The 59,056-nt window shown below is 38.2% G+C and overlaps 2 protein-coding genes and 1 long non-coding RNA gene across 4 annotated transcripts; 2 read left to right on the top strand and 1 right to left on the bottom strand.

The window, feature by feature from the left end:
* Positions 1-1,944: 1,944 nt before the first annotated feature.
* LOC103056567 (14 kDa phosphohistidine phosphatase) lies at positions 1,945-4,210 on the bottom strand. The gene is made up of 3 exons (XM_007436611.4): positions 3,966-4,210; positions 2,981-3,105; positions 1,945-2,314 (listed from the first exon to the last, which is right to left on the bottom strand). The coding sequence occupies exons 1-3, from the start codon at positions 4,108-4,110 to the stop codon at positions 2,222-2,224; spliced, it is 363 nt and encodes a 120-aa protein (XP_007436673.2). The 5' UTR covers positions 4,111-4,210; the 3' UTR covers positions 1,945-2,221.
* A 24-nt stretch (positions 4,211-4,234) lies between these two features.
* LOC148214119 (uncharacterized) lies at positions 4,235-25,362 on the top strand. Of its 2 annotated transcripts, none has more exons than XR_015798546.1 (3): positions 4,235-4,665; positions 10,654-10,869; positions 25,189-25,362. It is a non-coding gene; the product is annotated as an uncharacterized LOC148214119 (long non-coding RNA). The 2 variants fall into 2 exon arrangements; XR_015798547.1 differs by lacking the exon at positions 25,189-25,362 and adding an exon at positions 15,060-17,106.
* A 2,980-nt stretch (positions 25,363-28,342) lies between these two features.
* SELE (selectin E) lies at positions 28,343-43,457 on the top strand. Its single transcript, XM_007436612.3, has 14 exons — positions 28,343-29,044; positions 32,107-32,300; positions 33,269-33,367; positions 34,089-34,475; positions 35,210-35,317; positions 35,434-35,619; positions 36,093-36,278; positions 36,394-36,579; positions 36,904-37,089; positions 37,206-37,391; positions 38,465-38,575; positions 39,887-39,908; positions 40,013-40,068; positions 42,051-43,457. The coding sequence occupies exons 3-13, from the start codon at positions 33,331-33,333 to the stop codon at positions 40,062-40,064; spliced, it is 1,647 nt and encodes a 548-aa protein (XP_007436674.1). The 5' UTR covers positions 28,343-29,044; positions 32,107-32,300; positions 33,269-33,330; the 3' UTR covers positions 40,065-40,068; positions 42,051-43,457.
* Positions 43,458-59,056: the final 15,599 nt, after the last annotated feature.

The raw sequence follows: 59,056 nt of genomic DNA, 5'->3' as shown, positions 1-59,056 counted from the left end.
CTGTACTTAAAAATCGACAAGTTTCCATTTCTAAATTTGTTGTACAGGCTATCTCTGAGAATAACATATTTATGGTGAAATGCATGCTTGATATTTTCCTGCTAACCTGATAGACATCTTAGAATGACAAACTAGTCAAACCAGCCCTTGTAGTTAGTTAATCAGAAAATTGGGTTCAATAAATCATGGCTCAATTAACCATGGATAAATTATATGTATCAGTTAAATGGTATTTATCTTTTATTTTGAATCTACTTTGTTTTCTTTATGTCCCCATGACATACGTAGCTTCCCTCTACGTGCTACCCTCTTTTTTTCTGCGGACAGTTTTTCTGGCCTCCCTTGGTATCACCTTTGGTTTTTTTGGTTGATTCTTGGAAACTATTTGGATAAGTCCATGCAATTTTCTTGGCAACATTTTCAGAAGTGCTCTGCCATTACCTTTGTCCTAGGGCTGAGTGTGACTGGCTCTAAATCACCCTGTTTCAGGATTAGAACTCAGGTCTCCCTACTCCTAGTCTAGAGCCTTAACCATGAGACCAATTGGCTCTCTTGCTTGTAGTTTTTCTCTTTACTACTAGAAACCAGCAACCATATTTCCATGATCACATTTTCTTTTTGGGCTTTTCCCTGCCCATTTTTTTTAAACTCCATCTCTCATATTTTCCTCTGGTCTTCAGTTGTGCTTTTCTTATTATCCCAAATTCATAAGCAATAGCATGCATACCTTTCACTCTTCTAGCCCTTTGGAACATCTTGCCCCCGGAGGTGAGACAGGCCCCCTCACTCCCAGCCTTTCGGAGGGATTTGAAGACCTGGCTCTGCCATCTGGCCTGGGGCGGAGAGGGAGGTAATCAGAAATGGGGTTGGCTAATCCCCTAGAGGCCTGGTGTTGCTTCCATCGGCCTCTTGGATTTTTTCCTCTCCTTCCATTTTGGGTAAATGTGGTTTTCTCTTTTTATAAATTTTAATTATGTATTTTATTTAATTGTTGTAAACCGCCCAGAGTCCCCCATTGGGGGGAGATGGGCAGGGACTCTGGGCGGTTTACAACAATTAAACAAACAAACAAACAGCAGTAAACTGAGTAGATTATGCATCATACTAGAAGCTGGAAGGAAGTTACTGTAAATTAATTCCTGTTCTTTGGTTCAGATATCACAGTAAAAGTTGTACTTAAGTACAGTTTAATCCAATGTCCTGATTCAAATAGTGAAGTAGACCTAATCATACCATGGCTTGGCATGTCATGTCATGCAACTAGGGATTAAAATGTGATGTCTATATTTTATGAAACCTTAACTGTACTACTCAGCTACACTGTGGTTATGTTTGCATGACACATTGAACTGCAAGTTACAACTTTTCAGTCTAATGTGTATGTGGACCCAATCCATGTGGTTATCTTATGGTTCTCTGTGTTATAAAAACCCAGAAAACTGGAATGAGTAAATTGTGATTAAGTAAACATAAATATGTCATGAAAGCAGATATTAATATTTTAATATGTTGTAAATTACTTTGGGATTGATTGACAAAGGGAAGTATCTCAAGTAATTGCTTATAGCAGAATTTGCAACCTAGCATCTGCAGTTGCCAGCATGTCAGTGCCACCTATATGGCTCTCACAGCGCCCCCTTCTGAGTTAAAATATTAACAAATGAAAATTGCCATATCATATACAATTTTGGTATTCGAGTAAGCTCTGTGAAATTGCATTATTTTAGGGAGGGAGTACCAGAAAAAGATGTGAGCCTGGAAGAACAAAGGTTGGGCATGATATTATCCAAGAAAGTTTCCATGAGTTTTAATATTGAAACTGGATGAATTATTGAAGATGTGTTCATTCTGGCTTTGAATTCACCAATGTTCAGGAAGTCATCAAAGTCAAGCTTGCCTTGAAGGAAACTTCTTAAAATTGCTTAAATAGGGCTTACATCAACGCAGGGTCCAAAATTATCTTTATTATGATGCTATTTAGGGATGAAGTATGGATTACAACAAGTACAAATGCCTGTCAACAAGATGTGAAGTACAGATTATGATAAAACTACCCAAGTTTGAAAACACATCAAACTTATTTGTAGCATGAACCCACACATTCATATCCTAACTTTTTATTCAACATAGGCTAAATGCAGTGACTGTACTTCCTCATGGGAGCTTAGAATTAAGTGTACACTATCTTGAAAAGATACACATTTATATTAGATTATACAATTTATTTCTTGTCATCTGACCAACTAATTTCATAATCCTTGTAAGTTCTCTTCAGTATTTCAACAGTCACAGAATGATCAGCTTTACCATATCCCTGTAAGAAGAAAATTAAAATTTCCATTGTCATGGAATCATAGAATAAAAGGTTTGGAAAAGGCATTGAAGATATTTTAGTCCAATCCACTACAGCTATTGAGCATGATTATTTCCAAATAGACTTATTCCTAGTTATACCTGCTCAAAGCAGACAACTTATGATTAGCAGCTGCATTTAATTTCTTAAATAAAGCTGAAGGGCCAATAGTATCAAGCAGCTGTGTTCTGTAAGCATTTGTATTTTCTACTCTGATGTACCAGAATTAGACTAGTTCCTAAACAAGGAATGGCCCCAGTGCACCCCAGTTATGGCCCCAAGGTCTTCTCTAGAACAGAAAGTATTAAAAATAGATTCTGGGTTCATTATGCCTACTATTTTGGATACCATATAATTTAGATTTTGTTCTTGCTTGGAGTTTTTGTTGCAGTTTTGCAATCGTACCCATAACTGGAAATGTGTGTATGCAACAATAAAAGTTCCACAAGCAATGGTTTAATGTGAAAGGTTCATATCTGAGGACAGCTGAGAATTACAGAAGCCTCATCCCCAAATCTATAACTGTTCCTTCTTCTAATTAATAAAAATACAATTAGAAACACTACCCTGATCTTAATATGCAAATTAATTTGTCATATTTAGACAGCATATGTAAGCAACACTTACTGTAGAAAGACCAAATACACGGATTTTCTTGTCTTTGCTGTTATGTTCAATTTTTCCTCCTCCAAGACACTTGCATACAAAACCTAGCTTTTCCATTTCAGGATTTAGTTTTTCAAATATGTGATCTGCAATTTAAAAAAATAGAAACTAAGCAGAATATTAAGAGTATACTATAAAGACAAAACACAAGGATCTGTGAAATGTAAACATTGTAGGAATGGCATAAAAACTTTCCACCATGCTTGAACTATAGCATTCATATTATTCAAACAATTTTTGAACACTCTTGCCTGTGTGTTTTATGTCTGGAAACAGTAAATAATTATTATAAACTAATATAGACTCTTCTTGTCTTGTAGATACCAAAATGATGAAGAAATGCCAAAACTAAAAGCAGACTTGAGTGTGACAAGAGTTTATTTTTGGGCTTTCTCTGTCCACAGACAAGCCACTCACATTCTTGATTATTCTTTGGTAAAATGAAAATAGCAATCTAGCTACTTAAAAGGGTTTTGTGGAAGAACAAAGCACGATCATCATCATTTAGATTATAATCTAAAGAAAAGTGATAAAATAATGCACTTCCCTCATCCAGATTCCCAATGCAAAACTTCTAACAAGGCACAGCTGAAACAATCCCATTAACTTGTTTTATTTCAACAAGCTGGATTCACGCAGTATGCAAACCCAATATGCAACTTCTGTAGTGGTCTGGTTCACCCATCATAATGGAGGGTTCACAAACCACCCTTGAGACGAAAGCAAACAGGACATTCTGGTTGAACTAGGGTGTCACACAGTGAAATCCAACCCCGGGTTTAACATACTGGAAGAATGTGCTCATAGACCACTCGGTCATGTATGTTTTCAAATTATTCTCCCTAGTCCTAATTTCACGCTGAACGGTGCTGACTTCACACATTTTTTTCCCACTGTCAAGCCCCTGTCTGGGTCCGGGTTCGGTCCAGCTGGCAGCTCCACTCACTGTGGAACTCGGCGGCCGCAGTGCCCCTCACGATGTCGCGGTGCTCATCGGCGCCCCGCTGCACCCGCACCAGGATGTATTTGAAAGTGCCGTCGGGGTCCAGCTCCACCTCGGGCACCGAGCTCAGCTGCCCTCCCGCCGCCATTGTCCAGCCTCGCGGACGCGCGGCGAACCACAGAAAGGGAAAGCGTCTATTTTCGGCGCCGGGCCCAGCCGCTCCAACGCGAGAAGGGGCCCTCAATCGCCAGCCGCGAGCGCTCATTGGTTGCTGCTGTTTGTGGGCGAGCCGCGAACGACTTCGCAGCCGCGGGAAAGGAGGCGGCGGAACTCTTCCAAGAGGGGAGAGAGTTGTGTTGCTGGAATGAGCAACGCACGAGCACAAAACCCGCCACACCTAAATACGAATTCCCACGATTTCAGGTTCTTCATTCTCGGCCAGTGTGGGATCCTAACCGTGTCTATTTTAGATTTTTGGCTACGCTTAAGGAGCAGGACAAGATGGGTATATTCTCCCAACAACACTTTAATGCAGTGTTTCTCAACCTTGGCTACTTTAAGATATGTGGACTTCAACTCCCAGAATCCCCCAGCCAGCATTCATTCTACAGACTGCAGTAGAGCTATGGCACCTCAGTGTTAAAAATTCAGATGACCGTTAGATGATAGCCACCTAGTAATCGTTTGGATTTCTGCAGCCCAGGTCAGTAGCTTTGGATTGAACGAGTTAACTCGTAAACACATTTATTATACACTGGCTGTATAACACATTGTGATACATTGTAGGAGGAGAGCATATTAGTCTACGGTAGCCCCAAATCAGAAAGAGTTTGGTAGTACCCTGTAAGACTAACAACTTTTGTTAGAAGGCAGAAGCATTCAGAAGCTGCAGCATACTTCACCAGCTGCATGGGGGAGCTTGACTGAAGTAGGATTTACATTTATAGGGATGTGGCAGTGGGGAAAAAAAAGAAGGGGGCAGAGAGTGGTTATGCAAATGAAGGTTCAAGGGGCTTGTAAATTAGCAATTGTAATGTAATAAACCTGTTGTGTTTATTCAGACCTGAAACAGACTGAAACCTATTCCAGTCCTGGTGCTCATCAGAAATGGACTGTGTAAAGCAGTGTTTCTCAACCTTGGCAGCTTTAAGATGTATGGATTTCAACTCCCAGAATTCATGCTGGCTGGGGAATTCTGGGATTTGAAGTCCACACGTCTTGAAGTTCCCAAGGTTGAGAAACCCTGGTGTATACCATTCTAAGATACTCTATATATTGCTTCCTGTAACTTTGCTAAACCCCAAGATCTGGATAGCTCCTAAAGCTAATGCCCTGATTATAGTCACCTAAAGTGCAAACGTCCATGAGCTCAGTTTCCATAGAATGAAACTGGTCCTGTAATCCCTGTATATTTAAATCCTACATTAGTCAAGACATTCCATATATCTTATGCCTTGTAATAAAATTTTCAATCTTAAAAGGTGCTCCCAGACTTTTTCTGACATTGTAATACTATAATATATGCTAATTGCTTTCTTAATCTAAATTTCTGAATTTGAAAGTTTGAAAGACACTTTGAACCATAAACTAATGTCAGACTTACACTTCTAGTAATTAAAACTCCAGTCTGTTAATAAGTTTGGAATTTGTTTAAGGGATACATTTGTTTTCAAGTGACAAATTTACAAATTTCTCCATATACAGTGGGGCAAAAAAGTATTTAGTCAGCCACCAATTGTGCAAGTTCTCCCACTTAAAAAGATGAGGCCTGTAATTTTCATCATAGGTATACCTCAACTGTGAGAGACAAAATGGGGAAAAAAATCCAGAAAATCACATTGTCTGATTTTTAAAGAATTTATTTGCAAATCATGGTGGAAAATAAGTATTTGGTCAATATCAAAAATTCATCTCAATACTTTGTTATATATCCTTTGTTGGCAATGACAGAGGTCAAATGTTTTCTGTAAGTCTTCACAAAATTTTCACACACTGTTGCTGGTATTTTGGCCCATTCCTCCATGCAGATCTCCTCTAGAGCAGTGATGTTTTGGGGCTGTCGCTGGGCAACACGGACTTTCAACTCCCTCCAAAGGTTTTCCATGGGGTTGAGATCTGGAGACTGGCTAGGCCACTCCAGGACCTTGAAATGCTTCTTACGAAGCCACTCCTTCATTGCCCGGGCAGTGTGTTTGGGATCATTGTCATGCTGAAAGACCCAGCCACGTTTCATCTTCAATGCCCTTGCTGATGGAAGGAGGTGTTCACTCAAAATCTCACCATACATGGCCCCATTCATTCTTTCCTTTACACGGATCAGTCATCCTGGTCCCTTTGCAGAAAAACAGCCCCAAAGCATGATGTTTCCACCCCCATGCTTCACAGTAGGTATGGTGTTCTTTGGATGCAACTCAGCATTCTCTCTCCTCCAAACACAACGAGTTGAGTTTAGACCAAAACGTTCTACTTTGGTTTCATCTGACCATATGACATTCTCCCAATCCTCTTCTGGATCATCCAAATGCTCTCTAGCAAACTTCAGACAGGCCCGGACATGTACTGGCTTAAGCAGGGGGACACATCTGGCACTGCAGGATTTGAGTCCCTGGCAGCATAGGTTACTGATGGTAGCCTTTGTTACTTTGGTCCCAGCTCTCTGCAGGTCATTCACTAGGTCCCCCTGTATGGTTCTGGGATTTTTGCTCACCATTCTTGTGATCATTTTGACCCCACAGGTTGAGATCTTGCATGGAGCCCCAGATCAAGGGAGATTATCAGTGGTCTTATATGTCTTCCATTTTCTAATTATTGCTCCCACAGTTGATTTCTTCACACCAAGCTGCTTGCCTATTGCAGATTCAGTCTTCCCAGCCTGGTGCAGGTCTACAATTTTGTTTCTGGTGTCCTTCAACAGCTCTTTGGTCTTGGCCATAGTGGAGTTTGGAGTGTGACTGTTTGAGGTTGTGGACAGGTGTCTTTTATACTGATAACAAGGTCAAACAGGTGCCATTACTACAGGTAACGAGTGGAGGACAGAGGAGCCTCTTAAAGAAGTAGTTACAGGTCTGTGAGAGCCAGACATCTTGCTTGTTTGTAGGTGACCAAATACTTATTTTCCACCATGATTTGCAAATAAATTCTTTAAAAATCAGACAATGTGATTTTCTGGATTTTTTTCCTCATTTTGAGGAAATAGTTGAGGTATACCTATGATGAAAATTACAGGCCTCTCTCATCTTTTTAAGTGGGAGAACTTGCACAATTGGTGGCTGACTAAATACTTTTTTGCCCCACTGTAACTAAAATAAGAAGTGATTAAAAGTATTGTATTTTTCTCAGTGTGGTAAGTAAATTCTATTATGTTCAACAGGATTTATTCTCTGGTAAGTGTATTTAAGTTTGTAGTGTTTTCTGCTGATTAGTATGTCCTGTAACAGTATTTAGTTTTATTTATTGATATCTCAGTTTGGACCTATGGCATTTTCAGTCTTGGAAACAGCTAATCTCCTGTAAAATATTATTAAATCCTATGATGAAAAGGATTTTTAAAACCATTACAATTGTTCTTTATAAAATTCTGTTGATAATGAATCAGTTTGATTTGCAAAGTTTAATGACTGAAATGTAATAAAAAATTAACAATTTCTATTTTGCCTAGACAAGGGATAGAGATTTTAACCAGAGATTTTAACCTCAATTTAAAAAAAAGCTTAAATAGATCTTATATCTTTTTATGCATTTTTATAGAAAAGGCCTGAGTAAATGGTTCAGTTTTGGGAATGCAATTAAATTAATGCTTCATTCAAACATATGTTTTTATAATATCCAACAATTGTTCCACATTTACTCAACTTTGAGACAAGGTTCAGTATTTTCAGAAGTTCATATTCTTTTGAACTTTATTCTTATTGCATGGAAATCTGGTCAAGGAAAGTGGATTTTCTGTACCCCGCTTATGGCTAAAAGACTTATTGTCCAGCATTTGAAAGATAAACATATGGTCCCAACTATTTAGTGATCTGCAGAATTGATGTTACCAGCAATTTTTAAATCAATAACTTATCAGTATAGAATGGCTATGGATGACTATAATGAATTATGGCTTCCATTCACTGAAATATTTATTGTACAACTTGAATATGATATATGTTCAATTCTGAATTTTTCTGAAAAAAATTCTGAATTTTTTTGTTTTTCTTAGCTTTCTTTTCTTTGTTTTTATATTCAGTTAATAAAAGCAAAATAAATAAGTACATAACATAAACATCCGCAAAGTCTGAAATTTTATTTAGTAAATATTTAATTGCTCTAAAATGGTTCCAGTAGCACAAACTTAAACTTACACAACCTAGCTGGTAACTTGAAAAAACATGGAATGTATGCTGGAGTATGAATTCAATAATTTTGTGCACGCTTGGGGGAAAAAAACCTGCCTCTGGTATTAATTTGTAAGGTTTTGTAGCCCAGAATCTATGCCTTCCAATGAGACTCTAGACCGAGGTTTTTTCCAAAGAAAATTCAGCTTTTATTTTGGCCAAGAGAAAAGCAGGGTGGACCACTCTCCGTCCGACTGGCAGAGGGAGGACAGAGAACAGCCACACCCTAAAACAGTTTACAACAGCTTTTATACCTTTTTGTCATCAGGAAGCATCTAGGAGGAGGGCCACACACACAAGTGTGCCCGCCTTCTAAGGTTGACATAACATTAGCTTAAGCAGCATAAACTAATAGTCAAATCTCTAGTCCTCACTTGTTCCAGGGGTTCCTCATATGCAGAGGATGTGGTGGCATTGTGCGGTTAGAGGCAAGAGCAGGTGCAAAAGTTCATGCATGCTCAGGAAATGTGTCTAGGAGCTGGGAGGAGGAAAGGGGAAAATTGCAGACGTTTCCCCTTTTCAGGACCTCTGATACAAGCAAGCAAGACATTTGGCCTTTAGCTTAACCACATCTTCCCATTTCTTTTTGCAACTCTGCAAACTGTTAAAATGTCCCTTTACAATCAGCATAACTTTTATATACTTAGCACCTTATAACTTTAGCATCTAGAATGACCCTTAGCCACACAGTCACTAGGTCAGCAAAAGCTTGAGGTACAGAAGCAAAGAAGCAACAGGCCGTTAACGCTCCCTACAAATTGATGTTTGTTTCAATTTGGTTCCAGTTCCTAATTCATCACAGAGATACAGAATCGCAATTACAAACTGAATTTTCCATATTTCTATTCTCAAACAGAACTCTTTGGCATCGAAAATACCTGCTTGATCCTGAAAAAGCTAGCAAGGATCAAACATGATTAGTTCATGGATAGGAAACTAGGAAATCCCAAGACTTTAAGAAAAACATCTCAGTAGAAGGTCACTGCAAATTGCTGCCATGTTGTCCTTAAGACTATTTATTTATTAGATTTACTGTATATCCCACCTATTTTGTAGATGAGCTCAAGGTAGTGTACATAGGGCTCCTTCCTCCTATTTTTTTTTCCCCACAACAAGAGCCCTGTGAAGGTAGGTTGGGCTGAGAGAATGGGTGGCCTAAGGAATCCAGTGAGCTTCTGTGGTTTGAGTGGCCTAGTCTAGATCCTCCACTGCTAGTCCAGCCCTTTAACCATTACACTACGTGGATATCAAGAATTGAACTCAACTGGAGAGAATCTTTATCTTTCTACTGTCAGGAAACTGTCTACTTTAACATGCCTGTAGTCATAGGAGGAATTTTCCAAGGGGTAACATTGGGTTAATGCTGCAGTGGAGGATATGATTGTAATTAGTGTGTGTGGCGTGTCCTGCTATAATACAGCTATGCATTTTCTTTCCATTTGCCCTTTGTTGCATAGTGTCATATTCCATGACAGAAATATAGAAGAGCAGCTCATGCTAGATATATTCTACCATCATCTCTGTTTTTATAACATTAACTATTATACTTGACTTGTCAAATAAAAGAACGCCATGAAAGTTCTAGAATTATTTTCTTATGGTGGTGATGTATGTAGAGGATAACAGTGGAGTCTTGAGTTTTTTGTAGTGAGTTTTAGGATTTGCATTACATTTTTTTGTGGAAATCATGGTCGGAGGATTTTGCCAGAGGGCTGCAAAAAGGGATGTGGAGGAATGCGTGCAGTCCTAATGCTGCATGTTGCCATCCCAATATTCAAGGAAGAGTATCAGAAAAACACCCTTTTTTGGTGAGTGTATTTGCAGTGACTGACAAGGAATAATGTTTGAAAACATACAGAAATGAAACTTTGAAACAGAAACTACTGTATGTCATAGCATTTCCAGGTGCCAGGAATGTAGAATTTGGAGTAGCTCAAAATGTATGTTGAAGCAAACATTTAGGTATTGTGCAAATATTATTTTTTATAAAGCTACTTCTGGACCTTTGGATTAAAGGCCAGTCACATAATGTGTAATAAAGTAGCTCGCTGGAGGCCCTTGAAAAAGGAGCTGGATTTGTACCATAGAGAATTCCTATTTGTAGAAAAAGTTTTGGACTGCCCTTTTGTGGAAGTTTTTATGTCTCCATTTTATTGCACTAATGCTCCCAAGTTTATGTGAATAGGGTTAAGATATTCCTGGCATTGGAAAGAATCAGGCAAACTGTCCATTTATAGATAAGCCTTGTTTAATTCACTGTTCTGCATTGCTATTTTTGTTGATTAGACCCAAGAGATCTGTTCTTTGCTCAACAGGATATCTAGAAGAACATTAATTCAAAGGAGAGGAAATACTAATAGATCATAAGCTGGAAGACTATCCACTTGATTGCTTATTCACTTGAGGGCCTATTTGGAAATAAAGTTGCTGCAGCTGAAATTTCTCCAGTGATGATTCAATATGTATTCACGCATGCATACACACTCACTTCAAAATTGTGATGAAATGAAGGATTGTTGGGCTTTTTGAAGGTAATTTTATTTTATTTTATTTTATTTCAAGAAATATAAAGTGATGTGATGGCTATTATGATAGAAAAATGGTGGAAATATACACTTCTGATTGCCTGTTGAGATTATAACCCCTCTTTTTTGAGATAAGGTTGAACAACGGAAATCTGAAAGTAGGCAATTAATGGGAGATTGGCCTAAACAATTAACAGAGTGAAAGTTGGCAGTATGAAGTAAAAGGGAAGAGGCTGGTCTTACTCTTGTCTTATTATTTGATAGGCTTTGTGGGAATAATAAAGATTACCATTTTTTTAAAAAAAGTTAAATATTTTGTTGCAAGTCCACTGCAGCTCTGTTAAAATACATTCCCACGTATGTAGGGCTAAATTTTAATAGCAGCCACAGGTACTTTGGTCTAGTGGATTATAGAAGAGAATGCTGGAGTAGAAAGCTAATGTAGTTAAACGGAGGGTTCCACAAATGCCTTTGCTTTAACCAAGCTTTGAGACCCACCTGGCCCAGCTCCTACACGCATCTGCTTTCTCTGAGATCCCTTTTCTACCAGTCTTTTCTAAAGTGATGGGTTCTCTCTCCCTCATCAAAACTCTCCAGAGGAATTCAGTAAGATTGAGATGGTTTACAATAAAGATCTGGAAGAAATAGAGTGTACAAAGAAAGCACTGATGATCTAGTGGTAGACAACCTTTTCACCATCACTCTCCTTCTTTTATTGTTAATTTGTTTTGGTTATATATTTTGGATTTAATTTATTAAATTCATATTTTTTATAACTGACTGTACAGGGGTTCACTGGTGGCTAGTCCCTTAAATAGTGAGCAGTGGCAAGTCTTGGTTATCAGTTTTCTGTAATAATTTTAAATCTGAGATTCTGTCTCTTGCCCAGAGAAATAACCTCACTGGCAGGCCACCTATGAAGCACTGTACTACCGCGCCAGGATGCTTCCCTTTGGGTACCCTTATATAACATTCTATTGAACCGGGTTAAAATATATGTCTTGGAACTTTTGTTGGTTGACACATGTGCTCAGGCTATCATACTGGATTCAAAAGGAGTCTCTTGTTAGCTTTTAGAGAAGTGCAGCCCAACCCATCCCTGGGTATTTGTTTATGAATAAGACCTGTTGGTTCAACTGGACTTACTCTAATTAAGTATATGTAGAATTTTGGACTCCGGTAGAAAGCCAGGAGGTGAGTATGGAAAATGTGTCCATCAATTCTGTGGAGCAGGTTTGGTTTCAATCCTTCTTCCTTATATATTCCCACCAGCTCAAAGGTTCCAAGAATTCCAAGAACATTCCAGGAAGATCCATTGCCTGTGTGGGGAGCAGTACTTACTGCTTGAGGCAAGAGAAAGATCCCTAATTTCCCTATTGCTGCTCCCACTTCTCCTGCAGGCAATAGAACTATCATTGACTCTTCAACTGGCAGTTAGTTAGCCACTGTATACAAGTCACACTGAGGGGAAACTTCAGAATAATGAATTGTTACATTGCCAATTACCAGCATTCTGATGATCATCTCAATCAATGCTTATAGAATAGCTGGCAGGCCATCAAGCTCCTCCAGAGATCTACTGTATATGCCTCATGGACACTGAAATAACTGCTTTGGAGACTAGGTCAGGAGGGAGTATAGAGACAGGCTCCAATTTGTTGCCTGTCCTAGTCTACTGCTAAAGGAGGTGTTTACTCTGCCTAGTAGTAAAGCTAGCTCACAATGCTTAAATGTAATAGGAGACTGAATGTGCATTTTTAAACTTAAGAAATGGTATCCATGCCTTTGCAGGAATCTGCCACAGAAGTAAAATGAAGCCTTTGACTAAGCATTTTGTCAAGCATAACAGTATGAAGCATAACGTCATATTGTCGAAGTGCTTAATTACTAGTATTGTTGTAACGCTTAGGAAGATTCTAAAAAACTGAGGTTCTGACAATGGATCCAGGACTTTCAGTCAATCATCAGGAGTTATTAGACATTTTAAACATGGAAGTATAAACACTGTAAGGAAATACAATAATTCTGCTATTGTTCACTGTAGTAGATCCTGGAGTCTTAGTCTCCAAGGGATTTGCTGGTGTTCTTTTCATTTTCCTTTGATACTTATTTCTGCAAACTGATCCAGGAATAAGATGGATAGCTTTATTTATTTATCAAATTTGTCACCACCCATCTCGTTAAAAAACAACTCTGGGCGGTTTACAGAGAAGCTAAAATCAATTAAAAATACAATGTAAAATGATCCTGAATAAATAATAAATAAGGCTGGAAGAATCACAAGCCAGAATTAAGATTGCAGGGAGAATCATCAATAACCTCAGATATGCAGACGATACCACCCTAATGGCAGAAAGTGAAGAAGAACTAAAGAGCCTCTTGATGAGGGTGAAAGAGGAGAGTGCGAAAGCTGGCTTGAAACTCAACATTAAAAAAACTAAGATCATGGCATCTGGACCCATCAATTCCTGGCAAATAGAAGGGGTAGAAATGGAAGCAGTAACAGACTTCATTTATTTGGGCTCCAAGATCACCGCAGACGGAGACTGCAGCCATGAAATTAAAAGACGCTTGCTCCTTGGGAGGAAAGCTATGGCAAACCTAGATAGCATATTAAAAAGCAGAGACGTCACCTTGCCGACAAAGATCCGCATAGTCAAAGCTATGGTTTTTCCGGTAGTAATGTATGGCTGTGAGAGCTGGACCATAAAGAAGGCTGAGCGCCGAAGAACTGATGCCTTTGAACTGTGGTGCTGGAGAAGACTCTTAAGAGTCCCCTGGACTGCTAGGAGGTCAAACCAGTCAATCTTAAAGGAAATCAACCTGACTGCTCATTGGAAGGATTGATAATGAAGCTCAAGCTCAGATACTTTGGTCACCTAATGCGAAGAGAGGACTCTTTGGAAAAGACCCTGATGCTGGGAAAGATTGAAGGCAAAAGGAGAAGAGGACGGCAGAGGATGAGATGGTTAGATAGCATCACTGAAGCAATGAGCATGAAACTGAGCAAACCCAGGGAGGCAGTGAAGGACAGGAAGGCCTGGAGCAATATGGTTCATGGGGTCACGAAGAGTCGGACACGACTTAACGACTGAACAACAACAATAGTCCAAGAATTGATGTTAATTGGCAAATAGCTTGGGGAACGTCATTTTACATGGTAGTTATGTGTTATTTGCATATTGTAGGATTATGTCTACAATAACTAATGAATAACATGGTTTGTAACTACAATAATAATACTATAATTGTATGATTTGTTATAATGAAAAATATGTGATATATATGGTCACCATCCATCCTTTATTATAGTCCCTTATTTTAGAAAGCTGTCCTTTAGATTTATTTAATTTAGTTATTTATTTTCTTGGTTTTGCTCTTGAATTTTCCTTTGTAAAGCAAAGGAATTAATTAATTAATTAATTTTTTAACCTCTTTCAGATTTGCCCCTTTTTCAGGTTTGTCCTTTATTTTTTCCAAGAAAATATGGTCACTGTAGTGATATGTGACTTTGGACTGTATTCTGGAATTAACTCTATGCTATATGCATTCTGAAATGACTCCTAATCTATATAAATTCTGTCTTTTGAACGGTGATCCTCTGGTCCTCTCACTTTTTGCTTTTTATGTTGTTTGGACCTTACATATGATATATCCAATCTTTTCTCAGTGTTGCTGTCACCTGGGTGTCTTTCTCAAAAGGAACTTATAGCTATTGAGGAGTGTGAATATCTTCTACCTCCTAGAAAAGATGTAGCTTCTCAGAAAATTTTGGGTTCAAATACATACAAAACATTTTAAAGAATAATATTTAACTGAAACCAGAACTTCTTTTGCTGAGACTTATGGACAGACAATTAGAAAAGACTGTGGAGTCCTTGGTGCTCTCTGAGCTTGGTTGTTAGCTTCCAGATGTTTCATTACCCAACTAGGTAACATCATCAGTGCAAGTGAGTGTGGGGTTTTCTCCCTGCTTATATACATTAGCTTGCCCTGCCAGTGTTGGTGGGGGTGTGGTTATCTCCTTGGTAGTTCCTGGATTAGGGTATTGTTCTCTGCTTGATTGTTTGCCTGGTGTTAATCCCTGTTTATCTGGGTGTTGGCTGCTGCAGAGGATGTGTTCTGGTTTTTTTGTTCCTTAGCTTTTTTTATTGTCTCTTCTCTTTCTTTTGTCTGTTCTCTTCTATTGGAATTAGAAAAGAGACATGGAAGATTATTTTTATATATGATCACCACTGCAAGATTATTACATGCACGAAAATGGAACGACTCTGAAATACCCAAAATGGCACACTTCCGGGGGAGGTATGGTGAACTGAAGATGGCTCTGCAAAAGCAAGAACCTGTCTGGATAAGGAGAGGATGGGAGATCGCCCATATTTGCTCCAGAGAGCTGCTCCTCACAAAGAGACCGCAGGACAACAGTTTTCTGTGGGATTGAGCACCGGGAGATGATGGTATCATCTTGCTCGCAAACACAGCAGAGCCTTTTAAAGGACGCTAAGATCACGAACCTCACTTTCTAATCACTTTTGGAAATTACCTATTAATTATCTTAAAGCTATTAGAGACCTTCGGAATGACAAGTTTGAAAATTCTTCATTGGGTGAGTTTATCTTCAACTCTGAACAAAAGAAAAATTAATTACAAGCTTAAGAACTTAAAGAATTTGAAATAAACAGCAAAAGGTTAAATCAGATTTTGATTTAAGAAAGTTATAAATGGATTAAGAGTCCAGATAAATTTGGAATATTGACTTTTACTGTAAGACTTTGGAATTAACTATAAAAAATAAACTTCTCATGGGAAACAGACTTATTTTGCCTATCCTGGCAATTGCAAGTCACAAGAAAAGATAAGTGATGATTTTACAAACTGGATACTAGAGGTGACTAAAGATTTTAAGCAGAAGGAAAAAAAAATAGAACCCTGATGTCAGTTAATACTGGGACTTATAAGATGATACAAAACATTATAATATCAGAAATATTACAATACAATACAATACAATACAAAATACTTTAATGACCAAGTATAAAATTAAAGGAGATCTTTGAAGAATGGAGCTAGAAGTTAATAACTACAGTATCGACACTGTCAGTAATGAGTCTGCTTCTATGGGTAGACTATAGATGTTAATAAAGGAATGACAGATGTGGAACAAATTTTATCTGACAGGATAGAGAAAGTACAGAATGTGGAACTACGAATGATAGGCCAAGAGAATGATTTGAAAAAGGACACTTTACTGGATATACAAAAGAAACTGGCTGAAGTTTTAAAAATTAAAAGGGAAATACAAATGATAAACCAAGAGAATGACCTGGAAAATGTTTTTTAATTGGCTCTACAAAAGAGATTTGTTAAAGCCTTGAAGAAATCTGTGCAATGGGATAAAGAAGAAAGGAAGAGAAATCAAATCCTACAACAATATTTGATTGAATTAAAGATTAAGACTGTTAGAAGAAAAGAAAGGAATATAAAGTTGATTTATTTGATCAAGATTAAGATAAGACATTTTTTGCAATGTTCTGGCAAGCTTTTATGGACTTTTTTCTGATAGCAGGATTGAAAGTTGATGTTTTATGGATTTGCTTATCGATAAGGGATGGAATATGGGATGAAAAGATATATGTTTAAGATTACAGGGGATGAAGAGTTATTAAATTTGTTTATACTTGTGATGAAGGTTGGAAATCACTTCTTTATGTATTTCTTTTCTTTTTCTTTATTATATTTTTTCTTTTTCTTCTTTCTTTTTCTTTTTTCCTGCACTTTTTATTCTTTCTTTCCATTCTCTTCTCTTTCTCTAACTGTAGTTTGTATTACTTTTTACTATTATAATTAAAATTCTTAATAAAAATTATATTTTAAAAATGAAATACAACAGAGGAATGGCTGGTGAAGATGACAGGATTAGCAGATGGCAAAATTGACTTGTTTGCTTAGAGAAAGATCAATGACTACATTTATTAGTGACTAGAACCCCCTTATGGACTTTTTGCTGAAAAAAGAAAAAAAAATGAACTGGTGATTTATGGATTTGATGATTAGAAATGGTAGATTATGGAAAGAAGGAAATTATGAAGTAACCTTAGAGAGAGAGAGTAAAATATAAATGTACATATAACTGCTCTTAAGATCAGAAGCCACTTCTTTCTTTCTTTCTTTCTTTCTTTCTTTCTTTCTTTCTTTCTTTCTTTCTTTCTTTCTTTCTTTCCTTTTTTCTTTCCTTTTTTCTTTTCTTTTCTTTTCTTTTCTTTTCTTTTCTTTTCTTTTCTTTTCTTTTCTTCTCTTTCTTCTTTCTTTCTTTTTCACTTTCTTATTACTTTTCCCTATTCTTCTTCTCTTCAGTTCAAAATTTGTATTGTTTTTATTCTGTTGAAAACATCCTTAATAAAAATTATTAAAGAAAAGAAAAGGTGTAGCTTCTTTTGCTTCAAGGTCCAGTGAACATGCCCACGATGGATCATAAGACCTTCCCACATTGGATCCAAATAGCTGCACATCCCTATTTTTTAAACATTACTTTAAGCTTAGGAGATGCCCAAATTGGGGTGGGGTGGGGTAGGAGGAGGAGCAAACAAGTCAGCCTCGAGGAACCCAGGCAGAATCCTGAAGTGAAACCCAGCCCATTCTTACAGCAGGAAACACCTTTACTAGGTAGAGCACAATAATTCTATCCACATCCTATTTTATGCTATTAACATGATTTTTGTTTTTATACTTACTGTAGCGTAAGAGCTATGTCATTGGTTATATGCTGGTCTATGACCGAAATAAAACTGATTGATTGATTGACTAAGTGTAAAACGTTGTCCTGAAGCTTACTCTCACATTAAACTGAACCAGAGCTCAAGGAAGTTTGATGCTAACTGTAACTTCACCCTATTGCCAATAGATGTTTTTTATCCAAGAAGTTACCCTGGGATATAATCCATTCTGTAGCACGAAGATGAGATTACCACTAAGTATAAAATGTCACCCAAAAGCCAACCCTACTATGCTATTTTACCATAGTTACATTTGAATCTAAGTGCCATCAGTGAAAAGATTGGACTCTCTCCTACATCTTTTAAGACATCCCCCAAGAGACATTCCAGTAGATAGGAAAATCAGCCCAACTTATTTCTCCAAGATAAATCCATCTCTGTTATGAATAACCAGCTCAATTTATGCTCGCTGTCCAAAATAGTGCAGTGAACATCTACAAATGGGACTCTAAAAAAAGCAGCTATTTCCTTGTACCCCAATTTCTCAAGTGGATTTAGCAGCGGTGGAGTGGGTTCCAAGCTCCAAGGAAGCTAGCTGAATTATACTTATTTAATACTTCTATAATTCTGTCTCTGTTAATCATAATGAGGAACTATCTGGCTGCTTTTCAAATCTCTCCTAAGGAAGTCTTCAGAGACATGGCAACTAAGCCTATGCTAGTGCCTTCTGTTTCTGGGCTCATTGCCAAGAGCAGAACTCATAGATAAGACCTTGACCCCTACTGCAGAGTGGCTGACCTCAGGAAGACAAAAACATATTCCATGTCAGGATGAATTAACCCCCTCTTCCTTTCCTGCTCTGACCAAAAGGATGGAAGCCAGGAACTCCTTTGCCTTAACACACAAGAATGAACAAGATTTTGCTCTTCAGAGGTTAGAAAGCTTAAGGCAAGATCTAGCTAACCTAGATGACTTTACAAGTATTTTTCCAGCAGATCTGAGCCTGCCTTCTAATAACCACAAAGAGGGACTTGATCTGAACAGCAATTGTAATGGCAACACAGCTACTCCCACTTACAGTTTATTAAGAACAACATCTTTATCCCAGTCAGCATACTTCTTCTCCGTCCCATCTATTCTGAAGGGAAGACCTTCTCAGACCTACTGCTCTTAAGCACCGACAACTACATCCCACAGATTCTAATACGGTGGCCTTATCTGTGGATACTCTGTACGAACTCCTGCCTCTCTATCTCAGCAGGATATTTATCTCTGGGGAAGTGAGATGCCCTAAAAAACACAAAACCATCACACACGTCCCTGTTCCCTGCAGCTCAGATCCCATCTGATGTTCCAGATTCAGTCCCTAGTAATGTTTTAAATTTTGCTATGTGGTGTTTCTCCCAAATGACTATTTTCCCCCACCCTCGCCATACAACTTTTTTCCTGGAAGGTTGTGGGATGGTACTCTAAATAATCCAGCCCAGTATGTGTGGACTATTTAAGATGCTATGAGATTTTATTCCTACAAGTGACATTGGACACAGAGCCTCTACGCCTTAACAGACATATTTTCTTTCTTTCTCTTGGCTGGTTCTAGTCAAAAGGATGGCCAACTGCTTGTAGAAGTTAGTGTTTTAGTCTCTGCAGTGCTGCATGCCCACATACCACCCAATATTTGTTGTGATCAACTAACTATAGCTATTCTCTAAAAGTTAGTGTAACTAGTTTTCTCTTGATAATATCTCCCAGAAAGCCAGTTTGGTGTAGTGGCTAAGGCACAAGGCTAGAAACCAGGAGACCGTGAGTTCTAGTCCCACCTTAGGCATAAAGCCGGCTGGGGGACCTTGGGCCAGTCACTCTCTCTTAGTCCCAGGAAGGAGGAAAGGGTGAACCACTTCCAAAATCCAAGAATCTAGACATTTGCCAGGAGCCAAGACTGACTTGAAGCCCCTTCCCTGTGCCAAAATCTCCCACCCAAGAGCCATATCTCTTGAATTAACAGTGGATAGGATTACCTTGAATGCTGGCTCCTAGACTTAATCCCCCAGTTCCCAAATTCAGCAGTAATACTCACTGGCAACTTTGACACTGGGATGGGAACTAATTATGAGGTTCTTTTCCAGCATTACAACATGCCATACTCTCCCTCAATTGGGATGACTTTACAGAAATCTAAAGATATTGGTATTAATATAGCAGTTGGAGATATTTTTACTCTCAATAAAACGTGACTTGAAGATATTTAATGGATTTATGCCAGGTGATTCTGAGGGTAAACTAACCTTTTGGGGCCCTAGAGAGGCATTTACATTATAGCAGATAGTAATTTTCACTGAAACATGACTTTAAGGCTAACACTAACTATAAAATTCTAAAGCTAATTCTGCCATCAGACTGAATCACAGATCTCAGCAAAGTCTAATCCTAACTTGACTCTTTTGTTTCATACCAACTTGATTTACAAATAGGTTACTAGTGAGTAGCAAGCAGTCACACACAAGGCAGGCCAAAGAAATAGCCACAATCACAAGCTACCACAAACACACGAAGGGATCCAAATGTACATAGGTACATATAATCCTTATCGCCCATCCACTTATCCTGAGGTTCTCACAACAATTGCATGGAGTAAAAAAGAATGCCAAATTTTTGCATGAGACTTTTGAGATTTGTGCATTGTCACCTGAGGTAACTAAACTATTACAGGATTTGGTGATCTTGCAAGATTCTAGTTGATGTTGGGAGATTTAAACCAGGCCATAGCTGAGCTTGCATGAAGGCATCCAGCCTTAAGATTGTAATTTTATTTATCTGTATGAGCATAATACGTCTGGTTAACAAATTATATCCATGTTTAAATGAAATATGTGAAACATGGTAACCAAATCAATAAGGTGAATAACATTTGAAAGAGGGACAAGATTCGACCCACTTTCCCCACTGATCACAAACCAGAGAAAAAAGGGAAACTCACAACCATGGGAAGGGAAAGTTATCTCAAATTACATTGTCCCCAACTCTTCCTCCTGAACTGAAGGGAGACAGTATGACTAAAGCAGAGAATTCCAGATGATGACAATGCAGAGAGCCAGACAGATTGGAGACTGTCTTGCACAACACCAGCCTATACTAAAACTCCCTGGTGACTGACTGATGGGAATCATTGAATTATTTCTTTCTGTTAAATGTCTCCCAAGATCAAAAAAAGGAAAGCAAATATTTCCGCATCATCTGTGCATCCATCAAGGAATTATTTCAAGGGGAAAAAAGTTAACAAGGTATATTTAAATTCATCTTTATTATACACAAAAGAATAATTTAATGTAATACCAAAAACAGTTTAAGAAATTCTTTCTTAAGCACGAAACAGGAAGCGCTGCCATTTCTTTCTGCTTTTTTATTGTTACCCGCTCTTTCTGGAAATAATAAAAAGAAGCTTACTTTTCCATATATCCAAAAGCACCTTTCTGGGACTCCAAGGAATTTGCAGCCTAAGTCATTCCTAATTTCAAAAAAAAGGAGTCTTTTTTTCTGGAAAACAAACTGATGTTAATTCTTGTACATTCCCAAATGAAAGTTATATCACTAGAGACTGGATGATCATTTGTCAAATCATTTATTGCTCTAGTAGATCTAGTACTGAGCAAGGGATAGACTAGATTATCTCTAAGGTGTCTTCCAACTCTTACGATTCTATGAAGATGATGGTTTGTTTGAAGTGTATTTACACTCCTAGACCAATCATTAAAAACACATCAAATACAGCAGATGAAACACATGCTTACATTAGAAAAAAATGTAACACAGGCTTCAAGTAATCAGCGATATAAAGAGGGCATCAGAAGGTTTCTATATGCTATATAGCTATTGATAAAAATGTTACAACCTTGTTGGAGGTAACTGAAAACTGGTCACAAAAAAGGAGAATGGTCCCCTCATGGTCACAAAAGGAACCACGTTTTCTAACAATAGGTAGTATAAGATTCTATATGTTCGCCACTGTGTATAAAGTGGGCATTTTAATCATACATGTGATAAACTTTCAACCTCTGTATCTAAGCATACACAAGTGCAATTTTCATAAGGGAGGCTGGTATAGCTGCCTATTGTCATCTGAATAGGCAATGTATTGATTCAGGCCAGGGAGAAAAATTTTCTGTGTGGGGTATGTAAAATGTTTAAAAAATATCTAGGGATAATCCAAAAGGGAAGGAGATTGCATTACTATATAATGGAGGTGGGAAACACTGGCTCTATCCAACTGGAAGCCTTGGTGCCAAATTCTCTACCTTATTTTGCTCAAAGTTTTATAAAGGCCAAGAGTGGATATTGCTAGGACTGAAAAACTGAGGTATGGAAAATCATAATTTATTTGTCTTTTTAACGAATACCCACATGTTACAGACAGAATGGCTGTATCATCAGCATATAGGAGGTCAGCGATGGGGCAGTGAGCGAGAGATGGAGGATGATGTTCTGGCTTAGCAAAGACAGCAACAATATTGTTAATATATAAATTAAACAATAGTGGGGCAAGAATGCATCCTTGTTTTATGCCCTTTTGAATAGGGATAGGTTTGGTTAAATCATCATTGCAATTGTCCTTTCTTTGAGTGGTGGTGCCCTGATGCAGTGGTATTATCAGTTTAAGGAGGCATTGACCAATCAATGTGGCAGCTGGTTTCCTCCAAAGTCTTTTATGTGGTTTTGAATCAAAGGCTGGCCTTAAGTCAATGACAGCAACATAGAGGGCACCTTTTGGTGGGCAAGAGTATTCTCAGCCAGATCATGATACATTGGCCCATTGTTGAATGTTCAGGCCTAAATTTGGCCTGCTCAGGAGCCAGAATGTTCTCTGGTTGCATCCAATTCAATTGTTTATAATATAGGAATCTGGTGTATAATTTGTTAATTACAGATGAGAAACTACTTGGTCAACAATTAGTGGGATCAGACTTATCGCCTTTTTTGTATATTGGGAGGTGATAGAATTAAGCCAATCTTTGAGGATACTGAAAGAGGGGCTAAGACAGATGCCCACAGGTGGGATTTATTTTTAGAAATTCTGGAAAGATTCAATCTTTACTTGGAGCTTTACTATTTTTCAGTTGAGCTATTAATTTTTGGATCTCTGACAGTGAAACTGGGGGCTATTCAGGAATGGGATCATTTACTGGCAGAGTATGTGGGTCACCACCTACGGGTGTTTGACCATCCCAAGACCTGAGGGCAATTAAGTTACTGCTATTCATAGGGTTGAATTCTACTAGAATTTGAGATACTCAGGGTCAGAATGGGCGATTGTCTTTACATATCACAGCCTGGTATAACCTGGTCCTGTTCTCTACTGCATAACTTTGTTTCTTCTCCTTTAGTACCTTTTTTTAATAGAACAAATATTTCATATGGAGGAGAGTTGTTATTTGTGTGAGCATTCTTGTAAGCTAGGGTGACCTGTGCTCTAGCTGAGATACACTCCCTATCAAACCAAGGTTTGAATTGTTTGTTAGATTGATATAAAGGAGAAGGTCAACTGGATTGTAAATAGTCTTGGACAAGGCTGATGATTTCCTGAAAAATGGACAGTGTCTCATGAGCATCATTGGCTGCGATTATAGACTGTCTCAAAGAATTAGCAGTTGGATCATCAAAAAATTGAACTGAGACTGTAGACAACTTATAAGACCATATAGGCCTAAGGTATTTGTTGGTAGAAGGGGAAACATTAACTTGTGGGGGTCAATTTTGATTTATCAAGAGCTAAAACACCCACTAGTGGTAGGTGGTCACTCTCTAGACAAAAAGTGACATTAAAATATTTGCAACAAGATGCAAAATTGCTAGGTATTAGATATCATCTAGTAATCTAGAATAGATGCTCCTCTAGTGTCCCAGAAATCTAGTTCATCCTTGGGGTTGCCTGACATAAAGCCATTAAGTATCTTTAAGTCAAATTTCAATGAGAGTAAGAGCAGTCTCCAACCTCCTATGTTAATACCAATGTCTTCTGATTTCTGTAAGGTTATCCCAGTTGGTAGTGGGCAAATGGATTATAGTGCTAGACAAGAAGCTCATCACTGATCCCTATCCTGGCATTAGAGTCACCTATAAGTATTACTATTGAGTTTGAAAATTGGGGAATTAGGTCTAAGAGCCAGGATCCAAGACAATGCCACTTGCTATTAATTTGAACAACTTGACCATGAGGTGGAAAGTAAACACTTATCAAAAGAAAACTGGTTCCCTTCACTTTTAGGGGAATAGCTATGGCTAACTGATCACCATAAATAGCAGGTCCTATGTGAGCATGCAACATTGCAGAGACTAGGATACCCACTGTCCCGAGTGGATGGCGACTCACCTTTCTCACTAGGTGTGGCCAAAAGAGAGCTGGAAGTATATTCATTAAGATGCAGAGGTTCTGTGATCCAGGTTTCTTGTAGGAATAAAATCTCAGAGTGTCTTAAATAGTCCACAAATGCTGGGTTGGATTGTTTGGAACGCCACCTCATAACATTCCAGGACGGAAGCCATATCGTGGAGGTGGAGGGTATAATCACTCAGAAGAGACAGCATATGTGACAGGAGTTGGGGTGTTCATAGATATCTGGAAGCTCAGGTGGAATTTGAGCTGACAGGGGGCAAGGGCACATAGGATGATTTTTGACTGAAAAATTATGTGAAAGTTTAGGATGAGCCCCCTGTTGAAGATACTGTCCTGCAGAGATAGAGGGGCGGGAGTCCTCATTGAGGCCTCTGCAGTGTGGGCCACTATAACAGGACGTGGGAGTTTTACTGGTGGGTGCTCAAGGACAGTGAAACCGGAAGGATCTCCCCTCCAGGGTGGACAAGATGAAGGAGATAAATGCTGGTTGAGAGAAGCACGTGTTGCTCTTGGTGGATCCCTGGGGGAGACAGCTGTGAAGTCATTGTGGTTGGTGCTTTCTTGGATGTCCTGGAACTGTTGCTGTGAAGCTTTTGGGAAGCAGATTAGCTACGTTGTGCCTCACACTTGCTAGCATCGAAGTAAAGAAACCTGCTCATTTCCAGATAGCAAGGCAAAAAAGTTCCTGACTTCCATCTCTTCTGCCAAGGCAGGAAAGCCTGAGGGGGTTAATTCATCCTGGAGAGAGTTCTGCTTGGGCCATCTGAAGGACAACTTCAATAAGATATGGGCCAGGTTCTTACCTTCATCTTTTCTGCAAATTCTGCTCTTGGCAACATAACCAGAGTCAGAGGGTACTAATAGAAGCTCGGTTGTCAGATCTTTGAAAATTTGGTTGAGGAAGGTTTGAAAGAAATCCAGATATTTAATTTTTATTTATTTAATTTATTTATTATGGTCGTAGGCCAGTACAGAATCCAGATAGAAATATAAACATAAAATAATGGCAGCAGCTGATTCAAGTTGTCGCCATACATCCATTTGTCCAAAAGGTGTTTTCAAAAGTAAAACTGAACTAGAATTTGACAAGATTAAATAAATATTCAATATTCTGGCAATATATTTGGACTATAATATCAGAAGACGGCATTTTATGATTTCCTGCTACTGGAAATTTCTTGTCTATTTGTTAACTGATAGCCAATTCTGGCTGTTCTCAAAAAGCTACACAAGGTCGCACATGGTTATTACTTGGATGAAAGACCACAAGGAAATCCCAGGACTGCAGACAAGACTGGAAAGTTAAGAAAAAAATCCCAGAAGGAAATGGCAAACCACTACATTGTTACCAAGAAAATTTCATGGATGCAGCCAGGACATCATCTGGAGTCAAGCTGATTCATGGGAGATTAATGTAAGTGAAATCTAGCTATAAATATCATAGTACAGGGAGGAAAAAATTCAGTTTGATGAGAAGGAATCTGGAAGTGGTAAAAGTGACCCAGCTCTGCTCACTATCACTCATGCCTAGTCACCTCCTGTTTGGACTTCTCTAATGCACTCTACATGGGACTGCCCTTGAAGAGTATCCGGAAGCTTCAGCTGGTGCAAAATGCAGTAGCGCAAGCAGTTATGTATGCCCCTAGAAAGGCACACGTTACGCCTCTGCTTCGCGAGTTGCACTGGTTGCCAGTTTGCTTCCGGATCCAATTCAAGGTGCTGGTTTTGACCTTTGAGGTCCTTCATGGCATGAGGCTGGGTTATTTGAGGGACCACCTCTCCCCCATTACATCTGCTCATCCCACTAGAAATAGCAGAGAGGGCATGCTGCGGGTCCCGTCTGTGCAGGAATTAATGCTTGGTAGGTCCCAGGAGGCTTAATTGATGCTTGGTAGGCCCCATCCCTCTTAACAATCCATAAGGCCCTCAAGACCTGGCTATGTGACCAAGCCTGGGTATCCCCGGGGACCAGGGAGATTTTGTGATGGTTTACTATGGTTAATACCATCCTCTCCTGTTTTGTGTGTTTTTTTGTTATAGTTTTCATAGTTTTAATGATTGTTTTTATATATATTTATGGGTTTTTAATTGACTGTGTATGCTACCCAGAGTCACTCTTTTGTGAGATGGATGGCTATATAAATATGGTGAATAGATAAATAAATGTTTGTGTGTATATATGTCGGTGTATAATTTTTAACACCAGTTAATGCTTCTCTAGTTTTGATAAGCTTGCAAGGAAAAATATAATTTGTTGGGAGTTTTTAAAATATTACAGTAATATTTTTTCTGGCTTATCAACAGACAAAGTCTTGCTTGGCCATTGCACAGGAAAGATATTTCTGAGCCCCAAGCCAACCGTCTGGTGGAGTTTCCTTCCTTCTTGGAACTCCACTGATGATTTATTTCAGTGAAATTACTAGCAGTCATTCTGAGAGTTCCAGTCAACAAAACAAAGTCTTAATTTAAGCAGCTCCCAACAAGGAAAGTCGCTAAAGTAAAATCAATACAACTATTAAAATGCATACATTGCGCAAGTGAGTTTTCAGATGTTTGACATAGCACTTCATTAGAAAAAAATCCTGATAAAAATTATGAGCAATATACTTGTGAACATGTGATGCAAAAGTCAAAGAACATTCAGCAATGATGGCTTAGCATTTATATATCACCCTCCTTCAGAGGCAACCTAAATATCATATGGAAATCTGTGTTAAGGCTTGGTTAAGGTGCTGGGTTAGGGCTGGCAAGACCAGGTTCACGTCAACCCTTAAGCCACAGAAGCTCACAGGGTGACTTTAGGCCAGTCAGACTCTCTCAGCTCAATCCACTTCACAGGGTTGTTGCTGGGAAAAATTGGAGGAGGAAGTGCTATGTATGGCCCCTTGAGCTCCTGGAGGGATATAAATCTAATAAATAATAAATAAACTCCTAAAAGCAGCTTCAGAAGAGATTTGAGTTTATTAGGAATTCTAGTAGAAAAGTGGGAAATAACTGAAAAAACATGTATGCCCTTTAGATATTATTCACTGAAAAGTCACTGTCTCCTTTTCCTAAAAGCAGGGAATTGGGGTAGAAACTGATTTTCTAAAGGAAGGAAGGACACGAGAGAAAGACAGACAAATATTGGGATAGACAGTAGAGGAATACAGTAATCGGAAATCATACCAGGTTTGCATGCTACATGTAGACTGTTATGTTCAAAGTGTGTGTGGCTCCCAGCAGCAGTGGCTATGGAAGAAATCAAATTGAACAAGATGGCAGACGTGGCATCACGTCTGTGTTCCTACACTGGTGCATCTACAAAGAGACAGGGCTTGGATTGAGGTCCATATCCACCACCATAGTGTCTATTTGGACTCCCCTGTGGACACTGAACCCTGGAATCATGTGGTTGGAAGGGGCCTTAGAGGTCATCCCGTTCAACCCCTGCTCAGAAGAGAGGGGCTGCTTAGCATGGCTTGTGTGGTGTGATGCATACTTTGTGGCAATGTCTGAGGAGGGCTTCTGTATTGGTTCATTCTAGAAGTGTTGCTTGATAGGAAGCTGCTCCTACCGTTCTGTAGGAATGCCTGTTATCTTTTTCAGAACTTAGGGACCTCTTTTCTTAATGCCGATTTCAGGAAAAACATTTAAACTGAATCTGTGGGGACTGCAGTTTAATGATGCAGCTCAGCCCTTTTTGTTAGAAGAAGGCATCGTTAGGATCGCAGTCAATTTATTTAAATGGTTGTTAGGAACAGCCCCCATCAGTTTCAGCAGAAATTAGAACTTGTTCAAAACTATCCAGAGATGGTACATCTCATTTGCAGTATTAAATAACATTTATAGTACTGTAAGACCTTTACACTTGAAAGGGGATAGCAAGACAGAAACCTTTTCCTGCATGTGATGTGAATGTGAATTGTTAGAAAAGGTTTGGAGTCACATTTTTAGGGTATGTTAAAAATACTGCAACAAAACATAGCATACATTCCAAAACCTCTTTTTCTCTGTATCCAAACAAGAATCTCTTCTATAAAGAAATATTAAGAGTTTATGTCTGTAACTGCAGGGGAAATTTTAGAAGAAAATTGGAAAATAGTAGGCACAATCAATTCTGAAATGCAACCTTTGAAGAAAAAAGTATACCCTTAAGAGTGGTAAAACCAAGAAGCAAAGAACTTTAAGGGAAGTTCTGTACTGATTTGTTAACCATACCAAGAAAAAGGCCAAGAACAGTATTACTAAGCATATACAACATACTGGTAAGACACATTCAGATATCCTCAAATTATTGTCAAATTCTCCTGTGAACACACCGAAAGTCCTTATGAACTTCATTTCAAATGAGATCAGCTACAAGTCTTGCAGTATTATTTGCTATAGTTATTAATCGTAATACATTTGTGGAAAAAAAGAGAAATTAAATTATTGTATCTTTCATTCAAATCATAAAAATATTATTACTGTGTTGGGCCATGGCTAGCCTTAGAACAGGAAGTCCTTAAATCTAAGTAAATGATCCTGCACATGAGGAGGAAATAGATCTGGATTGTATCTGGGGTTACAAAGGCAATCACTATGGGGCAGGAATCAAGGTAACAAACTAGGATCAGGGACAGACAAGTTCAGCCACAGCTACTCAGTGGATGAATGTGGGTCAGCCCTAACTCTCAAACCTAACCTATCTCACAAGGTTTTATAAAGTTAAAATTAGAGGGAGGAGGGTTATTTTTACTGTCCCGAGTTCCTAGAAGAAAGGATAGATGGCTGGCTGGATGGCCTGAATAAAAAGGAATGACTCCACTTCCATAATTAAACAGAAAAAGAATCGTTGAAAGATAAACCCTTGAAATGAGCTCTTTTGTTAGCCATATTTACACATCCCCACTATTTGTCATTCACTTCTGCCAATGATAGGCTAACTTCTTAAAGCTGTCATGAAAGAACTCCACATTTTTTTCTCTTCAACCAGGTCCTGACATTACTTTCTGTCTCTTCATTTGAATAAAAAAAAAACACCCATAAAGGTATTTCTTCCATTTTGGGAAAAGTTGGAAGTTGCATGACACCAGTTCTGGACTGCATGGCATTTGGGGTAAGATAGTGAGACTTTAGAATTGCCTCTTGAGTAGCTTGTTAAGTGTGAGGACTGGCATTGTCATGTTCCAGCAAAATTTCTTTCTTGTGCTTCTGAACTCTGCTTAATCAATATTTCAAAGTTTTGAGTGTTGCAGTATAATGTTCTAAGTTGATAATGGAGCCAGGTTCAAAGAAATCCTTGTAAATAATATTATTTGCATCCCAAAAGTCTGTAACCATGAATTTTCCTGCTGAAGCTTGATTTTTTTTTTTTTTTTTTTTTGCCACAGATGAAAGTTTGTGATGATTTTCTATGGACTGACACCAGTATTGAGTCATAATGATGAGCGCCTATTTCATTGGCTATCACAATGTTGTGAAGAAATTCTTCACCTTCAACTCTTCCCAGTTCACCATCTTTATATTTTTGTGGCCCAATGATGCACAGTACTCACATCAACGCAGTCATTGCCATACACAAAATGAATTTGGTAGTGAATTTCAATTAGAGGGATCCCTTCAAGGACTTAAAAATTCAGTTAGGGTGTGTTGCTTAAAACACACTGATGAGTACTTACTGTACAGTGGGGCAAAAAAGTATTTAGTCAGCCACCAATTGTGCAAGTTCTCCCACTTAAAAAGATGAGAGAGGCCTGTAATTTTCATCATAGGTATACCTCAACTATGAGAGACAAAATGGGGAAAAAAATCCAGAAAATCACATTGTCTGATTTTTAAAGAATTTATTTGCAAATCATGGTGGAAAATAAGTATTTGGTCAATATCAAAAGTTCATCTCAATACTTTGTTATATATCCTTTGTTGGCAATGACAGAGGTCAAACGTTTTCTGTAAGTCTTCACAAGGTTTTCACACACTGTTGCTGGTATTGTGGCCCATTCCTCCATGCAGATCTCCTCTAGAGCAGTGATGTTTTGGGGCTGTCGCTGGGCAACACAGACTTTCAACTCCCTCCAAAGGTTTTCCATGGGGTTGAGATCTGGAGACTGGCTAGGCCACTCCAGGACCTTGAAATGCTTCTTATGAAGCCACTCCTTCGTTGCCCAGGCGGTGCGTTTGGGATCATTGTCATGCTGAAAGACGCAGCCATGTTTCATCTTCAACGCCCTTGCTGATGGAAGGAGATGTTCACTCAAAATCTCACGATACATGGCCCCATTCATTCTTTCCTTTACACGGATCAGTTGTCCTGGTCCCTTTGCAGAAAAACAGCCCCAAAGCATGATGTTTCCACCCCCATGCTTCACAGTAGATATGGTGTTCTTTGGATGCAACTCAGCATTCTCTCTCTTCCAAACACGACGAGTTGAGTTTAGACCAAAATGTTCTACTTTGGTTTCATCTGACCATATGACATTCTCCCAATCCTCTTCTGGATCATCCAAATGCTCTCTAGCAAACTTCAGACGGGCCCAGACATGTACTGGCTTAAGCAGGGGGACACGTCTGGCACTGCAGGATTTGAGTCCCTGGCGGCATAGTGTGTTACCGATGGTAGCCTTTGTTACTTTGGTCCCAGCTCTCTGCAGGTCATTCACTAGGTCCCCCTGTGTGGTTCTGGGATTTTTGCTCACTGTTCTTGTCATCATTTTGACCCCACGGGGTGAGATCTTGCATGGAGCCCCAGATCGAGGGAGATTATCAGTGGTCTTATATGTCTTCCATTTTCTAATTATTGCTCCCACAGTTGATTTCTTCACACCAAGCTGCTTGCCTATTGCAGATTCAGTCTTCCCAGCCTGGTGCAGGTCTACAATTTTGTTTCTGGTGTCCTTCAACAGCTCTTTGGTCCTGGCCATAGTGGAGTTTGGAGTGTGATTGTTTGAGGTTGTGGACAGATGTCTTTTATACTGATAACAAGGTCAAACAGGTGCCATTACTACAGGTAATGAGTGGAGGACAGAGGAGCCTCTTAAAGAAGTAGTTACAGGTCTGTGAGAGCCAGACATCTTGCTTGTTTGTAGGTGACCAAATACTTATTTTCCACCATGATTTGCAAATAAATTCTTTAAAAATCAGACAATGTGATTTTCTGGATTTTTTCCCCCATTTTGTCTCTCATAGTTGAGGTATACCTATGATGAAAATTACAGGCCTCTCTCATCTTTTTAAGTGGGAGAACCTGCACAATTGGTGGCTGACTAAATACTTTTTTCCCCCACTGTAGGTATCCATTTCAGAAACAATAGCAATGAAACTTTTTCTCACAGCAACTTCCCACCAACAGAGGCTAAGGAACACGTCACAGTTTCTAGCACATCAGTACCGCCATGTGTTGGCTTCTTATAACATTGGAGGCCTCACTTTTCATTCAACTCTGATGATAGATAGATAGATAGATAGATAGATAGATAGATAGATAGATAGATAGATAGACAGACAGACAGACAGACAGACAGACAGACAGACAGACAGACGATAGATTTGAATGAAAGGAAGGGGTCAAGTTACAGATTTACTTTATTTTTACCATAGATTAGGTTCTGAATGGATCCAACATTTAGACAATTATTCCTACATGCAACAATTCAATAATGTGAAATTAAGATAAAATATCCCAACAGCAAAAATAGTTCTATTTATTTTAAGATATTGACTGTAGCATTCAACTTTCACCTGGGTATCTGAGATAGATAAAGATAACATTTCCCCCTAACTTCTGGAACTATCTATAAAAATATTTTAAAATTTGATTTTAATGCAGATGAAATAAGTACATAATATATGTAAATTTAGTTCACTGGAATAATTTATTTTAATTATAAAACTTGAGTTATCTTAGTTTACAGTAGTCTTCCTTTTTATGTAAGGATAAGCCCAGCTCCAAGAATAGCTGCATCAACCAAGAAACTTCATTTTTTTTAGCAAGGATTAATTAAATAAACATTTGTGTCCAGGAATTCAAATCAGATATTCATCATGACAGTGTTTTCTGACGGAAAAGACAGGGAGGTGGTCTCAATGCTCTAACATCACGGATATTCCAAGGAGTTTTTTTTTCCTACCTAGGGAAATTCTCACTTTCTTTGTGGTAATATCCTGTTGGATGTGTCATAGGATTTCCAAAGAGGCAGGAGAAGGGAGACTCCTATATTAGGCTGTGGGCTGAGCAATAAGTCAACAGTCAACCACTTAAAGCTGTAAACTGTGTCAGCATAAAGCCTGAAGTCCTGAGTCTGCAGAAGAGACGCAAGACAACTATTCTGTTGAACTAATTAGAAATAAGATTTCACATTCCACAGTTGCTCTTGGTAAGTAAAAAAAAAAAAAAACAACAACTTTGAAAGCTTTTTTTTTATTATTTTTCAAAAGATGCCAGAGGGAAAGTTGAATAGAAAACGGCCACATGAGTAACCACAGCATTCATTCTCTCTTAAAATTATAATTTGCTTAATTTCTTTAGAAAATAGACATGTTTACATTGCAGGATCAAAGAAATGAATGTATTATATATATTATTAAATATATATTATTTTTCACATTAATCTGCCTTTAAAATTAAACTATAAATTCAACAGAGAACCAATGCCAATCTGTGTTTGGCAAGTCTCACAAGTCTAACATACAATTTGTAGGCCTCACTTTGTAATGTTCATATTTTAAATTCTTAGGTATTTCCAGAAAGTAATCTTCTCCTAATGGTTGGAACTGCAATTCCCAGAATTGGCAGCCCGCATGGCTACTTCCCATTCAATAAAATCAAAAGCCAATCTAGCTGGGAATTGCCACTTCAATGCATTTGGGAGGCAGGTTCAGGAAAAAAGGGGATAAACTGTTTTAACTCTACACTTTAAAAAAGAATGCATGCAGAATACTGGCCATGTTTCCTCCAGTCCAACATTTTTCTGGCTCCAGTTTTGTATTTACAGCATCCAGCCTTATATTGAAAGTTTTTCAAACAGATTCAGTCTACCTCTTTTGAAAAGGATCAGGGAAGAGAAACCGTAATCTCCCTAAGCAGTTTGTGGCCGATAACTGGGGTGAAGGAAATGTTTAAGAGGGGGAAAAAGTGCTTTGTATCTCAGAAGACGGATGAGTTTTAACTGCTACTTTTGTTTTGATTTCAAGTTGAATCTTTATAACTGCATATGAATTGTTGTATGATTATACACACACATACATGCACACACACATAGACACACACACACTTGAGAAAACCCATTACTTCCCTTATAAATTTACAAGTATCTACTATCTTAATTATTGTTTTTTTATACAGCTCATACCGTAGCACCTCCAACAAGAAAATAAAGAGAGGCTTTTAAGATTGTTTCTCCCGTGATGAATACCTTTTACTTTCTCTCCATCCTTAGCTATGGTAAGTGAGTGTTTCAAAGTAGGAAACCTTCTAGACTGAGATGGAAGCAACATTTCTTGCTATGAGTTTCTTTTCACTGAAACAGGAATCTTATTTTGCAGTTTTTTTAAATTACACTAAAAATACAAACTAGAAAAAATATTTGACTAAAAACAGAGAGCAAGCTAATGTAGAAAGTGCAGGGTATGTTTGTATGAGGGTGAATTACATCAAAAATCTACCAGTTTCTCCTCCCTGACATCCCCTCCTCATAGTTTCCAAAGTCTCAGAAGGAGAAAGTTATCGCCAGGTTCATTTTTCTCTTCATTTTCATTATTCTGAAAACTCAGACCAACATTCTTGTCTGTTCCCTCTTTCCATCTTTTCTAGACCACTGGTTATATTGCATCCGCTTTCTTTTCATTCCATTTTCTTAATGAAATCCTTTGGATTCCACTAAAACAGCATCAGGTTCCATTCCATACTAGAAGACCATTCTGGGCAAATGGCTGGTAGCTTTCTGCTCTCTTCCTTTTTCAGCCTCTTCGTAGGCAGGCATGGTTGTCTCTCATCCCATTTTTAAGCCATACCATTCCTCCTCCCACAGTTATCCTCTTAAGTTAGCCCCCTACTTTTATTCCTGCCTTCTTTTAGCATGAACACATTTCTGGTGTGCAGGGCTTATGTTTAGCTCAGATAGCTCAATTCTAATACAGCAATTTGTTGATATCTCTCATTTTAGGACTTTTATTATTTAAGGACAGCAATGGCTGGACGTACCACTCTTCAGAGAAAGACATGAATTACCAAGAAGCAGAGAAATGGTGTAAAACCCATTTTACCCATTTGGTTGCTATTCAGAATAGAGAGGAAATTCACCACTTAAATGCAACGTTTCCTAGAAATTCAAATTACTATTGGATTGGAATCCGAAAAATTGAGAATGAATGGAGATGGGTTGGAACAAACAAGCCACTGACTGAAGAAGCTATAAACTGGGCTCAAGGTGAACCAAACAACCAAAGGAAGAATGAGGACTGTGTGGAAATCTATATAAAGCGAACAAAAGATTCAGGAAAGTGGAACGATGAACCATGTCATAAACCTAAAAGAGCTTTGTGCTATAATGGTATGGATTGATATCAATTTGATTAATATTTATGCAACCAAAAGATTTCCTTTTTCACTAGGAAAACGACATATCTATTTTTAGGACTGTTGTAAGGATTGAAAAATAAGGGGTTAGATCCAGATTAAACCATACTTGATGTAAACCAACTAATAAGTATCAATGGGCCTTTGTAAGAATATGACCATATTTGGAATGATTTCATTGTATGGAAACGGCTTCAAATATTTCAAAGAGCTATATTAATATTTTTTAAAATGTCAGCTGTAATAATTGTTGGTGACTATAAATGGAAGTCCATGCAAATTAACATAGGACAGTTATATTTAGATGTATCCTGTGATGTGCAATGATAGGGTATTAATATGGGGAAGTCATATGAAAGAAATTGTGGGAAGAGTTTTGCATAAAAGCAAGAAATTGTAAAAACCCTTGTAATTTATGTAAATGTCTGTTTCTGTTTCTGTTTTGTTTTTGTTTTTCTTCTTTGCACTGTGGAAAATGTTTCCACTGAAATTTATACAATACAGCAGAGAATGTAAAAAAAAAAGAGCATCAAAAGACAAAAAGCCAAAAAAGGGGAAAATGAATCTTCAAGACAGAAACATAGTTTTCCTCCTTCCTTCTGAAAGGGAAATAAGGGATTCTACTATGCTGTTATAATAGAAAAATGTTGTGCCGCAATATCTTTACTGTATCATTTTCATAATGTAATCTGCTTAATTGTCTTGCAGCCTCTTGTACTCCAAATTCCTGCAGCGGTCGTGGTGAATGTATAGAGACAATTAACAATTATACCTGCCAGTGCAAAGAAGGTTTCTATGGGCGTGACTGTGAACATGGTATGATTGATTAGTCATTTAGTTAGTTCAAATACATTGTGGATTTTTAATTCTGTCCATTTAATATATTAGCTTTGGAACAAGTGCCTTATCCAAACTCTTCTGTTCTTTTGTAGTAATTACTTGCGATCAACTGAAAGACCCAGATCAAGGTATCTTTACATGCAAACATCCAGTACAGGATTTTGGCTTTCACTCTTCTTGTGACATTGAATGCAAGGAAGGTTACAAACCAACTGGGATGGAATCAATAACGTGTACCTATTCTGGAAAATGGTCTGCACCACCTCCATCCTGTAAAGGTATGTAAATTTAGCCACTGAAACACAGTGAACCCCAAAGAGAATTGTCTAAGTCGGCACTGTTGAAATAGAAACATTCATTTAGCTATCAATTTGTTTTGTGCTACTTTCAGTTGAAATCATAAGAATGTGTCTCAAGACACTCAGAACCATCCACTCATTCAGCAAAGGTGGATTTTATTTTGCAAATACACGGAGGTTTCTTAATATTTTCAATTTAGCAAAAATAAAACTTTGAGGCAGGTGGGGCGGAGAACAGACACCACCTCCACTCAGTGACTGTATCCCAATTTACATTCCATTATCTGTCACTTATTGTAATCATTGTTATTGCAATAAATGATAGATAATGGAACGTAAATTTCCTCCGTACTGCGATGAAGAATTCACAATTGTAGTACGGCTTCAGCCATTATACATCTTGTTGACTGAGGAAAATGCCAAAATCTAACATCGTACAATTCTGTTTTTAGTTGTGGAATGTCATGTACTACAGAAGCCTGCTCATGGTTTCTACAGTTGCTCCAACTCCTCTGAAAATTATACCTGGAATTCGTCTTGCAATTTTTTTTGCAAAGAAGGTTTCTTTTTGAAAGGCCCCAGTATGCTCCAGTGTGGTGCATCTGGAGAATGGGATGGACAGGAGCCCACATGTGAAGGTAAACGTTTTATCTTATTGGCTTACCTGCACTCGCACAGAGTTCATTGGTTTTCTATGTGCGTTTCTTTGACCATATATGGAGTAACATATGGCATGATCTGCCTCTGTTTCAGTGGTGAAATGTAAAGCACTGCCTCAGTCAGAAGGAAGCATTGTGAATTGTTCCCATAATGACACGGAACTGAAGTATACGTCAATCTGTGATTTTGCATGTGAAAAGGGCTACATTTTAAGAGGATCACCACAGATTCAGTGTTCATCAGATGGCCACTGGACACAGCCCATTCCTGTTTGTGAAGGTAAGAGACAGAAATCAGACTATTTAGTAATCTATTTTGGTTATTGGTGTTATGTGCATCCCTGGATTCATTTTTCATATTTATTGTGGAGACAGGGATTTTACCAGAATTTTATGAAATAAGCATCTTTATGATGTAGAAATACTGTATTTGTAATTTCCAACCCTTTGAAGCATGAACATATCAAAGTCAATAACTTCATTTCCCACTTATACAATCTTAACCCCAAACTCATCTCTATGTGTATAATTATATATATCCTGAAAATATAACACACACTATGTTTTTCACCCTAAGTGATAATTCAAACTCTGTCATTTACAGCTGTGCATTGCAGTGAACTACAGCCTCCAGCTAATGGCTCCATGAACTGCTCTGATCCTTCTGCAAACTTTGCCTGGAATTCAACCTGCAGGTTTGCTTGTGGAGAAGGATTTAAACTGAATGGATCCAGTGAACTCCAGTGTGGTGCTTCTGGACACTGGGATGACTCACAGCCAGAATGTGAAGGTACCGTCTTATCTTAGGTCCTAGTATTGTTTTCCCAGGGGATTCATTTTTACCTGTATAGAATTGTCCCATTTATCATCAAAGTTAATTGTAGTGTGGGCTGTGTTTATTTCCAGCAGTAAAATGTGCAGCAGTGCAGCCTCCTGAAATGGGAGAAGTCAAACATTCCTCCGCTGATACAGATCCAACTTACAAGTCAGTCTATGAATTTAGTTGCGTGGAGGGTTACATCTTGAAAGGAGCATCCCGGATTCACTGTTCATCAGATGGTGAATGGTCTGATCCAGTTCCTACATGTGAAGGTAAAATTTAAAAGCATTGAGAACTTGCCATTTTTCTCCTCAATACATTTGCTCTAATTAGGGAATATCTTATCAAAGAAATGTATTATCGAGCAGTATTATATGATTTCTTTGATTCGGGGCGATTCTATAGAACAGTGGGTACATATGGAATATGTTGATAAAGAATCAGAACCTTTGAATTTTATACCCTTTTGTTAGGAAAGAATGTGCACATAAGATATAGAAAGTAGTGTTTATATTTTATATAATTTATATTTATAAAGAGTTATATTTTCAACATGGAAAAAAGGATCTTACAGTTTAAACTAGACAGCTCCCTTTGATTCCACTGATAGATCATCCCTTAGATTATTATGAATTTCAATGCATCAGAACTGTCAAGAAAAGGACATTGGAATTGAAGAATTTTTTATAGGGAATTTATCCCAAAATCTAAAACAGCAATAGAAATCTTGTTAAAATATAATTTATATTGGCTGCAGTAAACACAACTGAATTCTTTTTTAAGCTGCCCTGAAGTTAAGCCTCAGGTTCTTCAGCTTGTAACCCCTCTTGAGGAAATAGCAGATTCTTATTTAACAATGTCCTAGGATATCCAGCAAAATTATACAGATTAGTACTAGACTTTGAAAGAGACAATAAATTATTATTTGGGAGGAGAGTTCAAGCATTTAAATGCATGAATTTGGGGGCTTAAGCACCTGAAAATTAAAGGCAGCCATTTTGCCTTGTAAATCCTCCCCAACATGCAAAAAACAACCCAGAGCCCTAGTTTTTCACAACACTTACTCTGGTCTGGCCTTCAGGAACACAAGAGGGTTGCTGATGGGCCATCGTTTTTGCATCCATGCTCCAAGGGAAGATACATGAATTTTGGAAGATCGACCTCACACAGGAAACAGGAGTTTCTCTACTAGAATAATATGCACAGTTCCAAGTAAACTGTTGCTGTAGGGGAATACTATCAAAACGTAAGGGGAAAGAAAACATATTTATCTAGAAAAATAGATGCAAAGTAAGCAGGATGGATTTGTACAGCCTTCTAATTTGTTCCAATTTTCAAATTTTAGCTTCTGCAGCACTTGGGACTTTCTTAGCAGTTGGTACATCAGTCGTCGGGGTCTCTGTCCTGTCAGTGGTATCATTTATCATCTGGATTCTAAAGCGTCTTCAAAGACAAAGTAAGACATTTTCACAATCTATTATTGCAAGGTAATACATAATTAAATTTATAACTGCAAATTGTCAGAGTCTGCAACACTCAATTTCCAATCCAAGTAAATCCTCTGGAAACTAGACCATTCCAGTAAAGGTTTCTTTACTGAGAAGAAGCATACAGCGTTCCATAGATTGCTGAAACTGAAAACCCGCTCTCAGTGTTTCCTTTTTAACCCCCCTCCCTGCGGGTTCCCTTCTTTCAAGTTCCAGTCCCTCTCACACCTTCCCTTGGATCTCTTCTTGGTCTCACGCCTGCACGACCTTGCGAATTCCTGAGAACTCGGTAACGTTCCGTCTGTCTCTGTCTACTTAAATCTCTCCCTCCCTTATTTTAAGGCAGGAACGAGCAAGCAATCTACATAAACTGACATTCTTAACAAACCAAACACCTCTACTTTATGGCCTATAGAAGGAAACATTCTAACTAGGTCAATAGCTCTAATAAATCTAATAGTTGACATAAATTGATAGTTGATTGATTGTGAGGATCCTGACACAAATACTATGCAGAAATGGCCAAATTACAGGATAAATCAGTCACTCTAACCCACCTCACAGGGCTGTTGTTGTGGGGAAAATAGGAGACAAGAGTATTAGGTATGTTCATCACCTTGAGAGAGAGAGAGAGAGAGAGAGAGAGAGTATGTGTGTGTAAATAAATAAAGGCAGGATAGAGTGTCTAATAACATTAACAATAATAAATGTGCATTGAAATTTAATGTGTCTGCTTTAAACAAATACAAATAATATAAATTGTTACATGCCGCAGACATGAAGGAAAAATTGAACTTTTTTCACTCTTGCTGCAATCCTGTGGAAAGTTTCTCCTCTGAAATTGGTATGTGCATTCAGACAAAATCTCTGTTGGAACCAGTGGGAGATTTCTTTTTCCATTCGCAATGGAAGGATTACATTTCATCTTCATGACTGCTGCAATCCCAGTTACTATTAGCTTAACTGTTCCTGGATTGATATTATCTGTTTTTTAGAAAGCAGATTCTAAGCATATTAAATTAGTAACTAAGTACTAACATATTTAACTCTATGAGTGAGTGTTATGAGAATGGACCTTCACCTTGATAACAGATGAGAGCAAGCTTAATTTAAAAACCGAATTATGAGAATATTTTTGATATATATTCTTATATTTTACAGAATAGAAGACAGTTCAGATATGTTTATATTAGAAACTGCTAAGAAATGGGAGTCTTAACGCTTTACTAAATTTCTTTTTTTGTTTCTCTCTGTTTCTCCATCGCCCTTCTCTCTTGCAGAAAAAACATTCACTCCTGCAAGGTATGTTCATTTTCCAGATTCTTAAAGAATCCAATGCAATTTTTGGCTGTCGCCATATTGTTGTAAGGCCCAATAACTTATATGATTTTTCCTGTATTTTTCAGCAGTTTCCCCAGCCTTCATTCAGAAGATAGTTTCAAAGCTCAGTTGGTTTAATCAAGTAAGTTATGAAAAAAGCTATAGTTTATTTATTTTAGTGGTACATAGAATGATGGATCATTGCAGGAGGTAGAGTGTTTACTACATATAATGTGAAAATAGCCAAGGGAACACATTTCCAGTAACGGATATTAGGTAGCAGGACCGACAAAAGGAGCTTTGCCTGAGGCCCAGAGAGCTAGTGGTCACCAAAATAGACCACACATATTTTATGTTAAATCACGTGTTTCAGTAAAAAGCTGAACATCTTCTTTTTAAAATGCTTGAAGATTTTACTTCATGGCTGGATATTGATTTATGAAATATTGATATATTGTTTTCCCATCAAGAGACAGGTTGACTGAGAAAGTATTACAGTATTTAAGGCACATTTAAGATTTAAGCGCTGAGCCCTTAGAAAGTGATCTGGGGCTTTCAGGGTTCCATGGGATAGATTTTTCTACCTTCGTCCAGGAAGGACCAGAGCAAAGTGGGCTCAATGGGCTGATCTGTTCTATTTATGATGCTTTTTAAAATGGATTTATACAATTTCAGATTCCATTTAAGCTTACACCTACTTCTCTGGTAGCACAGGTAGTTCTCGCTTAGCGACTACAATTGGGACTGGCAACTCCATTGCTAAGCAATGTGGTCACTAAGCAAACACATCATGTGACCACGAGAGACTTGCGATGTCACTTCATATTTGATTTGTTAAGCGAATCACCATGGGTCATTAAGTGAGACATCAGGTTAAGTGACCATGGCTTGCGACTTTACTGCTGGCTCCTCCATTGACTCTACTTATCGGAAGCCAGCTGTGAAGTATGCAAATGGCAATCACGTGACCACAGGACGCTGCAATGGTCGTAAACACCCGCTGGTTGCAAAGTGCCTGAATATCGATCACATGGCTGCAGGGACGCTGCGACAGTCATAAATATGAGGACTGGTTGTAAAGTTACCTCTTCAGCACCGTCACAAGTTCCTACGGTCGCTAAACAGAGCAACCCTTAAGTGAGGTCTACCTGTATGGGTGCAGAACTCAATGACCATCTGCAGGACTGCACTAATAAATAATGAAGATTTTTTTCCAAACTAGGTACATTTCTGATTTTTTAGAAATCTGGCTGGTACTCTCTAACTGGTAGTGTTCAAAACCCTGTTTTCTTGACCCACTGTTGTTATTTATCCTTAGCCCATGATAGCTTTTCCCATTGTACATTCACCATCATGATGGAAGAAAGTTTAGGGTAGCTAATGCTGCCCTTGTGAAGTCCTCACCAGGGTGGTTCTGCTTTCACTCAGCTGCAAAATGCTCAGGACAGTCCAAACAGCACCGTTTAGCCAATGTAGTGGGGAGGTGTGGGGGGAAGGGTCTTCCTTGCTGTTCAACGGATTCAGATGGGTCAGACCCCGGTGGTCGGGCAGATGTTGGCAAAGGACGTCTCAACATTTGGCAGCCCCAGCTACTGGTAGCTACTGGTAGATCTTCAGTCACATCTATAGGACCAGAGATTCCCTATCTCTGGAGCAGGGTTTCCCAAAATGTGAGATGCAGACAGAGTCCAGGGGAGGTGTGAAGAATCTTTTAGTCGTACATTGTTACAATAAATACTCATACAACATCATAAGTACTTGTGGCATACATTCATATGTGCTTAGTCATACAGAGTTTTTTTTGTTTTCAGAAAGCCACATCCGGAACCAGGTGCTTTAAGTAGTGAGGAAGGCTGGAAATTGACCTAAACAGCGGTCAGAAATAGTCTGCAGAAAAGAATGATTTGACATGGTTATGTCAAATAACATCTGTGTCATACTAGCCACAGAAATTCTTGGATTAAAAAACATACAAAGTTGGTCCTGAATTCAAATTTTAAAAACAGCAAATAAAATATTGTTATACCCATAGGATGTTGATCTCTTTTCACCAATATTTGGAACAGCTAAGGAGGGAAATGGAAAGGAGGAGCATCCAAAACTGTTATGTTTTGCTATTTTCAGCCAATGAACTTGGACGTCTCTGCAATAATATCCAGTTACTCCATGGACTGAGATCAGCTGCCTCTGGAAAGCCTTTTCGATGTGAGGGACATGGATGAGGGGAAGATTCCTTGATGACAACGCCTTGAGAGGAAGCATCCGGTTCCAGCACAACAATCCGAGTCTACGAGTGGCAACATATCAAGGAAGAATATAAGCCGTCCAAGCAGCATGGAATACCTTCTGGCCTTGCACGCAGTCCACGTGGGCTGTCTCCTGCCCTCTGATACTCTGGGCTCCGATAGCGCCCTTTCACGTCTGTGAATCTCGTACAAAGGTGGTGGCAACTTATTCTCTTTTCAAGACGTCAAATTTATTACTTATAAAGTGGTTAAAGGTGTATGTAGAATTGTGCATTTTGACATTTGTGTCCATGTTTCGAGAAGAGACCTCTTGCTTCAGCCCAAAATCATAACTGTTAGTTATCAGGGAGTAACTAACTAGTCTGGTACAACATTTAAAGTTTTTATAAGCATAAACCATACTTATCTACAACACGTTTCGGACACAGTTCTCTTTTGACATAGAAAAGGCAGGTGTTAATTGTTTTGGTATAATTTTCTACAGTTCTTAAAGTTATCAAAGTAACACTGAAATTAATTTCAGAATGGGAGAATTCATTATTGCTGTCAAATCTTAAACTTGCAGAAATATACTAAAATGTAGTCCTCTAATATTATTTTGTTTCTTGAAACAAGTCAAGACATTTAAAATGTTTCATCCCTATGGGATTTAGTACTGTATTATCTAAATTACTGATAGTATTTATTTCTTGGGTAACGTGTACAATTTTGTGTGAATCAAAAATGACTAAACCTGTTCTCAAAGCAAAGTATAGGTAAAATAATTCTAAAAAAAAATCCTCCAAAGGAAACTTAGAACTATCTTTTTTAAAAAAAAAGAAAGGAAATTTGTTTAGAAGTATTCATACATCAAATTAAGGAGGAACCTAATAATGCAGGCACATCTATTATTAACTTAGGCCCATAGTTAAATGCTCTTGAGGGATCGACACTGCCCTCCTGAGAAAATCCACATATCTGTAAATGCAATCTAGAATTTCTGTTCACTCTGCCATTTGGTAATTTTGATTATTTCACTTTTCTGCCTGGATTCACACATTGGTCTAAGCCATCATATGGCTTGTTAGGCTTAACATGAAATGTGTTGGAAAAGACATGAGTATCTAACCCCACAGTGGCTTGTATTTTCCTTATTTTTAAATAACAGTTTATTTAAAGGGGATTAAATATGAAACGTAATAAAATTGTGTTTTAGTATGATATATAATATGTATTTTATTTATTTAAAATTAATTAATTCCAACGGTGTTTTGTGCTTTAAACCATAAATGTGTAGATAATAAAATAATTCTAGCGCTAAATAATGTTGGGATTTTGTATCATTGAATCTGAATGTATGAGTTGTCTTACACTGGCACAAGCAATAGAGGCTTGGTTGGTATCATTCTGATCATCTGCTATAAACTCCAGTTCAAAAAGAGCATTTCCCTGTGACAGGGGCAGGAGACACTGAAGGCTCTTTTGTACCGTAGATGATGCCCTTGACGTATTAACAGGAAGAAAAGACAGTGGCCAGTAGATGGCGCTAGTTAGGCATAGCTACTGGCTGGTTAGCTTAACACATCAGCGGATACAGTATTCAGTAAAGGTAGAACCATTGGACGTCTCAAAATCTGAAACCAGATCACTGAGACGCCAGGCTACAGAGTCTTTCAGGTGGGGCATTACAGAAGCTTGTGATGAGATATTTGGGTACTTCTCGGACACATTCAGCAACTCTACTGAAGGTCCACTGATTGCCCTAATTTTTTTTTCTTCAAACAAAGTGAAAAGAAGGAAGGGATCATTTTCCTGTCCCCCTCACTAGTTTGGGGGATGTTTTCCCCCAGCAGAAATGGCAGGATTACTAAATTGGACTTTGCTTTGTCTGTCCACTAAAACTCCTTTGCACACTGCTCCAAGTGTTTTTCAACCTCCCTGTGAAAAATTTACACTCTGAAAATTTGACTACTTTGAAAATCAGCCCTACTGAGTCTCTGGCTTCATATGATACAATGTATCATAAAGTAACCATACTTGCCCCATTCACACAACACACTAGGCTAAAATTGGTTCCTTAGGTTGTGATTCAAACACAAACCAGCATGAGTGAATGTATATGTACATCTCTGTTTGCATCTATGCCTACGTATCTGTTAGAGAATTGAGCCTCTAGTTATCCTAAAAGCTAAAAGAAAGGATAAAGGGGGGCACAAATCTTTACCAGAAATTGGATATCAACCCTGAAAAGAATAGAAAGGGAAGGACAGATCACAAACTGAGCACAGACTACAAAAAACAAATTATCCTACAATCCTTGTTATGGGAACTTGAGGTTTTAAAAAAATGTTCATATCGTCCTCAGTCACTCAGCCAGCCATATGGAAAGTTATTGTCTCCCTCACGTAGAATGCAACTTCTGGTGATCACACAGACATGTCCATGCTGTTTTTTTTAGCAACAATATGGACATAGTTCACTACTGCTTTCTCCTGAGAATTTCTTTCAATTCCATAGCCTAATTTACAATCCGCTGGCAGGTCCTCCTCCATACAACTAACTACTTCTGTCCCTGCTTAGCTCCTTCGAGATCAGCCACTTTGAGGCTCGTGTCGTACTGGGGATCCCTCTGCAGCTTATGGGCAGGACCAGGGCAAATAAGGGAGGACCACGATGTGATTGAAGTATATGTTACAGTTTAGTTTTAAACTAAATTGAATTAATACCACCCATCTGATGTATCTCCATGCCTTTAAAAATGTTCTTCTGCCACGTTCTTGGATGGAGCAGTGGAAAGAGCAGTGTGGTGGCTGACTGTAGCCCTGCAACTTGCCTCGTGCTCTGGAGTATTTAACTGCACGTACCACCTCTGCAGAAGGGCCCTGCAGGGAGAACCCTATTTTGGATGGAATAACTGTAATTTTCTATACATTAATTTGCTGCTCATTGTTTCCCCAGTGTAGATTAAGGGGGAACTTCTAAACCTTTGTCAATATGTCAGTCTTTCAGGAGCAGGGCTTACATTTTGGTGAGAAGTTAGTTCATGGGTTGCTATAGGAAGCATTTTCTTCCTTGCTCTTCCACTCATACTGTAGAATGACCTTTTGAAATGTCCTACTTTCAGGCTTCCTTATCTCCAGTGAAAGCATAATTTTTGAAACCAAAGTTGTTTGACATATGAATGCTTTTAACAGCACAACTCCAACTGCCTTGCTATATTTGGAAACTACAGGCCACTGCTGTAGAAATAAAAGTAAAAACTCTGAGTCTAGTCAGGAAATGTGTTTTATGGAACAAGCCAGGATGGGGTGGGGTGAGTGTTGAACTAACCTTCCAAATCAGGCAAGCTTCTTATTTCCAGAAGTACTCAGTCTATGGACCATTCATTTGCAGAACACAAATAATCCTCACATCTAGTGTATTGTCTCTTTTTTTTTTAAAGTTTTTTATTTTTTACAACAAACACAAACATACATGAACAAACAAGAGCATTAAAAACATAAAAACCATCTTCCATCTTAAACCGTGTGTCAGCCAGTTACCAATCATTTGTGCCATCCTTTCATAGTCTTCACTCACCATTTATATAGAGTCTCATATTATCTATCCAACATATATTTATATATTTATCAGTTATCAATTATTATTCATTTGTGACTAGTCTATCTATAACACCAGCTTTCATTATAAGATTTGTATCATTTTGTCCATTGATTATATATATATATATATAGTAATTTATATCAGTTTATCGAGTTTCTATTATATAATTTCCTAATCTATTACATTACTATATCTTTTCGTCCAACCATTGATAAAACAAATCCCATATCATATAAAATTGTTTGTCTTCTTGCTCTCTAATTTCAAATGTCAATTTACTCATCTCAGCACATTCCATAATTTTCTTAATAACTTCCTCCTGCATAGGTACTTTTTCATTCTTCCAATTCTTAGCAAATACAATTCTAGCCGCTGTCAAAACATTTACAATCAGATATTTCAATTCTTTACTATATGTTTCCGATATAATTCCCAGTAAAAATGTCTCTGGTTTAAAGTCTATATGCTGTTTTGTCATTTTTTCCAACCATGTGTGGATTTTAATCCAATATCTTTTGGCTTCTGGGCATGTCCACTACATATGGTAATATGAGCCGGGTATCTGATGACACTTCCAACATTTATCAGACTTATTCTTATACATTCTCACGATCCTCGCTGGGGGTAAATGCCACCTGTAAAACATCTTATACAAGTTTTCTTTATATGCAGTTGATGTTGTCATTTTATAGTTTTGAGACCATAGTTTTTGCCACTTCTCTAAATCAATTCCATGTCCAAAATTTTTCCCCCATGCAATCATTGTTTCTTTGACCTGTTCTTCCTCCATTTTAAATTCTAGTAAATGTCCATAAAGTTTTTTAATCACCTTTTCATCAGTACCCATCAAAATTTTATCTAGAACAGTCAGCTCATCATAGATACCTTCTGCTTTAAAATCTTTATCAAATCTAGATTGTATTTGCAAATATGAAAACCAATTCATTTTTATACCTTGTTCTTCCAACGCTTGCATAGTTTTAAGTTCACCCTTTTCATTCAATATCTCAGTATATCTAACTGTTTGTTCCTTTTTATATGTTACTGGATAAGAGAAGGCTTCGATAGTGGATATCCATCATGGAACTTTTAAATAATATTGTCTTCTTGTCTTCTCCCAGTTTAAAAACAATGCCTCTCGAATATAATGCCTTCTAAAATAGCCCTTTGTTTTCGTTCCCTTATACCATAGGAAAGCATGCCAGCCCAACAACAGGCCATGTCCCTCTAAGGTCAATAATCTGTTATTTCTTAAAGTTATTCAGTCCTTTACCCACATCAAATTTGTCGCCTGGTAATATAATTCCCAGTTAGGCAAGGCAAACCCATCTCTTACTCTTGCGTCTTGTAGTAGTTTAAGCTTTATTCTTGCTTTTTTACCCTGCCAAATGTATTTCAATACAATTTTATTTAAATCATCAAAGAACTCTTTCCCTAGACGAATAGGAATTGTCTGGAATAAATATAATATCCTAGGCAATATATTCATCTTAATGGTGGATATTCTCCCAATCACTGATAATTGTAGGTTCTCCCATTTTGTCAAATCTGTTGCAATCTGTCGTTTGAGTTTAACATAATTATCCTCCTTCAATGTACTACATCTTGGTGTAATATATATCCCTAGGTATTTAACCCTGTTTGTGACCTGTATTTCTAAAACTTCTTCCAATTCTTTCTTTCGCCTTGCTAACATATTCTTTGTTAATATCTTTGTTTTATCTTTATTTATTTTTAAACCTGCTACTTTTCCATATTCTTCTATCTTTTCAATTAATTTAAATGCTGTTTCCAATGGGTCCTCTAGTATAAATACTAGGTCATCTGCAAAGGCTTGCAATTTGTACTCTTCCTTTTTGATTTTCATTCCTTTTATTTCTTTATCTTCTCTTATATTCCTATTCAACACTTCTAATGTTAAAACAAACAACAAGGGCGATAGTGGACAGCCTTGTCTCGTCCCTTTTGTTATGTCTATCTGTTCTGTTAAATCTCCGTTTATCATGATCTTTGCAGTCTGCTTATGGTATATTGTTTCAATGGCTTGAATAAATTTTTTGCCAAAGCCCATTTGTGCCAATTGCAATAACATAAATCGCCAACTCACGTTATCAAAGGCTTTTTGTGCGTCTAAAAATATCAAGGCCATTTGCTTTTCAGGATGTGCCTCACAGTATTCCAGAGTGTCCAGAATTACTCTCATGTTGTCTTTAATTTGTCTCTTTGGCAGGAATCCGTTTTGATCGGCATGAATAAAATTATTTAAATATCTTTTCAGTCTCTCTGCCAAAACTGAAGCAAAAATTTTATAATCTGAATTTAGTAGAGATGTAGGTCTATAATTTTTAACCTGTTGCGGGTCAGTGTCCTCCTTCGGTATAAGTGTAATATATGCTTCAGTCCATGTTTTAGGTATCCTCTTCTTTGTCATAACTTCATTCATAACTTCCAATAGTTGGAGGCTCAATATGTCCTGGAAGGTTTTATAGAATTCCACTGGCAGCCCATCTGGACCTGGAGCTTTCCCAACATTCTGCTTTTTTAAAGCTTCTGTTAGTTCCATCATAGTTATATTCCCCTCTAACATTATTTCAATGTCTTTAGGTATCTGAGGTAATTTCACTTTCTGTAAATATTGTCTTACTTCTTCTTCTTGTACATTCTCTTGGTAATACAATTTTCCATAGTAATCTTGTATAATTTTTTTCTTGTCCTCATTACCAAAGCAGATCTGTCCTTCTTCATTTATCAATTGATTAATCCTTTTTGATTCTCTCTCCTTTCTCAGTTTATAAGCTAGCCATCTACCTGGTTTATTTGCATCTTCAAAGTAGTTCTGTTTAGCACTTCTGATTTTTTGTGCTAGTTCCTCCTTTTCCATTAATCCCATTTTATGTTTAATTAAATCCATTTTAGCTTTAATGTCTTTTTTTGCGGGGATTTCTGTAACTCTTCTTCCAGTTTTTTATGGTCATCCTCCAATAATTTAAAGGTCTTTTTCTGCATTATGTTTCTTTTCCTTGTATAATCTGTTATTAAATCTCTTGTATAGGCCTTCATTGTGTCCCAAAGATTCTGTAATGATGTATCCTCTTTTTTATTTTCCTTAAAAAAGAAGGTAAGTTCTTTCTCTATTTTCTGTTTAAAAACTTTTTCTTTTAATATCCTATTATTTAAAGTCCATCTAGATCTCTTCCGTTGTCCTTTCCAAATAACTACCATTGGGTTGTGGTCAGCCCAAGTACTTGTTTGTATTTCAATTTCTTGAATGTTGGCAAATAAGTCCACTGACATCCATACCATATCAATTCTAGACCAAGATGCATGTCTGTTTGAATAAAAAGTGTATTGTTTATTTGCCGGATTTCTTTCTCTCCATGCATCTTTCAAATCTATTTCTTCTGTCATTCGAAGGAAGGATTTTGGCAGTGTCTTCCTAGTTCTCTTTGTCAATTTCTGTGTTTTGTAGTCCAATTGATCATTAATTATTCCATTGAAATCTCCCATCATACAAATATTAACATAGTCCAATTCAACTATTTTCATATGTAATTTCCTATAAAATTCTTCTTGGTTGTCATTGGGAGCATAAATTGCAATTAAAAGAGTTTTAACATTATTATCTATTATTTCGACCATCAGAATCCTTCCATCATCATCTGCATAAATTTGTTCTGCCAGCATTGTATCTCTAATATATAAGACCACACCTCTTTTTTTCAAAGAAGTAAATAATTTACCCAATTTTTTTTGCTGCAGCAAATATTCATGTTGTTTTTTGATGTGTACTTCTTGCAGACAAATTATATCAAACTTTAACTTCTCTAATTTATGAAATACTTTCCTTCTTTTAGTAGCTAAATTGAGTCCATTTATATTGATCGTAATCAATTTTCTTTCCTCCATGTTAGGCTTTGTACGAGGGTTTAATTGCTCTAGTAGATCTTACTTCTCGTTCCTCTCTGGGAACACCATCTCCCCCACTTTCTTCTTTTTCTTTTTCAATTACTGCCACACATTCTTCTTGAAACTCAATTAATGATTCTTCCTTTTGTATGTCTTCTTCTTTTCCTCTGAAAAATTCTGAATAAAATAGCTCTGCTTTTTGGACTGTATCAACTCTTTGTCTTTGTTGGTAAACTGGAGACCTTCTGGAATCAGCCATCTGTAGTTTACTCCTCTTTTGAGTAGCTCTTTAGTCAGGAATGAATATTGCCTTCTTATGTCTCTTACTCTTCTTGGCACCTGCTTCAGGACTACAATTTCTTTGTCTTTGTACTTTAGTGTTTTCTCTCTTGCCACCTGAAGTATCTGTGCCTTAATAGTTTTTTTTGGTAAATCTTATATGTACTTCTCTTGGTAGTTTATTTCTCATTGCATATCTTGTGTAAACATGAAAGATTTCATCCATCCCGTCCGTCATCTTCTCTTTAGTTATCTCCAATGCTTCTGCCAATATTTCTGTCATTGTTTCCGCAAGATTTTCACCTTTTTCTTCCTCTATATTTTGAAATCTCAAATAGTATTCTGATTTATCAATTTCCCATCCTAGCAGTTCACTCCTGCCTTTTTCGACTTCACTCAGTCGGGTATCGATATCTCCAATTTTCTTATCTCTTTGTATGTCTTCATCTTCGATTTTCTTAAATCTCTCCTCATATTTTGTCATCATCTGTTGTATACTTTCATCTGTCTTTTCAATTCTATGCTCAATATTCTCCGTCCTCTTTCCAATCTTCTGAATTTCTTGCATAATTGCCTGCAATGTCACTTCCTTCTCTTTTTCATATTGTATCATTGTCTGGATTGAGTGTTGTCTCCCAGGTGGTGAGGAGGAATCTACTGATGTTGATGAAGTTGGGGCTATTATTTTCCTGCTTATCTTGGTGCTTGAAACTGCAGGAAAGAGAAAAGGGGGAAAGAAAAAAGGCAAAAACCACAGCTACTACTCCAAAAGATGAAAATAAAAAACAATGAAAAGGGAGTAAGGGAACAGGAAAAAAAGGGAAAGGGGAAAAAATCTTCAGGCACTTGTCTACCTTAATCCAGTAATATACAAATAAAAAAAAATAAAAAGGGAAGGAAAAAAAAAAGCTAAGTCTCTTTAAAAATCCAGCTAAAGAGAGGGTAGAAAAAAAAAGAAAAAAAAAACCCAAAGCTTCTAGCAAGAAGTAAGCTACTGCCACTAAGTGTCCAAGGCTCTTGTGACTAAATCAAGCTTTCCACTTTAAACATTTTCAAAATCCACTTTCAACTCCGCTTTCTTATTTATAGTTATTCGGGTGGCACCTGTATAAACAGTTTATCATGCACGTCCCACTATCTTTTTAGAAAGCTCAAAGTCCTTGAATATGGATAAAACAAGTCACAGTAGAAAAAACAATATATCCAAGCCTCTAGATGGCAATGCTACTTTCTTTCATTAACTTTCTCTTCACTTTCCCTCTTTCCCAGCCAGAGAGAAAGGAGAAAAGAAAAGAAAAGAAAAGAAAAGAAAAGAAAAGAAAAGAAAAGAAAAGAAAAGAAAAGAAAAGAAAAGAAAAAGAAATATGTTTCTTAGGGCACTAAAAGAGATCTTAATCCCAAAGGAGAAGTCAAAAATTGAAATCAAAAATTATTAAATATCGAAAAGAAAAGCCAGTCCAGTTGAGTTTAAAAAAAAAAAAACCACTTTGCCAGATTCAAATCCATAAAAAGGGAAAGTTGAAAAACTAAAGGTTTTTTTAACAGGCTTGATCTCGCTGCTTAATCCCACTTTTCTTCACTTTTAAAAATTCACTTTAAATTACTTAGGGTGTTCTCTAAGAAAAGTTAGATAGTAAAGGTCCATCTCACCCGGTTGACACACTTTCTTCTTCCGTTTGGAGCTGTCCTGGCTTTTGCAGTCTTGATGGCTGCCGCTCCGTCGCTGGTTTTAGGGACTTCTCCTGGATCAACCAGGGACTTTGCGATGTCCCTGGGATCTACAGGACGTGCCCTATATAGTCGCCGTCTCTACAGGACGGCTTGGGTCCTTCAGGACCATCCAGCACCAGAGATATCGGCTGCGATCTTGAGAGCTCAAGATCACACACTGTACCACCATGACGCCAGCTCCGCCTCCTAGTGTATTGTCTCTTCAGCCTCAAACGAATTTGAATTATATGCAAATGGCCTCTTGAACTTTTCTATCTTATAGGTGGGTAGAGAAACTGGGGACAAAGAAAAATTATTAGCAAAACTTTCCCCCCCTTTCACTTTTACTTGTTTGTTTCTTTCATCAACTTCTGTGCCAGTACCTAGCCACTATTTTTCGCTCTCAGTAATGCTTTGAACCTGGCATTTTTCTAAGGCAAGGGTAGGGGAGAGAAAGATGGACACCATGAATATTCTAGAAAGTAGCATTTTATTCCTTGAGAAAGGGGGAAAGAAATTTTAAAAATACTGTAGCCAATTCAAAAGTATTTGCATACTTTTCTATATATGAATTCTGTCAGATTCAGCCGGCATGGCCCAGCACAGCGAAGGCACCGCTCAGCTTCGCCTAAGTCAATTTCACGGCCCAGGCACGAGCAGAGAAAAAGGGGAAGTGAAACTGCGAGCTGATTACGGACAGGTGGCTCAAACTGCAAGCAGATACTTTGTATCAGTGCGGCTTCCCTGTGCTGCAAACAAAGGAAAGCGCAGAGGCTCGGAAGCAAAGCAATCAAGGAGCGATGCAATCAAGGAGCGATTGAGAACTCCCGGCTTTGCGCAAGCAGGCAAACCCAACAAAGGCAACAACAGCACAACCCATAGACGGCAATCAGAAAGACAAAAGCACGGACTGAATCTGTCATTTGGGTGAGGGGGGATTACTGCGGGTAATCTGTAACCAAGCAACGGGTAAAAGCAGGGAACGGGGAAGCTATAAAATACCATGTAAGCTATGCCAAGCCAACCCTGGCTTTGTCTGTACTTACTTACCTTACGCTTGAGTAAACTTCTTTGCTGAGCACATGTGTCACGAGAGTTTCTCTGAGAGGAACGGGGTAAACCTTACAAATTCTTCATACTTATTCCAAAGATCAGGAGGAATGCAGAATAGAGAAATGTTCATATCTTAATGTGAATTTATAAAATTTATCAAAACTTTGTTATGTTTCAGTATTCACTTATTTTCCACATTTTGCAATGCATTTCACCAATACAAATTTAATCAAATGTATGCATTATCAATAAATGTACATAATTAAAGAAATGTGCACAAATGTATATTGGAAAATAATGTAGATATTTGTGAAAATAATATTGATTCTATATTATAGAACAATATTTTATATTAGAAAAATTATTTGAAGAAATGCAAGTAGTAGAAGAATATGTAAAATTAACACTCCCATATATGAACAATCCCACAAAAGTTGGTGACAGTAGGGTTCATATACTCTTTCTGCATATTCCCTTAACCTGCATGAGAAATCACAGAACTCCCAGGATTAGAAATGGGTGTTTCCTCCAGATTTTCCAGCTAAATGTATAGATGCACTCATGGAAAGTTCTTATATTCCCTATTTTCATTACAGTTCCTTGGGGGAGGGAGGTTGGCCGCAACACTGGGCTTAGAGTTTAAGCTGCCCCTGTCCTGTGTCCATGCCAGCTTGACTCTAAACCAGATTAAGAAAATCCTGTCTGGACTGAGACACTTTGGCAATAGCCTGCAAAGTATTCAGTCTGAACTGCAGGTTACTATGACCTCTCAGTGGGCAATTCCTCTGCTGCTGTGCCCTCCCACCTCTCTGTTCCATGAAGCCTTCCTGAGGGTGGGTCTTCCTGGACACTTTATTTATATAACACACGCATGGATGCATACATACATACACATACACACACACAAAACTATACAACATGAAGTTAAATTTGTATATACCGAGCAAAAGCATCAAATGGATATATATGCATATACACACAACCACCACCTTTAAAATAAAAATTCCTTTCTTGCATCTTATTTGCACTTTAACAAGATCTAGACCTTCACTCAGCATAGTAGTGAAGAACTTTGTTTTGTGCATAAGAGGTGCTGGTTCAAAACCCAAGAAAAACTTTATTTAACTGCTGTTTTCTTTTTTTCATCTACCTACCTTTCTATCTGAGGGCTTTTTCAAAAGATTAAGTGCAGGCTTCCAGTGTTTCATTATTTTTTCAGTCACTTGAGGTAAAAGGGTTTCACATTTTTGCTAGATTTTGAACCCACAACCTCTATTATATGAGGCAATACTGATAGAGAAGGAGAAGGAGAGGGAGAGGGAGAAGTCTTAGAAACTCATCTATTAGGACAACCATTGCCTTCTTGTTCCTTCTTCTGCAAAGTAGTCAGTGAAGTGCTGTAAGGAAGTACTGTAAAGCACTCCAGCCATAACAGGCAAGAGCACTGGCAGCAACGTAAAATGAAAAGACTAGTTTCAAACCCCAGCAGGAAAACACGCCTGAAGGTTGAATTTGTGATGAGATGATTGACGTCATCCATTTTTGCTCTCTCATTCTAGCGACAAGGTAGCTTGGAAGGGTGGTTAAACCCCAAGTCTGCTGTTTCAGTTGCTGTAAAATTTAGAGGCTTAAATTGATTATTTAAGATAGATGATCCCCACTTGATGAGGATGGTCCATAGCTGAAATTAACTCATCAATCTAAGTCGTTTCTAGGGTTTCCTGGGGCTTGGATCTCCAGAAAGAGTTTGTGTTCTTTTCTTCTTCCTCCTCATTAAGATAGTTTGCAAAGTACCCTAAGAATATAATTCTACTTGCAAAACCTAAAAAGAAAAGATATGACTAACTAAAAGTAGCTAACAACTAAATTAAAAAGTTAAAAAGAATAGTATAAAATGTAATACACTAAGTAAAAATAACTTGGCATGCTGGAAAGAGCTAAGCCTGCTGCTGCTTCAATGCCATCATGAAAAAGAAAGAAAAAAACTCATGTGTTTTTAAAATGATTGCTGGAATTTGGGGCAGTGGCATGTGAGAGAGATCTGTGTCCATCTGTGTGTGTGCTTAATTCTTTCCCTGTTCCAACTTGCCCCAAGTGACTCCATAGTCTTCCTCCATAGTCTTCCAAATATGATTGAAACTTTGGGGGTGGGGAGTGGGGGTGGGGAATGGATTTGGAAAATAGAAAGACGCTGCAACACCTTCCCTCCACTCTTCTCCAATTCCAGTAGCATCCAGTTCCCAAAGTGTCTTTGCCATTTAAAGAATTGGGATAATGGTAACATGCATGTCCAATTTATCCCTAAATATCTGTTTAACTGATTCTGTTGTAGAGTATTACATTTCAGGTGTTATGTTATTAGTCCTTTGGATTTTTAATAATCCATTCACATAAATAAAATGTCTCCATTGTAATGAGTCAAGGGATGAATATGCACATATGAATGAGATGTCCAATGCACCACTAATGACTACAAGCAGTTAACTGGTAAAAAGAGAAGTTCCAAGATATAAATTACTTTTATGTCCAATTCTGCTTTTTTACATGTAAAGGTTTGTGTGTAGGCTCTGGGTGTTTTGTTTTGGAAGGAAACTGTTCCAACGGTTCTTGGATGGTTGAATTCTATTTTGATCCTTCCTTCCTTCCTTCCTTCCTTCCTTCCTTCCTTCCTTCCTTCCTTCCTTCCTTCCTTCCTTCCTTCCTTCCTTCCTTCCTTCCTTCCTTCCTTCCTTCCTTCCCTCTTTTTTATTCAACTGTCCTATTGCCTCTTACTGTTATTGTTGCTCTTGTCCTCTATTCTGGTGCTTGTTACTTTCATTGGGTGTTTATCTATTATATTTATATCCTCCCTTTCCTTCGGGAGTTCAAGGCAGCAAACAGCACTGCCTCCTCCTTTGTTTTTTCACACTATGACATCCCTGTGAAGTAGATTGGGGGGACAAAGAGTGACCGGCTCAAAGTCACTCCGTGAGCTTCTGTGGCTAAGGGTAGACTTGAATCTGCATCTCCCCGGGGTCAGTCTAATACCTCAACCATTACACCACACTGGCTACTGGGTGCTGTCGGTCAGCAAACTATTTTACCCTGAGGCAGGGGGTAAAGCCCCCACCTCTGGCTTTCTATTCCCATCCCTCCCTCTTAGTTCCTTGGCTCCTCCAACCCCTTCCTCAGACAAGCACCCACAGAAGTACCCAAAGTGGGGATGGGAGGGCACTCCTTCCCTACATCATAAAAGAAGAAACCCATTTTCTTTCAGGTTGGATTGTGTGTGCAAACTTGATGGATAGGCTTTATTTGGGTTCTTATCATGATAGCCCTTAATGAGCATATTCAAAAATATGTAAAGAATAAAATTCTAATAGGATACAAGGGCAGGATCTGCTGGGGGGTGTATGTGTGTAAAAAGTTCTAAGATGGCAGTCATGGTGATTAATGTGATTAAAGGTAGATCCTTTTGTACACACATCAATGTCCTACCCATGTACAAAGGGGCAGGGTTTCAATCATGCTCCCACGACAGCCATCTTGACTTTTTTAGCCCTCCTCCTGTCCACACAGTGCCATTGGACACAAGCTTTAAATAAAAACAACTAAGGAGAAAAAAAGAGAACTACTTAACATGACTACCCAAAATTGTCTCTGACTGGTAGAGTTAAAACCTTTTTTTCTTCTCAGGGCAGAACTTGCTACCTTTTTCTGTTTGCTAACTTGTATTTCATAATCTAAAATACTGCCAACTCTCAACAGTTACTATTTTTATATCAGAACTTCCCACTCTCTTCCAGTTGAGACAGTGAGATAGAACAAATGTTATTCTTTTATTGGCCCCAGTGATCAACTCTCATCAGTCAGGTCTTTTTAACATTCCCCAAGTCTAAAAGATTTGCCTAACCATATAGGAGATTAAGAATTCCAGAAATCAGTGTATATTCGCCATATGGGAATTGTCTATATGTGCCACTTTCAATTTCTTAAAAAAATACACTATTTGACTCCTTGTAGTGGCAGAAAAGCATATCGACACAATCTGTGCTGTCCTCATGACCTTTAATATGGGACAATTTCAGAGCAGCAGCTGGAGGACTCCCTGGCTTTTTTTCTCTCCCGCCTGGCATCGCTGATGGCAGGAAAAACAGCCATCAGTCACTCTAACGTGTGACAAGAAAGGGTTTGGGACTCTCGCTGCTCCCTCCCATTACATCTCATTCCCCTCTTATACCCCACCATCTAAGCAGTTAGAAGGAAGGATGGATGGTGGATGGATAGACAGACAGTCAGGCGCCCACATGCACACCATAGGACTATCAATCTCATGGGGGAAAAAAAGACCTGTCAGTCAGGACATATCTTGCACAGACATGGAGAGAGCTCCCTCCTGCATCATTTTGTACTTCTTCTAGACTTTGCAGGCTAGTCAGATGAATACTCTCTTTCTTTCTTTCTTTCTTTCTTTCTTTCTTTCTTTCTTTCTTTCTTTCTTTCTTTCTTTCTTTCTTTATTTTCACAGGAATATCTTAACTCCCAGGAGATTTTCTTTAGTAGCAAGCAATATATACTTAAATCATAGTCAAAGAACATGATGTTTTTTTCCAAATAATACCTTCAGTTCTCACAGGCATCTGTACATCTTAAAGATTTTAGGCTAGGAAGTTCTACCTACCATATGGAACAGCCTCCCCCTGAGATGCAGAGGGCCCTTGCCCTCCTTGCCTTCTTGGGGATTTTATGGGCATACCCATGCCATTTTCTTGACTGTAATATGGAAGAGGCTTACTATTACTTTCTTCAACATCTTCATCTCATTCCCAGCCCTCTGCAGAGGCAGCCCAAATTAATTTTTAGCAGTTTCAGATTTAAAGTAGTGTTTTTCTTCTTATCCTGCACTACACTTACCATACAAACATTTGGCAACTTCTGATTAACAATGGCAATGACATGGGCATGGTTTGGGATCTGCTGACCTCTTGCTTGCCAATTGAGGTTGCTTGAACATGCCCCCTTCCTCCTGGAATCTTCCCTCCAGAGCCATTTTGTTCATGGAGGCATGGAAGAACAATAGATCTGTCAAAGGAGATCTAGCATTCCATGGACTGAGTGCTACTCCTTATATGCCGGTGTGCAAGCACATGGACCTTCAGCATGATTGCATGTCGGGTGGAATCACATATTGGAAAAAAGGGTGTGGAAAAGGGCAAGACAGGCTGGCTGTACTTTCTGAATGTAAATCAGGAGGGGGAGGAGGGAAAGGAGGCAGATCAATGTATGCATGAGAGAGAGAGGGAGAGAAGAGTGGGCAGGGAGGCTGAATTGTTTGCCCTCACTGTCCCTGTTGGTCATGTCTAGTGGGTTGTGTATCTACTTTTTCACTGGGAAATTGTGACAAAACCCAATTTGTCTTGGGACTGCTTTCAGGGAGGGAGGTGAGAAGAGGGACAGAAAGGAGGTGGGCAGGTATACATGGATGTACAAAAAAAGTGAAGGGGAAGGGACATTGTGGTAAATAACCTAAAACTGGAGTTTCAGAAAGTGGGGGTCCATTCAAGCTTTTCTGCAGATGATGTTAACAATCTCTTCCCCATCTTCCTCCTGACAAGAGTGATTTTTGTTCCCATTTGTTTAGAGAATATGAACTCTCTTTCAGTTTACAAGCATATTGAGACCACAGTGTGCATATCATATTCTCAATCACTATTGCAAAGGTTGGGGTTTCTCAAATCTAACAAGTCTCAGGAATAAGCCATGCAGCACATTCCAGGGATTCAGATCTACTGGGATGAACTACCTACGTAGTACTATTATCCCTTGCTCAGCCGCCTTCTTGTACATTGGTCTTCACTTCATCAATATTTTCTTCTGCTTTAGGAGAATTTCTGTTATTGAGCTCTTTTCTGTTGGTTAGAAATAAACAGAAGACTGGTATTAAAGTCCATGTCCAGAAGGAGCCCATTTGAGTTGATCTGAGCACACCTGCACAAAACATTTCTGCAAAGCCAAAGCATCAGCCAGCATTCTTGCCACCTGTCAAAACCTGCCTCCTCCCCACATTAAAAGCAGCAATTGGTGGATGCTTTTCCACCAGCTGGAGGTGTTTAGTTTAGTGCAGATGACGTCAGGGGAATCCACCAGTCCCTTTCCCTAACTTGTCTCACACCAACACTGTAAGGAGAGCACCAATTGCTGGCCTTGCTACTGAGGCAAAACTGGCTTAGCAATGAGAGGAGGGCAAAGGATCTCAGCCAGTGTTTCCGCCGATTTGTCTGGGGACTGCAAGAACCGGCTGGCAAGAAGCACTTTAGTGCAGGCATAAGGAAGAGCCCTGTATTTGCATAACACTTTACTCATGGTTTACTTTAC

The sequence above is a fragment of the Python bivittatus genome, unplaced genomic scaffold, assembly GCF_059951505.1.
Source record: "Python bivittatus isolate LINGU-HERP-01145 unplaced genomic scaffold, Pbiv_v1 ctg000700_np1212, whole genome shotgun sequence".
Taxonomy (NCBI): Eukaryota; Metazoa; Chordata; class Lepidosauria; order Squamata; family Pythonidae; genus Python; species Python bivittatus.
Note: the sequence above shows the minus strand (reverse complement) of the source record. Positions and strands in the feature narration are given on the sequence as shown.

Coding starts and splice junctions, on each gene's coding strand:
- SELE (XM_007436612.3), top strand. CDS start 33,331: ATGAATACCTTTTACTTTCTCTCCATCCTTAGCTATG. Junction 36,580..36,903: donor GCCCATTCCTGTTTGTGAAG/GTAAGAGACAGA, acceptor TGTCATTTACAG/CTGTGCATTGCAGTGAACTA. Junction 39,909..40,012: donor AAAACATTCACTCCTGCAAG/GTATGTTCATTT, acceptor TGTATTTTTCAG/CAGTTTCCCCAGCCTTCATT.
- LOC103056567 (XM_007436611.4), bottom strand. CDS start 4,110: ATGGCGGCGGGAGGGCAGCTGAGCTCGGTGCCCGAGGTGGAGCTGGAC. Junction 3,106..3,965: donor TGCGGCCGCCGAGTTCCACA/GTGAGTGGAGCT, acceptor TTTAAATTGCAG/ATCACATATTTGAAAAACTA. Junction 2,315..2,980: donor GTGTATTTGGTCTTTCTACA/GTAAGTGTTGCT, acceptor TTCTTCTTACAG/GGATATGGTAAAGCTGATCA.